General features: G+C 38.6%; 3 protein-coding genes, 2 non-coding genes and 1 pseudogene across 5 annotated transcripts; all 6 read right to left on the bottom strand.

Annotated features, from left to right (window-relative positions):
* Positions 1-2,699: 2,699 nt before the first annotated feature.
* LOC144235074 (U6 spliceosomal RNA) lies at positions 2,700-2,806 on the bottom strand. The gene has a single exon (XR_013336129.1). It is a non-coding gene; the product is annotated as a U6 spliceosomal RNA (small nuclear RNA).
* A 316-nt stretch (positions 2,807-3,122) lies between these two features.
* Positions 3,123-4,064, bottom strand: LOC144234995 (olfactory receptor 1J21-like). Its single transcript, XM_077768439.1, has one exon. It carries the CDS (start codon positions 4,062-4,064, stop codon positions 3,123-3,125), a length of 942 nt encoding a protein of 313 aa, XP_077624565.1.
* Positions 4,065-29,658: 25,594 nt separating this feature from the next.
* LOC144235040 (olfactory receptor 1J4-like) lies at positions 29,659-30,514 on the bottom strand (annotated as a pseudogene).
* Positions 30,515-34,564: 4,050 nt separating this feature from the next.
* LOC144235039 (olfactory receptor 1J4-like) lies at positions 34,565-35,505 on the bottom strand. The gene is given in 2 exon segments (XM_077768480.1): positions 34,565-35,190; positions 35,193-35,505. Coding segments are annotated over 2 exon segments (939 nt in total).
* A 9,965-nt stretch (positions 35,506-45,470) lies between these two features.
* Positions 45,471-45,555, bottom strand: TRNAR-UCG (transfer RNA arginine (anticodon UCG)). The gene has a single exon. It is a non-coding gene; the product is annotated as a tRNA-Arg (tRNA).
* A 10,087-nt stretch (positions 45,556-55,642) lies between these two features.
* Positions 55,643-56,644, bottom strand: LOC144234994 (olfactory receptor 1J4-like). The gene has a single exon (XM_077768438.1). The coding sequence runs from the start codon at positions 56,642-56,644 to the stop codon at positions 55,643-55,645; it is 1,002 nt and encodes a 333-aa protein (XP_077624564.1).
* Positions 56,645-72,089: the final 15,445 nt, after the last annotated feature.

The raw sequence follows: 72,089 nt of genomic DNA, 5'->3' as shown, positions 1-72,089 counted from the left end.
CATACATACATCACTTACATACAACACCCAGTGCTCATCATAACAAGTGGTCTCCTTAATACCTATCACTCATCTATCTCATCCTTCACCCACCTCCCTCCATCAACCGTCAGTTGGTTCTCTATCTTTAAGACTCTCTTACTGTTTGTTTCCCTCTCTCTTTTTTCCCATCCCATATGTTTATCTGCTTTGTTTCTTAAATTCCACATATAAGAGAAATCATACGGCATTTGTTTTTCTGAATGACTTACTTCACTTAACATAATACTCTCTAGCTCCATCCACATCATTGTAAATGTTAAGATTTCATTCTTTTTGTTGACTGAGTAATATTCCACTGCATATGTATACTACATCTCCTTTGTCTATTTATCAGTTTTTGGACATTTGGGCTTTCTGGTGCTTTCTGCTACAATAGCTTAACTATTGTAGGTAATGCTGCTATAAACATCAGTGTGCATGTACCCTTTTGAATCTGTATTTTTGTATCTTTTGAGTAAATCCCTAGTAGTGCATTTCCTGGCTCATAGGATAGTTCTATTTTTTTTTTTTTTAACTTTTTGAGGAACCCCATTCTGTTCTCTAGACTGGCTGCACCAGTTTGCATTCCCAACAACAGTGCAAGAGAGTTCCCCTGTCTCCACATCCTTGCCAACACCTAGTGTTTCTTGTATTGTTAATGTTAGCCATTCTGACAGGTGTGAGGTGGTACCTCATCCTAGTTTTGATTTGTATTTCTCTGATGATTAGTAATGTTGAGCATCTTTTCATGTGTCTGTGAGCCATCTGATGTCTTTATTTTTTAAATAAAGTTAGTTTATTTTTAAAATCATGTTAGCATACAGTGGATGTCTTCTTTATTTATTTATTTATTTTTAATGTTTTATTTATTTCTAGGAGAGAGAGAGAGAGACACAGCACGAGCAGGGGAGGGTCAGAGAGAGAGGGAATCACAGACTCTGAAACAGGCTCCAGGCTCTGAGCTGGCAGTCAGCACAGAGCCTGACGCGGGGCTGGAACCCACGAACCGCGAGATCATGACCTAAGCAAAAGTCGGACGCTTTACCGACTAAGCCACCCAGGCGCCCCATTGGATGTCTTCTTTAAATAAAAGTAGGAAATATTGAAATATTAAAAATATGGGATACTTTCTTTTTCTTGGAAATTAAAGAGTATCTATTTTTTTCAAAATGAGTAACATTTTTCCAGTTATTAAACTAATACATGCTATCAAAACTTAAAACAATACTGAAAATTATGAAGAAGAAAGTAATAATCACCCATAACACTAATACTCCAACAAAACACTATGAACATTGAGACATAGTTCTATGCATATACATATGTATATATACTTAATGGTTATTTATGTAAAAATTATTAGGTACTTTATTTTTTACTTTTTTATTAGGTACTTTAAACAAAAGAGGAAGATAACAGTTGCAGAGGAGACAAGGGACTTCAACAAATTGTTAGTTTTCTACTACTTAAGCCTAGAGACTGTTAAATGAATATTTCTTTTCATATTTTAGGGTGTGATTATATGTATATATAGACACATACACATTCACACATACAACATACCATGTTTATATACATATATATTCAAACTATATGTATATATGTCAAATATGCTTTTTTGTATGGTATTTCAATATTTTTTAAAGTTTAAATAAAACTTACAGTAAAATTGGTAAGAATGTTAATCAAGTTTGAAAACTATCCAAGTAATCTAAGAACTCAGGATGGACCTGACATATACAGCATTGTAAGTATTACTTCTGCTAAACATTGCTAGTTGAGTGTCACTGGACTACTTACTAAGCCTCTCTTAATATGAATTTCCTCTTTTATACCAATTACCAGGATTAAATGAGATACTAAATATGGAAATATTTGTCACAGCTATTGGCTTGTAGTTATATCTGCCTTGAGCAAAGATAGTTTCTCAGGGACTAAAAGTAACATCAACATTTCAGATGAAAACATAAGACACTATACGTACATGGGACAAGCGTGTACTTTTTTGAAAAGTTCAGATACGTTTGGATGAAGTACTGCCTAAGTTCATTACAGGTCTAGGTTTTTGATATTCCTCCTAGGAATTCTTAGGTTCAGCCTTCATACCCTAGAAGGCTGAATTCTCTTGCACTGGACTGGTTGCTCATAGTCACATGGTCACTTAGAAAACCACTTCAAAACCTCTATTCTCACTACCACACTTCACTCCCAATTGGCCATCCCAAGACACAGTTTCCATCAAGTTTGAGTTCACCATCTGATGTCTGTACCAGACCTTTCTAGACCTTTTTTTTGAGGGGAGGGAGGCATTAAAAAAACCAGTTCATTTCAATTTGTGACTAGATCCACTCAATTTAAGGAAAAAACAGTGATGTATTATGTTACCATCACCCTATAAACATAACTGAAAACCAAAGTTTGGACAAGTGATAAGAAATTAGGGACAAAAATAAAACTCAATTTCTAATGAATGTCATTCATAATAATAAATTTCAATGAATTACCAAATTAAATGCAAACTAAAATCATGAAACTACCAGAAGGAATATTTTGTTATCTTGAGAAGGGAAAAGCTTTTCTATATAAAGTTTGTAAATTATTTTTTTCCACTTTTATTTATTTATTTACAAATAGATTATTGTCAGGTTGGTTTCCATATAACACCCAGTGCTCATCCAAAAATTATGGAACGCTTCATGAATTTGCGTGTCATCCTTGCGCAGGGGCCATGCTAATCTTCTCTGTATCGTTCCAATTTTAGTATATGTGCTGCCAAAGCGAGCACTGTAAATTATTTTTAAAAATAAAAAGTAGAAAGAATGAAAGCTATGACTGCACAAACATTTAAAATGAATGTAGTTCAGGGGATATCATATGAAAAAGAAGAAAAAAACATTTAAGAAAAGATTGTTGTGCAGATACGTTTTTTTTTCCTATGACTCTAAAATGAATAAAGAAACTAAACAGAGAAGAAAACTAAGTCCAAGCTGAAAAAGAAACTAAAGAAAGAGTGCCACATCAAGATTTACTAAAAAGCAATTCAGAGAAGAAAGCATATTCACATTGCATGCCTTATTTCCAATTAGTAGGGAAAACAGCACTCAACATGATGAAAATAGTCCTCTACTGAATAGATGTCCCAGCGCTCCTTTCATATCCCGATTCCTCAGACTGTAGATAAAGGGATTTAGCATGGGAGTGACCAGAGTGTACAATATGGCCACAATGACATCCTTGTCATTGGAATTATGGGATGAGGGAAAGAAGTACAGTCCAATAATTGCTCCATAGTACAGAGATACCACAGAGAGGTGAGAACCACATGTGGACAGAGCTTTACAGATTCCTTTGGTTGAGGGGACCCTCAGGATAGTGGCCCCAATGCAGCCATAAGAGACCAGGATGCATATGAATGGCAGGGTAATGACCACCACTCCCACAGTAAGGATAACCAGCTCATTGACTGTGGTATCTGAGCTGGAGAGCTTAAGTAAGGCAGAGAGGTCGCAGAAGAAGTGGGAGAGAGTGTTGTCTCCATGGAAAGAGAGACGAGTCAGGAGGAGGGTATGCAAAAGAGCACTAGCACAGGAGAGGACCCAGGACACAATTACTAGCAGGAAACACAGGTTCAGATTCATGATAGTGGTATAGTGGAGGGGGTGACAGATGGCCACGTACCTGTCATATGCCATTGATGTGAGAAGGAAGCTGTCAAGATCCCCCAAAAATAAGAAGAAATACAGCTGAGAAATGCATCCAGCATATGAGATGGATTGACTCTGTGTTTGCATGTTTATGAGCATCTTTGGAGCTGTGACTGATGAGAAAGAGATGTCAGTGAAGGCCAAGTGGCTGAGGAAGAAGTACATGGGGGTGTGGAGACAAGAGTCCAGCCTGATAAGCAGAATGATGAGCAGGTTCCCTAGCACCGTGGTCAGGTACATGCCCAGGAAAAGAGTGTAGTATATACCTTGCTTCTCTTTCCACATGGAGAGCCCCAGGAGGAGGAACTCAGACACACTGCTCTGATTATCCCTCTTCATACTCTTTTCTCTTTTGCTGGAGATGGGGGTGGGGGAGGAAGATAGTATGTAAAAGAATGAGAAATCATTGTGACTATCACATTATGGAAACATGGTTTTGAATTAGTCAGTACATAAATTTTAACCTCAATAACTCATACTGTTTGCACCACTAATGGGCTGGTGATGGTTTGACATCAGGATATTATGTGTCCACCTAGAAACTGACACAGCCTTTTTTGGAGAATCCTTCAAACATTAGAATGATGATCAAACCAGATCAGATTCTAACTTGAGGATTCCAGGAGTTCATGATAGAAATCTGAGATTAGGAAATTGGAGTGCAAGGCTGTCAGTAAGCTTTGGGAAATCCTAGTAGAGGCTCTCCAATTGGTCTTTTGGCCTTTTTTAACCTTCCCCATGCCTCTCACATGTGCTTTGGCTAATATTTTATTTCCATGCATTGGATCAAAATAAGACAACTCAGTGGTGCCCTGGATCTCCCAGAAATCAACATCTGGAGGCTTGGTGGAAACATATGTGCAACTGGTCAAGGAAAGGACTTTAAGGACAAGAATCTTTGTCAATAACATAGATCTAATGACATACCTTGTAATATAGTCATCAGTCTTAAAGGAATTTCTTTAAGAAAATTCCTTCCTGCTCCTCAAAATTTTCTGTCTACCATCACTCTTGCTAAAGAAATTTTCATGGAATGTGGAGGAAGAGTCCATTTTTCTTCCAAATTCTCACCTTATTCCCTGAGTTCTAACCAGATCACTCTTATTCCAGTTCTCAGAATGCCAGGAAATATTTTGGCTTTTCCAGTCATATTCTGGATATGCCAAAGAATAACATTTTTGTGTTTCTCCAACATAATTTACCAAATAACCCCTCCTTTTTCACAGTTCCTAAACCTAGATTTTATGCCAGTGATTCATAGCCAAGTTTTTCTTGTCATATCCTAATACTTATATTTTGCTAATACTATCATTTATCTCTTTATTCTTTAGATTAGTTAGTCTTAGACCTGCCCATGTGAACATTCACAAAATTATAGGGAAAGAGAACATGATAGTCTGTCTACTAAAATAATAGGTTTCACACACTATATAAAGACTTATTCAGTCTAAAGGTCTTTTTCTCTGAGAGTGTGTCTCACTATAGGACCTACATTCATCTTGGAGCTTACCTAAAGTTTACATTATGTACCAATTCTCCCAATGTGACTGAAATTATCTCTTTAATTTCTATGTTCTTCAGTCCACTCCACTAAAAATCCTGTTAATTTAATATTGTTACCTGATGAATCACACATTCAGTGTTTGCTAGTCATTACTATGTTAATAATAGTCAGTTTATCACAATAAAAGTGTTCACTAGCTGTCTGGTGGACTTTTAGGTTGTTTCTAATATTTTTCTATTTCCAGCAATGTTTAATTAATAATATCATTCATATGCCATTTTGCACACTAGCATACATATCTGTAGCAGAAATTCATAGAATGGAATTGGAGGATATATATATATTCACAATTTTTATAGATACTATCAAAGTACAAGAAACTTAGGTAGTGGTGAGGAAGCCTGTTTTTATGGGCTCTTTAAAAGGATCCCTGAATTATAAGAGTCTATCATGTGAAGATTACAAAAATGAGCACCCTAGTTAAGTGTTTGGACTTGATATTTGAGGAACAGACAAAATTCAGGAGCATGGCCAGCATGGAAAACTTATGGGGTTGGAGAATTACCTAGGAGCCAGATTGTAAAAGTCCTTTTGTGTATAATGGAAAGTTTTTATTCTATCCTCAGAGAAACAGAACACCCATGGAAAGGTTTAAGTAAAGGGGAGAAGGAAAAAATTTTAAATACGATACTGGCTACTGCATACAGAACAGACTATAGCAAGGCTAGAGTAGCAGCAAGCATCTGACAGGAGGCTATTGGCATAGTACAGGTATAAAATAATGCCTGCCTACACCTCAGTCGTGGCAGAAGAGATGAAGATAATAACAGATGTGGGATAAAATTGGGAGGAAAAAACAATAAGGCTTAATGAAATATGAGCAAGAGGAGACATGTATTTCACTATCCCCTCAAAAATTAGATAGAGGATCATCAGGGATAAATTATTCTACATGGATCTGTTATACTTTGGTGTGAAGCAGGTAAAGTCATGCTGAGGATGAGTAGCACATGCCAGATGCATGCACACACACACACACACACACACACACACACACACACGTAATCGTGCTACTGAATATAATTTCTACTCCTTCTCTGAAATTGCCTCTTAGATGATGAGTACATATACCCTTAGTTAGAGGTGTGGGAAGGTTCTTCCTTTTCTCTTTAGAAGACACAGAATGCAATGAAGCAGGTAGAGTCTCTGAGGGTCTCAAAGATGAATTGCAATGGAGAAAGGAATTATCAGTTCAAAACCAAATTAAATATATATAGTGTTATACACTTGTTCACAATCCCTGAGCAATAGGCATGGGTTACAGCTTTACAAATCATGGAGAGGACCCAGGGGGTATGTGTGTGGAGGGGGACTCCCCACTCCCAGCTTCAAATTAGAGAAAAACAGGATATAATTGTTTCATTGCCTTTGGTTCCCTTAAGGGAAGAACTGTTGCTAGCAGGCAATAGGAGAGTTCATCTTCGAGGAATGATGATAATAAGCACAAAGCAGCTACTAGGAACTTGGTGATTCACAAAGCTTTTTGCCTTCTCAGTTTACACTGGGGTTCACAGTCCATAACAAACCAAACTGGTGCTCGAGTGTATTAACCTACGCCTCTTGTTTCCGAATTCCATGTTATTCCAAGAACACCAGAAATACTCTAATACTTTCACTCTCTCATCAGGAGATCAAGGGACTTTATATACTATCACCACAACTGGACCCTGTAGAATAGAATGCAATTTCTATAAACCTTGGTCTCTTGTCGATAAGCTATGGAATCAGCATTCCCTTGGTGCAAGTTTCTTTTTTTTTTCCTTAAATAGTTTATTGTCAAGTTGGTTTCCATATAACACCCATTGCTCATCCCCACAAGTGCCCTCCTCCATGCCCATCACCCCCTTTTCCCTCCCCCCCACCCCCATCAGTCCTCAGCTTGTTCTCAGCATTCAAGAGTCTCTCATGGTTTGCCTCCCTCCCTCTCCCCAACTCTTTTCCCCCTTCTTCTCCCCCATGGTCCTCCATTAAGTTCCTCCTAATCCACCTATATGTGCAAACATATGGTATCTGTCCTTCTCTGCCTGACTTATTTCACTCAGCATAGTGCAAGTTTCTTACAATACTGTAGAATAACCATTCAAGAAATGCTTTCTACTAACTCTCTTAAAAAAAAAAAAACAAAAAAACAATTTTATTTCACATATGTCCAGCTCCACTTGTTTGGAGCCAGACAGAAAATGAATGTCTTGTGCTTGTTATTCAAGGTGAAGATGTGTGAATAATCATAAGTGTTATTATTTGTTTTGTTTTGCATTAAAAATCAGTCTGCACTTGGAATAGCTATTTGAATGAAGAAGTTTTGAAAGATATTTAGATTTCATAAATGGTTTCTACTGTGGATCATGGTTGATAACATTGCCCTGATTATAATGCTGCAGTTGACCTACCTATTTTCCTAAAAGTCAAGATTTGACAAGACTTCCTCCTCAAACCAAAAGACATCATTGGCGCCTCCCTTTTCTCCTACATGCATGGAATTAAAAATAAAATCCATGACTCTGAAGGACTTTTTATTTGATTACAGGATGAGGAAAAATGTCCCTTTGAATTAATAAATGACATTACCACTGCCCCAGGTACTAGATACCATTTCCTAGAGACATTCATCTTTGTCCTCTGCTATAGTAGTCCCTATCATCTTTCCAAACCCTATTCAGAAACTGCCTCCTACAATAGCTTCTCATTTCATGACAAAAATACATATGTATATGCTGCAAAATTGAAAATAGGCAAAATGAGACTATTAGGCCTTTGAGGACAAGAAACTCAAAGGAGCTAATAATATAAAAAGATAGTCAACCTCAGTAATAAGCATAACAAATCAAATCAAAGACATTAAAACTTCACTAAGTTTCCATTTTATATTAATATGTTGGAAAAACTAAGTTAGACAATGCTCTTTGTTGACAATGTTGTGTATTTTTTTGGAAGTCTTATTTATTTCTAGTAGAGAAACAATATAACATTATGTTTTATAGTTGAAGTGTACATTGCCTTGGACCATGCAGTTCCACTTCCAGATGTTTTTTTTAACTTTAATTTTTTATTTTATTTAAATCCAAGTTAGTTAACATGCAGTGTAATAATGGTTTCAGGAGTAGGATTTAGTGATCCATCACTTACATATAACACCAAGGGCTCATCCCAACAAGTGCTCTCCTTAATGCCCACCACCCATTTAGCCTATCACCCCACCCAATGTCCCTCCAGCAACCCTCAGTTTGTTCTCTATATTTAATAGTCTCTTGTGGTTTGCCTCTCAGTTTTTATCTAATTTTTCCTTCCTTTCCCCTATGTTATTTGTTGTGTTTCTTAAATTGCACATATGAGTGAAATCATATATTTGTCTTTCTCTGACTGACTTATTTCACTTAGCATAATACACTCCAACTCCATCCACATTGTTGCAAATGGCAAGATTTCATTCTTTTTCATCACTGAGTAGTATTCCAGTGTGTGTGTGTGTGTGTGTGTGTGTGTGTGTGTACCACATCTTCTTTGTCCATTCATCAGTCAATGGACATTTGGGCTCTTTCCATATTTTGGCTATTGTTGAAAGCACTTCTATAAACATTGGGGTGAATGTGCCCCTTTGAACCAGCATTTTTTTCGTATCATTTGGATAAATACCTAGTAGTGTAATTGCTGGATCATAGGGTAGCTCTACTTTTAATATTTTGAGGAGCCTCCATACTGTTTTCCAGAGTGGCTGTACCAGTTTGCATTCCCACCAGCAGTGCAACAATGTTCTTTCTTTTTATCCTTGGCAACATCTGTTGTTTCTTGAGGTGTTAACCTTAGCCATTCTAACAAGTGCAAGGTGGTATTTCCTTGTGGTTTTGATTTGTATTTCCCTGATGATGAGGGATGTTGAGCATCCTTTCATATTTCTGAGCCATCTAGATGTCTTCTTTCAAAATGTGTCTGTTCATGTCTTTTGCCCATTTATTCACTGGATTACTTGTTTCTGGGGTGTTGCCACTCACGGTTTATATTCTAAAGAAGCTTTGTGCATGTACAACTGGAGACATAGATAAGAAGGTCCATGACAACATTGTTCATAATAGCAGAAAAAATGAAAATTTCCACAACAAATAAATTATGGTATTTTTACATAAGGAACATTCTAGAGCAATTATATGCCATATCAGTAAATTATAGAAATGAAATATTGAGAGAGCAAAGAGCAAAATTCGAAGAATATGACAAAATTCAGAAATAAAAAATTTATATGTGTATGTATTATTATGAACTGAATATCCCTCCAAAATGTATATGTTGAGGCTCTAATCCAGTGTGGTTATATGTGGAGATGAGGCCTCTAAGAATATAATTTCTGTTCAATGAGGTCATAGAGATGGGGCTCTGATTCATTAGGGTTAGTATCCTGATAAGAAGAGATACAAGAGAGCTCATTTGCCTTCTCTTTCCATGCACACACACCAAGAAAAGTCCATGTAAGAATACAGTGAGAAGACCATCTGAGAGATAGAAAGAGAGCTCTCACCAAAAACTGAATCTGCCAGAACCTTAACCCTAGACTTCTAGCCTCCAGAGCTGTGACAAAATAAGTTTCTGTTGCCTAAACCACCCAGTCTGTGACATTTTGTTATGGACGTACAAGCAGATTAATAAATATATATGTATGTGTGTATGCATATGTGTATATGTACATATATATAAACACACCTGCATATGTATGTATATATGTAATCATGTAGAATGTATATATTTATATACATTAGAGAGATGCATACACATAGAAATAAGACTACAGAAATTTAATTGAATCATAAACATAAAATTCAGGCTATTTATTTCTTCTTGAGAGGAGATGGGGGGTTGGAATTTTAAGGAGACCATGAGTAGATTCAAATGATATTAAAAAAAAAAACACAACTATTTTCAGGGCACCTGGGTGGCTCAGTTGGTTAAGCATCTGACTACAGCTCAGGTCATGATCTCACAATCAGTGAGTTCTAACCCCGTGTTGGGCTCTGTGCTGACAGCAGAGCCTGGAGCCTGCTTCAGATCCTGTGTTTCCCTCTCTCTCTGCCTCTCCCCAGCGCATGCTGGGTCTCCCTCAGTCTCTCAAAAATGAATAAATACTAAAAAATCTTTTTAAACTATTTGCTAATGGAAATATAACATACAGAGAGAAAAATTTAGCATACATTAAGTGCACAGTTTGATAAATTATCACAAAAGAAACAAATCCATGAAATTATCAGCCAGATAAAGAAATAATCCTCCAACATCCTCCTCTCAGTCATTTCTTCCAAAAATAAATCTTATTTGTATCACTATGTATTACTCTTGGCTATTTTTCACCTCATAAAACTGAGAGGAAATTAAACAGTCTGTGTTCTTTTTATATTTTTATTATAATATATGCTTTGCATGTAATGATATGCTAGACACTACTGAACTGGTTAATCCATTTTAACGAATCCATATCAATATCCATAGCATTGACATCACTCCAGAGATTTCCCTTGAGTCCCTTCCCAGCTGATTTTCAGAAGCAACCACTAATCCATTTGTTTTAAGAATAGGTTAAACAGTTCTGGAGTTGGTTGCAGCTACGGCATTGGAGCTAGACCTGGCTCTGGAGCTGGCTCTAGCTCTATGGCCAGTGCTATAGATAATGCTGGAGCCAGCTTTAGCTCTGAGGTTGGCTCTAGCTTAAAACTGTTGCTAATTCCAACGGGAGCTGATGGCAGAGCTGAGGGTACTGGAGCTGCTCCAGGTCTGGAGCTGGTCATAGATTCAGCCCTAGAACTGGCACTAGAAGTGGAAGTGGAGGACTCGCTGACATGAGTAGCTTTCCATTTGCCTTTCCAAAGACAGAAGATATCACAGCACAGACCCTACCCCCAGGAATTCTCCTCAGACAGCAGCCAACCAGGTGAGTGGCCAGAGGCTATTTTTTGGTTCCTGGCCCAACACCAGCCTCTGGAGACTTTTCCTAGTGTGACTCAACCTCATTCCACTCCTTAAGTGCACACACGCACCAAGCTCCCAATTCTCCGCTCCCTCTCTGCCCCAATAGTCTCTGGACGCTCCAGCTGGGCCAGGAAAAGGTGGGCATGGTGCTCCATATCTAATCTGGGAAGGTTGAGCTGTGCATACGTCACCAGCTGCATTAGGCCAAGAAAGTGCAGAGGCTGACAGTACTGGTGCAGCCGTGTACTTGTGCAGCCAGGTGCCCAGGATGGAGGAGATAGAGCTGGGGGTAGGTGAATGTGCAGCAGAGTCAAAGGCCTGACATCGCCTCCCATACCACTTTCCCACAACACCCCTGCAGGGACTGGGCTTCTATGCTGTCCCCTCCCAACCCAAAGGCCCGCTCCTCACCCTATCCACTCTGGTTGTCCTGGCAGCCAGAACACTGGTCACTGGGCAGGGGCTGACAAAGGGGCTCCAGCAGAGGAAGCCCCTGCTAAACCATCTGAACACCTCTGCCCTTCTTTAGTAAGGCCCACATACTTCTCTATTGGTCTCCCTGGGCCCCTCCCCACTGGAACATAAAGCATATGAGAACAGGAGGCGTAGTGTCTGTTCTCTTCACTGCACTGCACTGCACTCAGTAGGTGCTCCATGAAGATCTGAAAGGTGAGGGACCAGAGGCTGACCTCCTGCTCAGGGGTCCCAAAGCCCTCATAGATCCTCAGCCTGTAGCTTATGACACAAGTGGGTCTGTCCACAGCTCCGAAGCCCCAGCCCAGTGCTCTGACCCTCCTGCAGCTTCCTTGAGCCACACACGGAGTTTTGTAGATCCCTCTCTTTTTATAGCAAGGCTACAGATTTATCAATTTTATTGATTTTGTCAAACAGCCAGCTTTTAGTTTCATTGATTTTCCTTGTTTTTTTCCTGTTTTCAACATCACTGATTTCTACTCCATTTTTTTCTTTCTCTCATAGTTTATTGTCAAGTTGGTTTCCGTATAACACCCAGTGCTCATCCCAACAAGTGCCCTCCTCCATGCCCATCACGCCCCTTCCCTTGCCCCCATCAGCCCTCAGTTTGTTCTCAGCATCAAGAGTCTCTCACGGCNGTGTAGGAGGATGCCCATTTCTCCACATCCTCACCAGCATCTGGAGTCTCCTGATTTGTTCATTTTAGCCACTCTGACTGGCATGAGGTGGTATCTCAGTGTGGTTTTGATTTGTATTTCCCTGATGAGGAGGGATGCTAAGCATAATTTCATGTGTCTGTTGGCCATCTAGATGTCTTCTTTAAAGAAGTGTCTGTTCATGTCTTCTGCCCATTTCTTCACTGGATTGTTTGTTTTTTGGGGTGTGGAGTTTAATGAGTTCCTTATAGATTTTGAATACTAGCCCTTTATCTGATATGTCATTTGCAGCTATCATTTACCATTCGGTTAGTTGCCTATTGGTTTTATGGATTGTTTCTTTTGCCGTGCAGAAGCTATTTATCTTGATGAGGTCCCAATACTTCATTTTGCTCTTGATTCCATTGCCTTTGGAGATGTGTCAAGTAAGAAATTGCTGCGGTTGAGGTCAAGGAGGTTGTTTCCTGCTTTCTCCTCTAGGGTGTTTATGGTTTCCTGGTCCTTTATCTATTTTGAGTTTATTTCTGAGTATGGTGTGAGAAATTATCTAGCTTCATTCTTTTCACATTGCTGTCCAGTTCTCCCAGCACCATCTGTTAAAGAGGCGATCTTTCTTCCATTGGATACTCTTTCCCGCTTTGTCAAAAATTAGTTGGCCGTACATTTGTGGGTCCAATTCTGAGTTCTCAATTCTGTTCCATTGGTCTATGTGTCTGTTTTTGTGCCAATACCATACTGTCTTAATGATGACAGCTTTGTAGTAGAGGCTAAAGTCTGGGATGGTGATGCCTCCCGGTTTGGTTTTCTTCTTCAAAATTACTTATGCTATTCAGGGTCTTTTGTGCTTACATACAAATTTTAGGATTGTTTGTTCTAGCTTTGAGAACAATGCTGGTGCAATTTTGATTGGGATTACATGGAATGTGTAGATTGCTTTGGGTAGTAATGACATTTTAACTATATTTATTCTTCCAATCCTGTGAGTATGGAATATTTTTCCATTTCTTTGTGTCTTCTTCAATTTCCTTCATAAGTTTTCTATATTTTTCATCATACAGATCTCCTATACCTTTTCTTAGGTTTATTCCTAGGTATTTTATGCTTCTTTGTGCAGTTGTGAATGGGATCAGCTTCTTGATTTCTCTTTCTGTTACTTTATTATTGGTGTATAGAAATGGAACCGATTTCTGTATGTTGATTTTGTATCCTGCAACTTTGCTGAATTCATGAATCAGTTCTAGTAGGCTTCTGATGGAGTCTGTCGGGTTTTCTATGTAGAGTATCATGTCGTCTGCGAAAAGTGAGGGTTTGACTTCTTCTTTGCTAATTCTGATGCCTTTGATATCCTTTTGTTGTCTAATGGCTGATGCTAGGACTTCCAGCACTATGTTAAACAACAGTGGTGAGAGTGGACATCCCTGACGTGTGCCTGATCTCGGGGGAAAGCTCTCGGTTTTTCCCCATTGAGGATGATGTTAGCTGAGGGCTTCTCATAGATGGCTTTTATGATGTTTATGTAAGTTCTTTCTGTCCCAACTTTCTCTAGGGTCTTTATTAAGACCCTAGATTAAGGGATGCTGTATTTTGTCAAATGCTTTTTCTGCATCTATCGACAGGATCATATGGTTTTTATCTTTTCTTTTGTTGACGTGATGTGTCACATTGATTGCTTTGCGAATATTGAGCCAGCCCTGTAACCCCGGAANAGTTCTTTCTGTCCCAACTTTCTCTAGGGTCTTTATTAAGACCCTAGATTAAGGGATGCTGTATTTTGTCAAATGCTTTTTCTGCATCTATCGACAGGATCATATGGTTTTTATCTTTTCTTTTGTTGACGTGATGTGTCACATTGATTGCTTTGCGAATATTGAGCCAGCCCTGTAACCCAGGAATGAATCCCACTTGATCATGGTGGATAATACTTTCTATGTGCTGTTGAATTCGATTTGCAAGTATCTTCTTGAGGATTTTTGCATCTGTATTCATCAAGGATATTGACCTCTTTTATGCTGGGTCTCTGTCTGGCTTGGGAATCAAAGTGATGCTGGCTTCATAAAATGAGTCTGAAAGTTTTCCTTCAATTTCTATTTTTTGGAATACCTTGAGAAGAATGGGTATTAATTCTGTTTTAAATGTCTGGTAGAATTCCCCAGGGAAGCCATCTGGCCCAGGGCTCTTATTTGTTTGGAGATTTTTGATAACTGATTCTATTTCTTCACTAGTTATGGGTCTGTTCAGATTTTCTATCTCTTCCCGTGTGAATTTTGGTAGTGAGTGTGTGTTTAGAAATTAATCCATTTCTTCTAAGTTGTCCAATTTGTTGGTATATAATTTTTCATAGTATTCCCTAATAATTGCTTGTATTTCTGAGGGGTTGGTTGTAGTAAGTCCATTTTCATTCACGATTTTATCTATTTGAATGCTCTCTCTTTTCTTTTTGAGAAGCCTGGCTAGAGGTTTGTCAATTTTGTTTATTTTTTCAAAAAACCAACTCTTGGTTGCATTGTTCTTTTCAACTGTGAGGTTTTTATTTTATTTTATTTTTTTTGGATTCTATATTGTTTATTTCTGCCCCGATTTTTATTATTTTGTTTTCTCTTCTCCTACTGGGTTTGGGGTGCTCTTGTTGCTCTCCTTAGTTCCTTTAGGTGCACTGTTAGATTTTGTACTTGCCCTTTTTCTAATTTCTTGAAATAGGCCTGGAGTGCAATGTTCTTTCCTCTTATGACTGCCTTTGCCACATCCCATAGAGTTTGGATTGTTATGTTTTCATTTTCATTTGTTTCCATATGTTTTAAAATTTCTTCTCTAATTGCCTGATTTGTTTTTTAGTAGAGTGTTCTTTAACCTCCATGTTCTTGGAGGTTTTCCCAGCTTCTTCCTGTGATTGATTTCAAGTTTCATAGCATTGTAATCTGAAAGTGTGCATGATATGATCTCAATTCTTTTATACTTATTGAGGTCTGCTTTATATCCCAGTATGTGATCTATCTTGGAGAATGTGCCATGCGCACTTGAGAAGAAAGTGAATTCCATGGCCTCAGGATGTAGAGTTCTAAATATATCTGTCAAACCCATCTAGTCCAATGTGTCATTCAAGTCCATTGTTTCTTTAGTGATTTTCTGTCTAGTAGATCTATCCAATTCTGTGGTGGAGTATTAAAGTCCCCTGCTATTAGTACATTCTTATCCATAAGATTGTTTCTGTTGGTGATTGCTTTATGTATTTAGGTGCCTCTGTATTTGGTGCATAGGCATTTATAATTGTTAGCTCTTCCTAATGGATAGACCCTGTAATTATTATACAATGCCCTTCTCATCCCTTGTTGCTGCCTTTACTTTAAAGTCTGGTTTGTCTGATATAAGTGTAGCTACTCCAGGTTTCTTTTGATGTCCAGGAGCATGATAGATATTTTCCATCCCCTTACTTTCAATCTGAAGGTGTCCTCAAGTCTAAAATGAGTTTCTTGTAGACAGCATATAGATGGATTTTTTTAAATCCATTCTGCTACCCTATGTCTTTTGATTGGGGCATTTAGCCCATTTACATTCAGTGTTGTTATTGGAAAAATATGGGTTTAGAGTCATTGTGTCCTCTGTAGGATTCTTGCTTGTGGTAGTATCTCTGGTACCTTGTGTTCCTTGCAGCATTTATCTCGTAGAGTCCCCCTCAGGATTTCTTGTAGGGCTGGTTTAGTGGTGACGAATTCTTTCAATTTTTGTTTATTTGGAAAGACTTTTATCTCTCCTTCTGTTCTGAATGACAGGCTTGCTGGATAGAGGATTCTTGGCTGCATATTTTTTCTGTTCATCACATTGAAGATTTCCTGCCATTCCTTTCTGGCCTGCCAAGTTTCAGTAGATAGGTCTGTCACCACTTTGATAGGTTTCCCTTTGTATGTTAGGGCCCTTTTATCCCTAGCTGCTTTCAGAATTCTCTCATTGTCCATATACTTTACCACTTTCACTATGATATGTTGTGCAGAAGATCAATTCAAGTTACATCTGAGGAGACTTCTCTGTGCCTCTTGGATTTCAATGTCTATTTCCTTTCCCAGATTGGGTAAGTTCTCTGCTATAATTTGTTCCAGAATTCCTTCAGTGCCTTTCCCTCTCTCTTCCTCTTCTGGAATTCCTATGACACAGATATTGTTCCATTTGATTGTATTGCTGAGCTCTCGAACTCTCCTTTCGTGTTCCTGGATCAGTTTATCTCTCTTTTTCTCAGCTTCCTCTTTTTCTCTAATTGTGTCTTCTAAATCACTGATTCTCCTTTCTGCCTCTTCAATCTGTGCATTGGATGCCTCCATTTTATTATGCATCTCATTAATAGCATTTTGTAATTCATCACAACTATTTTTAAGCTCCATAGTCTTTGTGGCTGTAGTTTCTCTGATGTCTTCCATGCCTTTTTCACACCCAGCCATTAATTTTATGACTATTGTTCTAAATTTTTGTTCAGTTACGTTGCTTATATCTGTTTTGAGCAGTTCTTTAGCTGTCATTACTTCCTGGAATTTCTTTGGAGGCGAGTTCTTCGGTTTTGTCATTTTGGTTAGCTTTCTATCTCTTGTTAGTTTTAAAAGCTTGTATGCACTCTGCGCCTGTGAGTGCTGCTGTACCAAAGTCTCTTACTGTCCAGGGTCTATCCATTCAGGAAGTGTTCTTTGAATGATGTCTCTTCGTCTCTCTTGTTGAGACCTTGGTTATTTTATTTTCCTACTCGTAGTGGTATTTGGGACTCTCCACCAGGTGTACTTTGACTTGTCTCTTGAGGTAGCCCTGGAAAAGAAAACAGACAAACACACAGGGAGCAAAGGCACACAAACACACAGACAAATCCAACAAACACGCAAACCAAAAGGGAAAAAGAAAAAGAAAAAAAGGAAGGGACAAAAAAAAAGAGGAAGGAGGGAAGACAAAAGAATAAATAAATAAATAAAAATACATAAAAAATAAAAAAGAAGAAAAGAAAAAGATAAAAAACCCAGTAGACAAAGGACAGTCTAAAAGCATATAACCAGAATTCCCAGCTACAAATAAAGAGGCAGGTGTATGCAATGCTGATGGAAGAGCATATACAAAAAGAGAAATGACAGGGTGGGGAGGAAGTGAAATTGGAAATGAAATGACCAGCAGGGAGAGTCAGAGGCTGAATTCAGAGACAAAGAGGGGTATATGGTTAGAGACGAGCCTAAAGAAATGAAGGTAATGCTACTCAGAGAAAGTATATAGTCTGATTACTCCAGAGAGAGAGGGAGATAAAAAGGTAGTGGTGGAGGTGTAGAATATACATCTAGAGAATGGATTAAATGTGACTGTTTAAGTAAGCCAGTGACCAGAATTAATCAGGGCAGTGCATCCATGTTAGTCTTGTCCCGGGCTCCGGTAAAAAAGAAAAAAAAAGAAAAGAAAAGAAAAAGAAAAAAGGCAGCTCTCTAGCAGGGATAGGCATGGTTTGGTGTAGGCAGGTCTCAGCCTCCACTGCCTCCCGCCAGCCCTTAGGTCCCGCCTTGGTGGTTGTGGGGAGAAAAATGGTGTTGCTCCAGTTCCTTCTCGAACCAAGCATTGCACCTCACTCTTTTGTGTCTGATCTCCCTGTGCCACAGCTGTAGCCAAGGTGGACTGTGCTCTATATCCCAAGCCATGCCTCATTTCCTGATCTTATGTCTGCGCGCCCCACTGATATTGCCCGAAATACAAACTCGCAGGCAAGTCCCTCTGAGCTGTTTCAAGCCCCTCGCCTCCCCCCCCCCCNGTGGGCGTAGCCAAGGTGGACCCTGCTCTATAACCCAAGCTAGGCCTCATTTCCAGATTTTAGTCTCCACGCCCCAGTGACAATGCCTGAATCCCTCAGAGCAGGTTTCAAGCCTATCGCCTCCCCCCCGGGGATCGAGCTGAGCCAGAAGCACAAGGGTTCAGCTTCAGGCACCACTGAGTCACCTCCAGGTCGAGCTGGTGAGCGAGGCGCAGTTTCTCCAGGGGTCGCCTGGGACCAGTGCGTCCCACCTAGGGTCAGCTGGACAGCAGGAAACCGGATCCCTCTGTGTCCCGAGTCGAGCATTTTCTCTTCTCCAGCGACAGGGACAGTGTCTTCAGCAGTTTCTGCCTCTCTTTCTTTTATCTCCCCGAAACTCATCACGGTTCCCTGCAAAGGGGGCTCCCTCCCCTCCCTCTGTGTCTCTGGTCATGGCAGGTTGTTATCTTCCCCAGTTCACACTCACACTACAAGGTTTTTTCAGCGGACTCTGTCTCCTTTTCCTCTCAAATTTCTGGATTCTGTAAGGGTTCCTATGGCTTCAGGTCTTCTCCGTTTCAGAGATAGGGGTGAGTGAAATGTACAGAGCTCCCTACTTCTCCGCCATCTTGCCTCTCTCCAGGAACTTTTTTCTTTATCTCATGTGTTCATACATGGCCATGGCTGAGAATCAGGTCAAAACCATGTTGTAAAGGATCATAATGTTAAAATATGAGTTAAATGCTAACACCAGCAATTTTCTTATACTAATATAAAGGCCTTGGGTGGGAATAAGTAGATGGAAAAATATTAATTATTGCCTCATAAAAATCTTGAAAGAAAGCTTTTTAAGCTATTTCATGTTATCATGAAACACGTTGTTTTCTGTAGGTTTTTTAAATAGCTGTTCTTTGTCAGGTTTGGCTAAATTTTATAAGGGTTTTTATTACAAACAGGTGCTGAATATATTGAACACATTTTTGCTTTTGTTGAGATAATTACATAACTGTAATAGTTTGTGTTTTTGTGGTGAATTACATTGATTATTTCCCCTAATGTTTAATCATTCTCATGTATTTAGAATGCATCCCACTTAATCATGTTATATTACTCTTTATATGTATTGCTAGATTTCTTTTTCTAATATTTTGTTATGAGATTTGCATCCATGTTCAAGAGAGAGGTTTGTCTGTAATTTTCCTTTTTTGCCTTTACCAGGTTTGGTATCAAGGTTATGTTGTACTCATAAAACAAGTTGGAATGTATGCTCTATTTCTATTATTTTGTTATTTTCTCTTTAACTATTGTTAAATTCTCTTTAACTATTTGGAACTTTTCCCAGTGCAGCCATCTGGGCTTAGAGATTCTTTGTAAAAAGGTATTTTAATAATACACTTAATTCCCTTAAGATATCAGTGTTCCCATTTTCAATGTTTTCTGTCAGTTTTAATAAATGGTATCCTTAAGGAGTTTTCTATTTGATATAAACCTTCAAATGCCCTAGTGAAAAGTGGTCCATAAGAAACTCTTATGATCCTTTCAATATCTGAGGATCTATAATAATGCTTCCTGTTTTGCTCCTTATATTTGTATCTTTCCTTTTTATCTTTAAAAGTGTTATTGAGATATAAGTGACATAACATTATGTTAGTTTTGGATGCATAATATATTGATTGTTATTTGTTTATACTAAAAAATGATCACCGTAATAAGTCTACTTAACATTCATCACCATGCATAGTTATAATTTTTTTCTAGTTATGAGAACATTTAAGATCAACTCTCTTAGTAACTTTCAAATATGCAATACAGTATTATTAACTATGTCACCGTGCTGCACATTACATTCCCAGGACTTAATCATTTTATAACTGGAAGTTTGTACCTTTTGATCCCTTCAGCCATTTTGCCAGCATCTCACCCACCACATCTGGCAGACACCAGTCTGTTCTCTGTCTATGAGTTCAGGGTTTGGGGAATTTTTTTTTTTTGGGTGGGGGGAGTTACACATATAAGTAAGATCACGCAATATTTGCCTTTCTTTGTCTGACTTATTTCACTTAGCATAATACCCTCAAATTCCAGCCATTTTGTCACAAATGACAAAATTTTCTTCTTTTTATGACTGAATAATATTCTATTGTATGTATATATTTTCTTTATCCATTGTGTGTGTGTGTGTGTGTGTGTGTGTGTATCCATTCATCCATTGGTGGACACTTATGTTGTTTCTATGTCTTGGCAATAGTAAATAATGCTGTAATAAACATAGGAGTGCAGACATCTTTTCAAACTTGTGTTGTTGTTTCCTTTGGATATATACCAAAAGGTAGAATTGCTGGATCAGATGGTATTTCTATTTTGAGCTTTTTGAGAAACCTCTCTACTGTTTTCCATAGTGGTTGCACTAATATACATTCCCACCAACAGTGTACAAGAGTCTCCTTTTTCTCCACATTGTATCAAATACTTGTCATTTTTGTGTTTTTGATAATAGCCACATCAACAGGCCAGTTATTCTTTAATTCAATGGATGATGAGCACTGAAGAGGGCACTTGTTGGGATGAGCACAGGGTGTTATATATAAGCCAATTTGACAATAAATTATATTAAAAATACTTTATTATTTTTTTATTTTAGAAAGAAAAATTATATTCCAATTGAATTAGTAATTAGAATTATAGTCTATTAAGGATATTATCAAAGTGATTCTGAAAAACTATGTTTTTTAAAGTTAATCATCATATCCAATAATCTGATAAAATGCATCCCTGTCTGTATTTGTGTGGTTTTGATTTCCATTTCCCTGATGATTAATGATGAACTTGTTGACCATCTGAATGTCTTCTTTGGAAAAAATATCTGTTCAGATCCTCTACCCTTTTTATAATTGGATTGTTTGCTTTTTTGCTATTGAGTTGTATGAGTTCTTTGTATATTTTTGGATATTAACACCTTATCAGACATATGCTTTGCAAATAAGTTCTCCTATTCAGTAGGTTGCCTTTTTTGTTGTGTTCATGGTTTCCTTTGCTGTGCCTATGCTTTTTGGTTTGATGTAGTCCCACTTGTTTATTCTTGTGTTTGCTGCTTTACTTTTAGTGTCAAATCCAAAAAAGGTTATCACCAAGACCAATGTCCAGGAGCTTACCACCAGGAGTTTTATGGATTTACATCTTATGTTTAAGTCTTTAATCCATTTGAGTTAATTTTTGTATATGCCGTAAGATAGTGATCCAGTTTCACTCTTTTGCATGTAGCTATCCAGTTTTCCCAACAACGTTTATTGAAAAGACTGTTCTTTCCTCATTGTTTATTCTTGGCTACTTTGACATACACCAACTGGCCATATTTGCACGGGTTAGTTTCCAGACTCTCTATTCTGTTCCATTGACGTATGTGTCTGTTTTTATGCCAATAATAGCTTTGTAACATAGTTTGAAATTAGGAGGTATCATGCTTCCAGATTTGTTCTTCTTTCTCAAGATTGCATTGGCTATTCAAGGTCTTTGTGGTTCCATACAAATTATAGGATTCTTTGTTCTAGTTTTGTGAAAAATGCCATCAGGATTGCATAGAATTTATTTATTGCTTTGGCTAGTATGGACATTTTAACAATATTAATTCTTCCAATCCATGAGCATGAAATATCTTTCCACTTATTTGTGTCTTCTTAAATTTCTTTCATCAGTGTCATAGTTTTCAGTGTATAGGCCTTTCACCTTCTTGCTTAAATTTATTCCTAGTGATTTTATTCTTTTTGCTGCAATTGTAAATGGAGTTTTTTTTTTAATGTTCTCTTTTTGATAATTTGTTATTAGTGTATAGAAACACAATATATTTTTTTGTATATTTATTTTGTATCATGCAACCTTACTGAATTCGTTTATTAGTTCTAAGAGCTTTTTGGTGCTGTCTTTAGGGTATTTTATATATAATATCATGCGATTTGCAAATAGTGACAGTTTTACTTTTTCCCTTTCAGTCAGAATGCATTTACCTTGCCTAATTGCTCTGGTTAGGACTTCTAATACTATAAAAGTGGTGAGAGTGAACATCTTTGTATTGTTCCTAGTTCTAAAGGAAAAGCTTTCAGCTTTTTAACCATTGTGCATAATGTTAGCTGTAGGCTTATAAATATTGTCTTTATTATGTTGAGGTACATTTTCTCTACGCCCATTTTATTCAGAATTTTAATCAAAAATGAATGTTGAATTTTGTCAAATGCTTTTTCTACATCTATTGAGATGATCATATGATATTTAGCCTTTATTTTATTAATGTGGTGTGCCACATTGATTTGCAAATGTTATATCATTCTTGTCTCCCTGGAATACATCCCACTTCAATCATGGTTTATCATCCATTTAATGCATTGTTGAATTCATTTTGCTAATATTTTGTTTAGGGTGGATATGTTTATGGCATAGACTGTGGTGATGATTTCATGATTGTATACTTATCTCTAAACTCACCAATTTGTACACATGAAATATCTACAAATTTTTGTATAACAATTATAACTCAAAACAGTGGTTTTCTAAAAAAACATAAAAAGCTATGATGAAGCACAACATAAAAAAATTACTTCAAAACCAGTAATACAAAGAAAATCTTGAGAGCAGACTTGGAAGGAGAAGATACATTTTGAAGAAGGGCAAGAAAAACAACAAATCTCTCATTGGAAGTAATTCAAATCACAAGACATGAATCAACATCCTTAAAAGTACTAAAAGAAAAAGAATTTGTTAACTTTGAAGTTTTTACTAGAGAAAATAACTTTTAAAAAAGAAGGTGAAATAAAGACAGATGTAAAAGAGCTGAAAATATCTATCACCAGAAAACATATAAAGAAATAACTAAAGAAAGGCTTTTAGGCAAAAAAAAAAGATATAAATTGAAATGTGGCTGAAGAATATCAGAATATTAAACATGTGGGTAAATATAAAACAAATGCTCTTAATTTTGTCACATTAAAATACAATTTACCATTTTAAACTAAAAGAATAAATCTATAGTAGGCATTATAATAATGTAAAAGTAAAATGTATGGTGACAATAGCACAACGTCTGGGAGAGTGGAAATGGAAGTGTATGTTTTAAGTTGCTTGTGCTATAATTGAATTGATATGATATTATTGAATTAGACTGTTAGGTTTAAAATGTTTGCTATAAGGGAATCAAGAGCAAAAATGAACTATTCAGATCTAATCAACATAAAAAGCTTCTACACGGCAAAGGAAACAATCCATAAAACTAATAGACAACCGACGGAATGGGAAAAGATAGTTGCAAATGACATATCAGATAAAGGGGTAGTATCCAAAATCTATAAGGAACTCACCAAACTCCACACCCGAAAAACAAATAATCCAGTGAAGAAATGGGCAGAAGACATGAACAGACACTTCTCCAAAGAGGACATCCAGATGGCAAACAGATACATGAAACGATGCTCAGCATCCCTCCTCATCAGGGAAATACAAATCAAAACCACACTGAGATACTACCTCACGCCAGGCAGAGTGGCTAAAATGAACAAATCAAGAGACTCTAGATGCTTGCGAGATGTGGAGAAACAGGCACCCTCCACACTGTTGGTGGGAATGTAAACTGGTGCAACCCGTCTGGANGGGTGGGGGACAGGGGAAGGGGGGTAATGGGCATGGAGGAGGGCACTTGTTGGGATGAGCACTGGGTGTTATATGGGAAACCAACTTGACAATAAACTATTTAAGAAAAACAAACAAAGCGCGTAACATTAAAAAAAAAAAACGCAATAGCCAAAACATGGAAAGAGCCTAAGTGTCCATCAACTGACGAATGGATCAAGAAGATGTGGTTTATCTATACAATGGGATACTACATGGCAATGAGAAAGAATGAAATCTGGCCATGTGTAGCAACATGGATGGACCTTGAGGGTGTTATGCTGAGCAATATAAATCAGGCAGAGAAGGACAGATACCATATGTTTGCACATATAGGTGGATTAGGAGGAACTTAACGGAGGACCACGGGGGAGAAGAAGGGGGAAAAATAATTGGGGAGAGGGAGAGAGGCAAACCGTGAGAGACTCTTGAATGCTGAGAACAAACTGAGGGCTGATGGGGGTGGGGAAGAAGGGAAGGGGGATGATGGACATGGAGGATGGCATTTGTTGGGATGAGCCCTGGATGTTATATGTAAACCAACTTGACAATAAACTATTTAAACTATGAAAAAATTAAAAAATGAAAAAAAAATCTTTGCTATAAGCCCAAGCTAAAAGCCAAAAAGGAGATAAATTGAATCATAAAAGATGCCTCAATTAATCCAAAAGTAGGCAGAGAAAAAGAGCACAAAAAAGTGTATAAAAGTCAGAGGAGACAAATAGTAAATAAATACCAAGATGGTAGATATAAAACCAAATCATACCAGTAATTATATTAAGTATAAGCTATTTGAAAACCTAAAATGAAAGGCAGAGATGCTCAGATTCAATCAAAAAGCAAGACCAAAATATATACTGTCCATAAGAAACCCACCTTGAAACTAAAGACATAAATAAGTTAAAAGTCAAAAGATAGAAAAAGAATATATCATACAAAGGCTAATCAAAAGAATCCTGGAGTAGCTACATTCATATTAAAGAAATTATATTTAAGAGCCAAGTATTACAAGGGGAAAAGGTTGTCATTTCATGATGATAAAGGAGTAAATTCAACAAGAAGATATAAAAATTCTAAATATGTATGTGCTTAATAACAGGCTTTTATTTTTTTAAGTTTATTTATTTATTTTGAGAGAGGCAGAGAGAGGAGAGAGAGAATCCCAAGCAGGTCCCGCACTGTCAGTGTGGAGCCCGACGTGGGGCTTGAACTGAGGAACTGTGAGATCATGACCTGAGCCGAAGTCAAGAGTTGGATGCTTTACCGACTGAGCCACCTAGGTGCCCCAATATTTATATTATTAACTATAATCCACACTTCCTTGGCTTTACCTACTCTCTATTATAAGATCCCATCCAGGATACCACATTTAGTCATCATGTCTTCTTAGTCTCCTCCTGCCTGTGACAGTTTCTTAGTCTTTCTATGTTTTTGATAACCTTGACAGTGTTGAGGAGTATTGGTCAGATATTTTGCAGAACGTCCCTAATTTGGTTTTTGTCTGATGTTTGTTTCATGATTAGACTGAGGTATGGGGTTTGGAGGAGGAAGATCACAGAGTTTAGGTGTCATTCTCATCACATTATATTAAGGGTACATTCTATCAACATGATTTATCACTGTTAAGGTTAACTCGCGTTTCTTCACTATAAAGTTACTCTTTTTTCCATGTTTCCATTACTTATTCTTTGGAAGGAAGTCACTATGTGAATGCTGAGAACAAATTGAGGGCTGATGAGGGTGGGGGGAGGGGAAGAGGGGTGATGGGCATGGAGGAGGGCACTTGTGGGGATGAGCACTGGGTGTTATATGGAAACCAACTTGACAATAAACTATTTAAAAAATAAATAAAAGTATAAAATCAATCGCTCCTCACAAAAAAAAAAGTGTGGACTCATAATAACAGGCTTTTAAAAAGAGAGAAGCTCAATCTGATAGAACTGTAAAAAGGATAAAAAGAGGGGCGCCTGGGTGGCTTAGTCGGTTAAGCGTCCGACTTTCGCTTAGGTCATGATCTCGCGGTTCGTGGGTTTGGGCCCCGTGTCGGGCTGTGTGCTGACTGCCAGCTCAGAGCCTGGAGCCTGTTTCAGTCTGTGACTCCCTCTCTCTCTGGCCCTCCCATGCTCACGCTGTCTCTCTCTCTCTCCTAGAAATAAATTTTAAAAAAAACATTAAAAAATTTTTAAAAAAAAGGATAAAAAGAAATAGACAGATCTCCACAACTTTAAGTGAATATTTCAACACTCGTCTCTTAATAATACACAAGCAAAGAATAATGGATTGACTTGAACAACACTATCAACCAGGTTGTCCTAATTGGCCTTTAGAAAATATTCTACTCAGCAATAGCAAAATACACATTCTTCTCAAGTACATATGTAATATTTACCAAGATGGACCATATGCAGGACCACTAAACAAGTTTCATGAAGTTCAAAGGATTCAAATCACACAAAGTACACTATCTGACAAATATGGATTTAAGAATCAGCAAAGGACATCAGAAAAAAAACTCTAAATATTTAGAAACTAAATAACACACTTTTAAAAAAGCCCTAAGTCCATCACAATTCTGGACTTCAAGTTATATTACAAAGTTGTAGTGATCAAGATAGTATGGTACTGGCACCAGAATAGACACATAGATCAATAGAACAGAAATAGAAAACTCAAAAGCGAACACACAGCTATATGGTCAATTATTCTTCAACAAAGCAGGAAAAAATATCCAATGAAGAAAAAACAGTCTCTTCAACAAATGGTGTTGGGAAAACTAGACAGCAACATGCAAAACAGTGAAACTGGACCACTTACACCATACACAAAATAAATAAAAAATTGATGAAAGACCTAAATGTGAGACAGGAAATGATAAAATCCTAGAGGAGAGCACATGCAGTAACCTTGGTGACATCAACTGTAGCAACTTCTTACTAGATATGTCTCCTGAGGCAAGGAAACAAAAGCAAAAATAAACTATTGGGACTTCATCAAAATAAAAATCTTCTGCACAGTGAAGGAAACAATCAACAAAACTAAAAGGCAACCTATGGAATGGGAGAAGATATTTGCAAATGGTATATCTGATAAAGGGTTAGTATCTAAAATCTATAAGGAAATTATCAAAATCAACACCCAAAAATCTAACAATCTAGTTAAGAAATGGTCAGAAGACATGAACAGACATTTTTCCAAAGAAGACATCCAGATGGCCAACAGACACATGAAAAGATGCTCAACATCACTTATCATCAGATCCAAACCACAATGAGATATCACCTCACACTTGTCAGAATTGCTAAAATTAACAACATGAGAAACAAGAGGTGTTGGCAAAGATGTGGAGAAAGAGGAACCCTCTTACGCTATTGGTGGGAATGCAAACTGGCAGAACCACTCTGCAAAATGGTGTGGAGTTTCCTCAAAAAGTTAAAAATAGAACTACCCTATGACCCAGCAATTACACTACTGTTATTTATCCAAAGGAAACAAAAATACTAATTCAAAAGGATATATGCACCCTGATGTTTATAGCAGCATTATCAACAACAGCTAAATTATGGAAAGAGCCCAAATGTCCACTGACTGATGAATGTATAAAGATATGGTGTATATACAATGGAATATTACTCAGCCATCAAAAAGAATGAAATCTTGCCATTTGCAATGACAAGGGTGGAACAGAGAGTATTATGCTAAGTGAAATAAGTCAGTCAGAGAAAGACAAATACCATATGACTTCACTCTTATGTGGAATTTAAGAAACAAAACAGGGGCGCCTGGGTGGCTCAGTTGGTTAAGCGTCCGACTTCAGCTCAAGTCATGATCTCACAGTTCATGGGTTCGAGCCTCACGTCGGGCTTTGTGCTGATGGTTAGCTCAGAGCCTGGAGCCTGCTTCTCTCTCTGCCCCTCCCCTGCTAACACACACTCTCAACTGTCTCAAAAATAAATAAAACATCTTTTAAAAAGAAGAAGGAGGGCAGGTTTAGAAAAGCATATGAGGGTGCCTTTTGAGAGTGATGGATTTATTTATGGCCTTGATTGTTGTTGTGGTGATGGCTTCACGTATATACGTCATAATATATTAAGTTGAACATTTAAAACCTGTATGTCAATTACATCCCAATAAAACTGTGTCCCTTGGACAGCAGAGATATTTCCATTAAGACTTTCTTTCATTATCTTAATTGAACAATCTTCACACCAGGGAAGACTTTCCACAGAGTGTATTTCACAGCAAAATTTAACATGAAAAGATATTTTTCCTTTATTTTCATATTTCAGAGAATATTCCTTTGGAAGAATGAGGTTTTTCCTCAGTTACAATCTAAATGATGGGCGATTTGAGAGACATCTGCTCTACTCCAGTATCTCATGAAGGGATGATTCTTTATATTTGGTCCATGTTTCATTATCTACACAGCTTCCAAGGATAAGAGTTTCTCTCCTTGTGATGTAAAATGTTGGCAGGATTTTCCTCCTGGGTTATATCATGTCAATTACCTATAACATTCCCAGCATCGGTGTAGATATTTATTTTCAGAACATGCATCTTTAAAAAAAAAAAAAAAAAAACAGAAATTTATCCTCTCACAGTTGTAGATGCTAAAAATCCAAAATCCAGGTGTTATCAGAGTTGGTTCAGTGAAAATTAGTAAAAGGAAATCTCATTTAAAATGAAGTCTAGAGCCAGGAGGGGGAGCTGTCATGTCTTACCCCTTGTCATCAACTGCAGACCTCAAAAGCAAGAGAGAGTTCCTTGCGAGTCTTGCAAGTGGATACCACTTTACTAGGCTCATCAGGAGAAGAAAGTTGTTCTACCCCAGCAACAGCCCAGCCAATGACAGACTCACAATTCAGCCAAGGAAAAGCCACTATGCTTCAAACTCCCAGTTTATTCCAGTGGATTTCTTGATTCAGTTACACGTGTTGCTCTGAATCATTTAATCCAGATGTTCTCAACCTCTGCTGCACTTTAGAATCACTTGCCAGAAATTTTGTATTGTATTTAGATTTTGAGAAACCATATGAAGCATTTAGTTAAGCAACTACTCCAATTGGTAAGCCAGCATTCTGAATTTCCCTATCTTAAGGCTTGGAGTTAAATTAAAATTTTATAACTCTAGAAAAAAGAATACCTTTAGAATTGAAAGTGAAACTAAGGAGTAGATTGCTAAAATATGGATTATCATTAATTTTATACAGCCATTTTAAAGGTGTTCTAATTATCTATACCATTAAGTTTCACAAATTTTGGTACAAATTCATATGAGGTCCATCATAAATGTCCACTTGACATTTCCAAACTACATCACATTTGACATCTCCAAAATTCTTCAACATAGGCATCAGAAATGTAATGAATGAGAAGATACAGCTTATAAAATTCCTGACAGATCCAAAGAGCAAATAAATTTGCAGTCAAATGTCTTTTTCCTGAAAGAAGAAAGCAAGGATTTTTTTGTTTTGTTTTGGTCTATTCATGAATAAGAGGCAATACTGCAATTGTTAAGGAAAATTCCGTCTCCTGACTTAAAATAAGTTTGGTACTTTGAAGACAATTAAGATAAGGGTGCTTCTGTATGTGCCAAATCCCAAGGCTTAAGGAAACCTAAAAAGGTATAAAATAAAGTAAAAAGTTTGCTTCACAGAATGTAGATGGTTATAGCAAATTATCACTTGATGTGTCTATGCTGGAGACCCTTTCATGTCATTGGGTCTAGGGAGAACAAACAGGAGAAACTGTCAAAGCAAGTCACCTGGAAACGGAAGCGGAGAGGGTACCAGCAACAAGGATGGCCCTCTGCATAGTATTCCAAGGAAGAATCTCTGACAGTGCTATTTGGTGAACTAAGAACTGAGGTGAGGTGATTGTCACTTGGAGAAAAAGATCTCCCTCTTAAAAAAGTTCTCTCAGAGTCCCTTTCATGTCCCTGTTCCTCAGGCTTTAGATGGAGGGATTCAACTGTGTACATCACTGAAGCAATTATGTCTTTGTCATTGGAGTTGTTTGATCATAGGAAAAATGCACAGAGCCATAACTGTCCTATAGAATAGAAATGCCACAGAGAGCTGGGAGCCACAAGTGGACAAGGCTTTACAGATCCCCTTGGTAGAGGGAACCCTCAGGATGAACGCCCCAATGCAGACATAATAGACCAGGATGCCAGTCAGTGGTATAATGATTCCCAGTACCCCCACTGGGAAGTGAAGATGACCAACTCATTGATGGAAGTGTCATAGTGGGACAACTTGAGCAGAGCAGCAAGATCATGAAAGAAATGAGAGATAGTGAGAGTGTGGAACAATGTGCTGCTACATGAGAATAACCAGGACACAGCCACTGGTGAGACATACAGGTTTTCTCACACGATAGTGGTGTAGTATAGATGACAGATGGCCACATATGTGTCATATGCCACCACTCCAAGGAGACTATCAATACAACAAAAAAAAAAGAAAGAAAGAAAAGAATACATCTGTGTTATACACCCTGCATATGGGATGGATTGATCTTGAGTATACATATTTATCAGCATATCAGGGATGGTGACAGATGAAAAGGAGACATCTGTGAGGGCCAAGTGGCTGAGGAAGAACTATATGGGGGTGCGGAAGTGAGAGTCCAGCCTGATGAGCAGGATGAGTAGGTTCCCCAGCACTAAGGTCAGGCACATGCCCAGCAACACACCCTGTTGCTCCAGCTTTATGGGGGAGCCCAGGAGGAGGAACATGCTCTCATTTTCCCTCCACATTCTGCTTTTCTGTCTACTGGGAGTAAAGGGATAGGGAAATGTCAGAGACTTTGGAAGTCGATAATGGCCACCACTACCATTTCTTATTTTCTCCTGAAAAAAAAAAAAAGCCTGAATTTCATTCATTCACTAGTGTTGTCCAAGCATGAGACACATCCTTAATGCCCAACATGATTCCTTTCAGTGGAAACCAGAGCAGAATTTTTTTTTTATATAACCTACCATGTTCCTAGCACTGTGCTACTAATTGGAAATACAAGAATAGGACACACAGGGCATCTTCCCCCATGATGCTGACCCTCCAGAGAATGCCTGATAGAAGACAGACTTAAGGTATGGATCTACAGCCAGATTGCTGTATCAGTGGAATATTATTCAGCCATAAAAAATAATGAAATCTTGCCATGTGCAGTGTGACATGGATGGAGCTAGAGAGTATAATACTAAATGAAATAAGTCAGACAGAGAAAGACACATACCATATGATTTCACTCATATGTGGAATTTAAGAAACAAAATAAAAAAGCATAGGGAAAAATGAGAACCTGTCAAAGCAAGAAACAGACTTTTTTTTTTTAATGTTTTATTTATTTCTAGGAGAGAGAGAGCGTGAGCAGGGGAGGGTCAGAGAGAGGGAGTCACAGACTGAAACAGGCTCCAGGCTCTGAGCTGGCAGTCAGCACAGAGCCCGACGCGGGTCTCGAACCCAAGAACCACGAGATCATGACCTAAGCGAAAGTCGGACGCTTAACCGACTAAGCCACCCAGGTGCCCCAAGAAACAGACTTTTAATTACAGAGAACAGTCTGATGGTTACCAGAGGAGAGGTGGGTGAGGAGATGGGTTAAATATGGAATGGAAATTAATGAGTGCACTTATGATGAGCACCAGGTATTGTATGGAATTGTTGAATCACTATACTGTACACCTGAAACTAATATTAGAATTAAACTGGAATTTAAATAAAAACTTTAAAATGGGTAAACTATTTGACCACACCCTTCACCAAAGGAGACTTATGAATGGCAAATAAACACACAAGAATGTGCTTGACATCATTATTAATAAGGAAAATGCAAATTCAACGGCAATGAGATACCACTACACACCTATTAGAATGTCTAATATTAGAAGGACTATTGTTATCCAGTGTCACTGAAGATATGAAGGAACTGTAACTCTCATATACTGTCGGTGGCAATGTAAAATGGCACTACCTCTTTGAAAAACAGTTTGACAAGTTCTTTAAAAGTTAAATATATAGCTAACATATTACTAGGTATTTGCCCAAAGAAAAAAATGTAGGTGTCTATAAAAAGACTTCTACAAGAATGTTCATAACAGCTTTATTTAATAGTAAAAAACTGGAATCACTCCAAACATCCATCAACAGGTAAATGGACAGAAAGTTTGTTGGATATCCTTATAATGAAATACTACTCAGCAATAAAAAGAATGAACTATTGATAAAAATTGGTACATGGATGAATCTCAAAATGCTTATGCTGAGCTAAGCGAAAGAGGGCAGCAGCAAAAGCATACATATTGTATGATTCCACTTAGATAAACTTCTAGAAGATGAGAATTAATGTGGAAAAAAAGAAAAGATCAGTGGTTGCCCTGGGGACAGATCAGAGGAACAAAGAGGAGCAGGAGGGTAAGCACAGGAAACTTCATTATCTTGATAGCTTATCTTAGATAGTTTCATGGGTGTATACCAATGTCAAAAGGATCTTGCCATTTGTCTACTGAATAGCTTCCAATGGATTCTGCAATCACTCACACAAAAGTGAAACTCTGCTAATGTGGTTAATTTTGTGTGTCAACTTGGCTAGGTGACAGTACCCAGATATTTAGTCAAATACTGTTCTAGATGTTTCTATGAAGGCATTTTTAAAATGGGATTAACATTTTTTAAAATTTAAACTCAAGTTAGTTAACATATAGTGTAATACTGGTTTCAGGAGTAGAATTTAGTGATTCATTACTTATATATAACACCCAGTGCTCATCCCGACAATTGCCTTCCTTAATGCCCATCACCTATTTAACCCATCCCCCTACCCACCTCCCCTCTAGCAATCTTTGGTTTTTTCTCTGAATTTAAGAGTCTCATATAGTTTGCCTCCCTCTCGATCATTTTATTTTGATCAGCAGATTTGGAGTAGATTGCCTTCCATACTGCAGATGGGCCTCATCCAGTCTGTAGAGCTTTAAGACTGACTTCCCCCAAAGAAGCAATTCTGCCAGCAAACTGCCTTTGGGTTCAAACTGAAACATTTCTCTGGGTTTCCAGCTTGTCACCTGCCAATTTGGGACTTACCAGCCTCTATAATCACATGAGCTAATTCCTTAAAATTCTCCCCCAACACCCCTTTCTCCCACAAACACACACAAACCCTCTTGGTTCTATTTATCTGGAGAACTTTGACTAATACACTTACTACGACCTGAAGTGCATAACAAATCTGGTTCCCTGATATCTCTAAACTTACTGTCTACCACCCACCCCCCAACTCATCCCTGTATAGCTACAGAGGTCCATTTCATGTTCCTGGAATAGGCCTGGTGCCATCTTACCTCAGAATATTTCTAGTTGCTGAACTTCATGCTTCAGATGCTTTTTCCTCAGAAATCCCCATGGATTACTTACCCATCCTCACTAATGTCTTAGTTTTACCTTTCCAGTGAGTTTACCTGAACCACATAGCATTAACTTATAAAGCACCCCTCACCAGAACTCTCATTCCCCCCTCCTTTTTTTAATCTGAGTATAGTTGACATACAATATTACTTTAATTTCAATTGTACAACATAGTGATTCAACAAGTTTACACATTATGCTATGTTTACTATAAGTATAGCTACCATCTGTCCTGATACATTGCTATTACAATGCTATTGACTATATTCCTTATGCTCTGCCTTTTATTCCTATGACCTACTCATTCCATAACTGGAGGGCTGTTTCTCCTATTCCCCTTGACCCATTTTCCCACGACCCACCCTCTCCCCTCTGGCAACCATCAGTTTGTTCTCTGTTTATAGGTCTGATTCTGGTTTTTGTTAGTTTATTCATTTCTTTCTTTCTTTTTTCAGATTCTATTTATGAGTTAAATCATAGTGATCCCCCTCTTTAATGCTTCCTTTACCTACAGCAGTTTTTACCTACAAACAAAACTTAGAATTTATTCATTTATTTCAGACACAAAAACTCATCTCCCACAGAGCTTACATTCTAGTAAAGAAACAATGACAATAAAGGAAACAAGTAAAGTTCATGGTGTATTAGAAGGTTGAAAACTGCTATGGAAAAAAAGGAGCATGATGAGTGAGGTCAGGAATGCTGGAATGTAAACTCTACATGGGAATTGATTTGGAGGTCTTTCTCTTTTTTAACTTGCATGTCCAGAGCTTGGACAATTGCCTAGTAGTTATGGTAAATATTTTTGTGTGCGTGAGTTATGAATTCACACATATGTCCTTTCCTTCTTAGAAGTAAAAGCTCTCAGTTTAGGAATAAGACAACACATACTTTCCCAGATTAAAATTAATCAGGCAGATAGAGGCTGTTCTCACCACAAAAATCCAACTTAGAGGGGAAAATCATAATCTTCCTAGCATGGAGAAATTTGGTAATTGGATTGACTCCTCTGTGCACCCCTGTTAACTTCTTGTCACAGGCACAATCAAATTAAAGTTCATTTAAGTTTTAGCAAACCATCAAAAGCACTTTATTATCTAGCTACTGCATTAAGAAGGTAAGCATTCTGGAATTTCTAAAACTAAACATTAGAAATTTGAATATTTGTGGACAATAAACAGGAAATAAGGAGCTGGTTTATATCTCATTTACTTCAACAAATAGAAACTGTGGGTTATAATTAAAAGCTAAGTATGACCAAAGTGAAAAGGGTCAGGTCCTATAACATAGCTCCCTATTTAAAGAGTAGTTGGGAGAATGCAAGAGACATGGATAGTCAACAAACAATTTTGCAAGAAGTCATCTCTAGCAAGGTCAGTGGGTAAAATAATACAATTAGGTGATTCTCACTTGGTGAAAAGGATATTGTTTCTGAATATCACCTCCAGAGCCAATTTCAGGTCTCTGTTCCTTAGGCTGTAGATGAAGGGGTTCAACATGGGGCTGACCACTGTGTACATCAGTGAGGCAGTCATGTCTTTGTCATTGGAGTTGCTCAATGTGGAGGAAAAGTACAATGTCATAATTGTTCCATAGAATAAAGACACTACAGAGAGGTGGGAGCCACAGGTGGACAAGGCTTTGCCGATACCTTTGGTAGAGGAGACCTTCAGAATAGAAGCTCCAATGCGTCTATAAGAGACCAGAATGCCAGTCAATGGGAAAATGACAACTGTAGCCCCTGCAGTAAGTATGACCAGCTCATTAAAAGAGGTGTTTGAACAGGACAGCCTGGCTAGGATGGGGAGGCTACAGAAGAAGTGAGCGATGATGTTGTCAGCACAGAAGGACACCTGGGTCAGGAGGAGGGTGTGTAAGAGAGCACTGCTACAGGAGAGAATCCAGGAGCCAGCCACCAGCTGCACACATAGACCCTTCTTCATGATGGTGGTGTAGTATAGAGGGTGACAGATGGCTACATATCTGTCATATGCCATTGCTGCGAGAAGGAGATTATCAACACAACTGAAAATATATAAAAATACATCTGTGAAATACATCCAGGATAGGAGATCGATAGATCCTGAGTCTGCATGTTCATCAACATCTTTGGGACGGTGACAGATGAAAAAGAAACATCAGTGAAGGCCAAGTGGCTGAGGAAGAAGTACATGGGGGTGTGGAGGTGAGAGTCCAGCCTGATAAGAGTGATGATGAGCAGGTTCCCCAGCACCATGGTCAGGTGCATGCCCAGGAACAGGGCGAAGAACACACCCTGCTGCTCTGGCCGGATGGGGAGCCCCAGGAGGAGGAATTTGGACATGCTGTTCTGGTTCTCCCTCCTCATGCTGCTTTCTCTCCTCTGGGAATAAAGAGAAATGGGAAATGTCAAGTACTTAAAAATACTAAGCATAGCAATTACTGTGTAGTCACGTATTTTCTCCAAGTAACTATCAACATTCAGGCAAATATTGCCTTGCAATTCACATATGGATGCCTTATCCAGTCTGGTGAGAAGGATGCAATGCGATTTGTCTGAACCTTGATGCAGCCACTTGGGGAAAGTATGTGAGATCAAACTCTTTGGTCAAAATCAGGAACAACTCATTCTTTTTTTATTTTGTTTTTTACACATGTGGAGACACTGTGATAGGCACTAGGAAGAAAGTAATAAATAAGTCCCTTCCTCTGGGGAGCCCACATTCCAGTGAGCAGCCTCACAGCCCTGATGAAGAGAATGGCTCTGTAGCCAGACTGCTTCGGAGCTTGCATCTGGTTCTTGCTTATCCTGATTGTTTCTTGCCCTCTCTGTCTCTGTCTCTACCTTTGTCTCTCTATCACATACACACATACACATGCTTGCCTCTTAAAGCATTGAGAAGATTAAAGAAACATACCATGTACAATATAGGTCCTTAATACATAAACTCACTTCACACATTAGAATTACTATCATCGAAAAGAAAAGAAGAAAGCAAAGGGAAAAAAAAGAAAAGAAAAGAAAATGGAGAGAGGGAGGAAAGAAGGAAGGAAGAAGGAAGGAAACAAGGAAGGATGGAAGGAAGGAAAAAAGGAAAGAAGGAAGGAAGAAAGCTAGTGTTGGTGAGGATGTGGAGAAATTGGAACACTTGTATATTGCTGGTATACATAAAATGGTGCAGTCATTATGAAAAACACTGTGGCAGTTCCTCAAAAAATTAAACAAAGAATTACCATATAATCCAGAAGTTCCACTTCTGGGTATATATCCAAAACAATTGAAATAATGTTCTCAAACAAATATTTGTACACCCATGTTCAAAGCAGCATTATTAATTTTTTATGAATATAATTTATTATTAAATTGGCTTGCATATAACACGCAGTGCTCATCCCAACAAGTGCCTTCCTCAATACCCATCACCCATTTTCCCCTCCCCCCCATCCACCCCCAGTTTGAGTCTCTTGTGGTTTGCCTCCCTCCCTTTTGGTTTGTAACTATTTTTCCCCCTTCCCTTCCCACATGACCTTCTGTTAAGTTTCTCAAGATCCCACATATGATATTTGTCCTTCTCTGACTGACTTATTTCACTCAGCATAATACCTTCCAGTTCCACCAACGTTGCTACAAATGGCATGATTTCATTCTTTCTCAAAGCAGCATTATTCATGACAGCCAAAGATGGAAACAATGTGTGTCCATTGACAAATGAATGGATAAACACAATGTGTTATGTACATAAAATGGAATGGAAAGAAGGAAATCCTGACCTGCTACAACATGGAAGAAACTTGACATTATGCTGACTAAAATATGTCAGTCACCAAAGTATAAATACTGTATGATTCCATTTACATGAGATCCTAGAATAGTCAAATTCATAGAGACAACAAGTAGAATGGTGGTGGCCAGCAGTTAGGGAGAAGGGAAATGAGAAATTACTGTTCAGTGTACACAGTTTCAGTTTGAGAAGATAAAAAAGTTCTGGAAGTAGATGGTGGTGATGGTGTAAATGTATTTAATGCCACAGAGCTGCACTCTTAAAAATCACTTAGGGGCACCTGGGTGACTCAGTCGGTTAAGCGTCTGACTTCAGCTCAGGTCATGATCTCACAGTTCGTAGGTTCGAGCCCCGCGTCAGGCTCTGTGCTGACAGCTCAGAGCCTGGAGCCTGTTTCAGATTCTGTGTCTCCCTCTCTCTCAGATCCCCCCCTGCTCTCTCTCTCTCTCTCTCTCTCTCTCAGAAATAAATAAAAAACATTTTAAAAATTACTTAAATAATAGATTTTATGTTATGCATATTTCATCAAAATAAAAAAATTTAAGTTGGAAAATATATCAACATGAGTTAATAAATAAAGATAGCAGTCAAGGGGTGTTTTGCTGGCTGAGTTGGTAGAGAGCATGAGACTCTTGATCTTGAGGTTGTGAGTTCAAGGCCCACATTAGGTGTAGAGATTACTTAAAAATAAAATCTTTTTAAAATAAATCTATCAAAAGGAGGGTGACCAAACAAATTAAATAAATAAACTCACTGTTTTGGAAGGATGAGTGACCTAGATCACAGGTCAGGAATTAAAGACAACGGAGGTATGAATAGGCCATCAAGCAAGATCAAATAGCTTACTGACAATGTGTGTTTACTTCTGTGGTCTCTCTCACACATTCAGGGAAACAGTGAAGGCCCAAACCAGGGCCCCTAAAGAATACTTCATCCACAGCAGTTGACTTACCACATTTTAAATAAATTTGCCAATAAATAACTTCTTCATGTCTGCCATCATCCCCTTCTATCTCCAGTGCTTCAAAATGGCTGAGTTCTTTTTTTTTTTTTTAAGTTTATTTATTTATTTTGAGAGAGAGACAACCAGCAAGGAGGGGTAGAGAGAGAGGGGGACAGAGGATATGAAGTGGCCTTGTGCTTACAGTAGAGAGCCCAATGCAAGGCTCAAACTCATGAAATGTGAGATCATGACCTGGGCCAAAGTTGGACGCTTAACCGACTGAGCCACTCAAGCACCTCCAAAATGGCTGAGTTCTAAGCATACATGCAATGTGAGTGACATGAGAATTTGCCCAATGATGTGGCTAGGGAATCAAAATATTACAGATGCTATTGGACTGAGGAGTTATGTCAGAATTCATTGTCATCTGAGTAACTAGACAAAGTTCCAGAATTAACTACACCATGTTACCCAATGTGGAAATGTAGAAATCACTGAAGATCAATGAAGAAAACTTGGGGCCCTGGAGAAATTCAGTAGCCTTCAAACCACATGGACAAATTGCCACCAACTTAGCATAAAGAGGACTTTGCTTAGAGCTTCCTGTTTATGTCTAAGACTGAGAAAAGAGAAGAGTCAGACTCTGATGCTGTTTCCCTAGTTTGAATGTATATACATATTGCTATGTCCCACATATATGTGTGTTAGGCACAAAAACAGACACACAAAGTAACACAGAAACAAACCCAAGGTGCTGTGCTTTGGCTCTCTCTGACCTATACTCATCTCTAGTTGAAAGTGTAGAAGTTTGCGGGGCGCCTGGGTGGCTTAGTCAGTTAAGTGTCCGACTTTCGCTTAGGTCATGATCTCGCTGTTCGTGGGTTCGAGCCCCGCGTCTGAGCTGGCAGTCAGCACAGAGCCTGGAGCCTGTTTCGGAGTCTGTGACTCCCTCTCTCTCTGACCCTCCCCTGCTCACGCTGTCTATCTATCTCTCTCTCTCATGGAAATAAATAAAACATTAAAAAAAAGTTAAAAAAAAAAAGTGTAGAAGTTTGCATGGGTTCATACCAACTTGCATTCATCTTTAAGATGAAACATTTTGTCACACATAACTTTAAAAAGCATGCAGAGGGAACCCTTCTGTGCTGTTTGTGGGGCTCTAAAATGCTCAGCTGCTATGGAAAACAGAATGGAGTTTCCCTGAAACATTAAATAGAATTGCCACATGATTTTGCCATCCCACTTCTGGGTATATAACAGAAAGGACTGAAATCAGGAACTCAAAGATATATCTGCACTTCCATGTTTACTGCAGTCCTGTGCACAATAATTAAGTTGTGGAAACAACCCAAATGTCCATCAACAGAAGAATGGATAGATAAAACGTGGTATAAACATACAATGGAATATTATTCTGCCTAAAAAATGAAGGAAATCCTTCTCTTTGTGACAGCATGGATGAACCTGGAGGGACATTATGCTAAATGAAAGGAGCCAGTTACAGAAGGACAAATATTGCCTAATTTCACTTTTAAGAGGAATCTAAAAGAGTCAAACTCATAGAAACAGAGAATAAATGGTAGTTACCAATGGAGTGTGGGGGAAAAGGTAGAGCTGTTATTGATATAAAGTTTCAGCTATTCAAGGTGAATTAGTTCTAGAGGCCTGCCATTCAGCATAGTGCCTGTAGTCCACAGTACTTTATTGTGCACTTCAAAATTCATGAAAAGAGGAGATCTCATTTTAAGTTATTTTAACCACAAAAAAGAGGGGGCACAAGGGAATTTTGAGACCTGATGGATATGTCTATTGCCTTGGTTGTGGTGATACCTTCAAATGTGTATGCATATGTCCAAACTCATTAAATTGTATACATTAACTTTGTACAGATTTTTGTACTAATTACACCTCAATAAAGCTGTTTAAAAAATCATACACTCGGGGCACCTGGGTGGCTCAGTCGGTTAAGCGTCCGACTTCAGCTCAGGTCATGATCTCATGATTCGGTGGGTTCAAGCCCCGCATTGGGCTCTGTGCTGAGGAATAGCTCGGAGCCTGGAGCCTGCTTCACATTCTGTGTCTCCCTCTCTCTCTGACCATCCCCTGCTCACGCTGTCTCTATCTCAAAAATAAATAAAACATTTAAAAAAAAAAAAAAGGCCTTCCTGGAGTCTGTCCTTTATTTAAAAATAAATAAATAAATAAAAATCATACACTCAGCATAATATCTTCCAGTTCTATCCAAGTTTCTGCAAATGGCATGATTTCATTCTTTCTCATTTGCAAGTAGTATTCCATTGTATATATAAACCACATTTTCATTATCCATTCATCAGTTGATGGACATTTAGGCTCTTTCTATAACTTGGCTATGTTGAAAGTGCTGCTATGAACATTGGGGTACATGTGCCCCTAAGCATCAGCACTCTTGTATCCCTTGGGTAAATTCCTAGCAGTGCTATTGCTGGGTCATAGGGCAGTTCTATTTTTAATTTTTTGAGGAACCCCCATACTGTTTTCCAGAGCGGCTGCACCAGTTTGCATTCCCACCAATAGTGCAAGAGGGTTAGTATTATGCTGAATGAAGTAAGTCAGTCAGAGAAGGACAGATATCATATGTTTTCACTCATATGTGGATCCTGAGAAACTTAACAGAAGACCATGGGGGAAGGGAAGGGGAAAAAATAGTTAAAAACAGAGACTCTTAAATACAGAGAACAAACTGAGGATAGAGGAGGAGGTGGAGGAGAGGGGGAAATGGGTGATGGGCATTGAAGAGGGCACTTGTTGGGATGAGAACTGGGTGTTGTATGTAAGCCAATTTGACAATAAATTATATTTTAAAATATCATGCAAACACCACATCCAGTCATCCAGGCAACTCACAAACCACACACATACAAAATCCCCACTACGCAGAATAAGAATCACATACAGTCACACACAACATACAAGTAACATAAAAAGAAGCAACATGCAGACACCCACACAAACACACCCAAGCATACATGCACACATTGGCAAGCAATTCCAGCCCTCCATGGTGTACTATACAATAGGGCTTTCTACCATGATGGAAATGCTCTATATCTACATTGTCCACTATAGCAGCAGTAGCCTATGTGACTGATGACCTGAAACAGAGCTATTGCAACTGAGGAACTAAAATTGTAATTTCAGTTAATTTTAATTAATTTTAACTTTATGACCACATGTGGCTAGCAACATCATAGAAGTCAGTGTGCAAGTCTGTTAGCCTCTAAAAACACAAGCAACATAAATACCCTTTTCTATTTCTCTCTCTAGTCCTCACATACATGCACATATCTAGGCCAAGTAATGGTTCCTCACCTTCCTCCAATCTATGCCAATTCTTGCTGGTCCTGGCTGCTACCTGAATACTCCTCTCTTATGTCTCCATGGCCTAATGGTCTTTAGGATCCTGCATGCCTGTTCACAAGTGCTAGAATAATGAGCGGGAAGATGCACATTTACCAACAAGAAAAAGACCCAGGGGAACACAACCCCAAGCTTCTGTTAGAGAAGAAGCCAACAGAACTAATTGTGCAACTTTTGCCTGTCTCTTGAGATGGATCCTATGCAGGGACAAAAGGGTCCCAGAAGAAAGTGTCCCTAAAGTCAGTGACATGTCAGCATCCCCTCTGCCTGGTCATGAGAAGGTGGAGAGGCCATGAATACCCTTGACCTCTGAAGAATCCATCAATGGAATCTGTCTCTCCATACATTACAGAAAGGCCCAGATGGAGTAGTACTAGCCTTTATAGACTCCCAAACCACTGACCCCAAACTGCATTAAAGCACATATTCCACTGCCACCATTCATTCCATTCTTAGAGAACAACAAGAGATCTACAAAAGTCAAAGCAACCTTGAGAAAAATGAACAAAGTGGGAGGCATCACACTTCCTGACTTTAAACTATAACACAGACTTACAGTAATCAACACTATATGTTATTGACATGAAAACGTGTAGACCATGTAACAGAATACAGAGCCCAGAGATGAACCCATGCATACGCCATCAACTAATCCTTGACAAGGGAGTCAAGTGTATACACAATGAGTAAAGGATAGTCTCTCCAATAAATTGTGCCAAGAAACTGGATATCCACATACAAAAGAATGAAAATGGATCCCAGTGATGTAAAAATATCTGTCTGTGACACTCGGCCCCAGGGGCCAAAAATGTCCACCACCTCCAGTAGCAGCACCATGACCATCCAGGAGCTGTTCAGGTACCCATCTCATAGCAGTTCATGACTGTATTCGAGTGCAAGGCCTTCTTGCACTGATACATAAGTGAGGGTATGGATGAGATGAAGCTCACCAAGGCCAAGAACAGCATGAACAGCCTGGTGTCTGAGTACCAGCAATACCAGGATGCCAGGGTCAAGGAGGAGGGTGAGTTTGAGGAGGAGACAGAGGAGGAGGTGGCCTAGAGCTGTTTGGTACCCAGTTCAGCATTGAAGTCGAGTGAACTCTTTATTCACTCACAACCTGTTCTCTGAATGCCCACATCTCACTGTGTGTGCACTACTCTTCTTCCTATCTTGACAGCACATGCACTACAGCATGGGATATTTGTGTATGAAGTTTTCTATCCTAAGTGGAGACTGGANCTTCAGATCTTTTCTGTGTGATGTATGGGCGCGAGTGCAAGTACGGAGCTCCTTACTTCTCCGCCATCTTGCCCCTCTCTATTCATTATCATATATATAATTTTCAAATATTTTCTCCTAATCAGTTGTTCCCTCCCCCCTCCCTTCCCCCCTCCCTTCCTTCCTTCCTTCCCTTGAATACGCAAGGGCAGGGCAAGCACACAGAGAGAGGGAGAGAGGGAATCTCAAGCAGGGTCCACACTGCCAGCACAGAGCCTGATGTGGGGCTCCAGCTCACTAACCATGAGATCATGACTTGAGCAGAAATAGAGTCAGATGCTTAACTGACTGAGCCACCCAGGCACCCCTTTCTTTTCATTTTCTTAATGGTTTTTCTCTTGGAGAAGAAGTTTTGAACTTTGATGAAGTCCAGTTTCTCATTTTTTTCTTTTGTGAATCATCGAAGCAATCTTTGCGTATCCCAAGGAAACACATATTTTCTCTTTTTTTCCCTAAAAGCCTTATAGTTCTTATATTTCAAAAATGACCCATTTTGAGTTAACTTTTTTGGTGTATGGTATTAAGTAAGGATCTAAGTTGAAGGTTTTGCATGGGGAATATCCATTTTCCCTAGCACTATTTTTGAAAAGATTGTCCCTTCCCCCCTGAATTGCCTTGACACCTATGTCAAAAACCAGCTGACCACAAAAATAAGGTTTATTCCTTAGAGGTTTATTTCTGGACCCTCAATTCTGTTACATTGTTCTACAAGTCTACATGTTCTACATGTCTATCATTATTTCAGTGCTACACTTTCTTGATTATTGAAGCTTTACAGTAAGTTTTTAAATCAGGGAGGAAAATCCCTCCCACTTTATTCTCCTTTAAGTTAACTAACAACCTTTATATTTATAAATATCACCTCTAATTGCTCTGACTAGGTCTTCCAGTAGTATGTTAAATAGAAGTGGCAAGAATGGGCATCCCAGTCTTGTTACTGATCTTAGAAGAAAAGCTTTTAGCTTTTCACTATTAAATATGGTATTAGTTGTGGGCTTATTCTATATACACTTTATTATGTTGAAGTAAATCCTTCTATTCCTAGTTTTATGAGAGTTTTTATCATAAAAGTACATTGAGTTTTATCAAATCCTTTTTCTGCAACTATTGAGATGATATGTGTTTTTTCTTCTTAACTTTGTTAATGTGGTATATTGCATTAATTGATTTGCATATGTTGAACCATCTTTGCATCCCACGGCTAAGTCCCACTTCGTCATGGTGTATGATCCCTTTAATATGGTGTTGAACTTGGTTTGCTAGTATTTTGTTCAGGACTTTTGCATCTATGTTCATTAAAATATTGGCTTTGTTTTACGTTTTAATACCAGTATAGTTAATATACAGTATTATAATAGTTTCAGGTATACAATATAGTGATTCAACAATTCCATATATCACCCAGTGCTCATCATGACAAGTGTCCTCCTTAATCCCCATCACCTATTTCACCAATTCCTTACCCATCTCCCCTCCGGTAACCACCAGTTTGGGGAGAACCATCAGTTCTCTATAGTTAAGACTCTGTCTTGGCTTCTTTTTTCCTTTGCTCATTTGTTTTGTTTCTTAATTCCACATCTGAGTGAAATCATGTCGTATTTGTCTTTCTCTGACTGATTTATTTCCTTAGCATTATACTCTCTAGCTCCATCCATGTCACTGCAGATGACAAGATTTCATTCTTTTTTATGGCTGAATAATATTCCCCCTCCCCCTCTGTGTGTGTGTGTGTGTGTGTGTGTGTGTGTGTGTGTGTGTGTGTGTCCTCTTCTTTATCCACTTATCTATCAACGGACACTTGGGCTCTTTCCATAATTTTTCTATTGTAAATAATGCTGCTCTAAACATAGGAGTGTCTGTATCCCTTTGAATAACTGTTTTTGTATTTTTTGAGTTGATACCCAGTTGTGCTATTACTGGGTTGTAGGGGAGTTCTATTTTTAAATTTTTAAGGAAACTCCATACTCTTTTTCACAGTGGCTGCACCAGGTTGCATTTCCACCAACAGTGCAAGAGGATTGCTTTTTCTCCACATCCTCATCAACACTTGTTGTTTTTGTGTTTTTGATTTTAGCCATTCTGACTGATGTGAGGCAATATCTCATTGTAGTTTTGATTTGCATTTCCCTAATGACAAATTATGTTGAATATTTTTTCATGTGTCAGTTGGCCATCTAGATGTCTTCTTTGGAGAAATGTCTATTCATGTCGTCTATCCATTTTTTTTCTTATTTGTAAATGCTGTTTTTCCTTTTTTTCTTTTTTAAATATAGTTTATTGTCAAATTGGCTAACATAGAGTGTGTAAAGTGTGCTTTTGGTTTTAGAGGTAGATTCCCATGGCTCATCGCTTATATACAACACTCAGTGCTCATCCCAAGTGCCCTCCTCAATGCCCATCACCCATTTTCCCCTCCCCCAACCTCCTCCATTTCTTAATTGAACTTTTTTGGGGGGTGTTGAGTTTGGTAAGTTCTATATATTTTGGATACTAACCCTTTATCAGATGTGTCACTTGTAAATATCTTCTCCCATTCCATAGTTTGCCTGTTAGCTTTGTTGATTGTTTCTTTCACTGTGCAAAAGATGTTGGCTTTTAGTTTTCTTTTCATACAGTGCTTTTGTCTGGTTTGGTACCAGGGTAATGTTGTTCTTCTAAAATGAATTTGTAAGTGTTCCCTCTTAATTTTTTGAAAGATTTTAAGAAGAGTGGTGCTAATTCTTCTTTAAATATTTGATTAAATTCACCAGTGAAACCATCTAGTCCTGGGCTCTTCTATATTGAGAGGTTTTTTAAAAATTTTTTTCAAATGTTTTATTAATTTCTGAGAGAGAGAGAGAGAGACAGCATGAGCAGGGAAGGGCCAGAGAGAAAAGGAGATACAGAATCCGAAACAGGCTCCAGGCTCTGAGACAGCCGTCAGCACAGAGCCCGACGTGGGGCTCGAACCCACAAACCATGAGATCATGACCTGAGCCGAAGTCAGGCGCTTAACCGACTGAGCCACCCAGGCGCCCCTATATTGGGAGTTTTATCACTGATTCAATCTCCTTATTTGTTATTGGTCTCTTCAAGGTTTCTATTTCTTTTTTTCATTCAATGTTGGTAGGTTGTATGTTTCTGGAAATTTATCAGTTTCATCTAGGTTATGACTCAGTAAGCTTATTAGAAAACATTGAGCTGGATTTTATTATATAAAGTTACAAAATAAAAGATTGTACCAGAAACTTTAACCAGTACATTTGTAGATATAAAGAAATAAAGAGTCTAAATATTGAGAGGGTAGAATTCAATTATTATCCACTGATAATATTATGGCTTACCTACAATACCCAAAACAATACACAAATTATAAGAATAATGAATTTAGTATAGTTATATATTGACTTTGATATAGAAAAGTCAACTATATTTCTATATTGTAGAAAAATCGAATATGAAATCTTAATGATTATAAAAATTTTAAATTGCACACAAATATGAAATATCTAGGGAAAGGTCGAATGAAAGATGTGGACTAAAATGTCTTCAAAGAAAATAAGAAGTTAAAAATAACCAAGATGTATATACATGTTCCCAGATTAGAGATTCAATATCTTTAAAATGTCAGTTCTCTGTAAGCTATTTTATATTTTGAATACCATCCTAAATAAAAAATAGTTTTGTTTTTTAATTGTCAAGCAGAATCTGAAATTCAAATGGAAATTCAAGAAGAAAAAAAAGAGCCAATATATCATATTCAATCATTTGATTCCTTGAATGGAGAAAGGATGGATTTTTTTTCACCTCCTATATTTGACTAATAACATTATTCTGAATTTCAAGCACTATTTTTTTTATAGTTTATTGTCAAGTTGGTTTCCATGTAACACCCAATGCTTATCTCAAAAAGTGCCCTCCTCCATGCCCAACACCCATTTTCCTCTCTCCCCCACCCCCATGAACACTCAGTTTGTTCTCAGTATTTAAGAGTCTCTTATGGTTTGTCAGGAACTATTTAAAGATGCTCTTAATAAAAGGTTCAGTTCATCACAGTGCGTTCAATTTTTAAAAATTAAAAATGTTTTAATACAAATTATATTTTTTAATTTTTAATTTATGTTCTTAACTATTTATTACTTTCTGACTTTAGCAACATCATTTAACCAAGCCTAATTAGGGCTTGGTTTCCAAATCTGTAAAGTGACAAAATGCATTACTCAAGAGACAGAGTATTTTGTATTCAGTAGAGATTCAAGACTTAAAAGAATCTGTGCCCCTCAATAGCATGCAATTTTCATGGAAATGATTTATTGTTTGGAAAATTAGTACTCTCAATTGTAATTTTTACTGTTAAGCAAGACAATAAAATTTGAGCAATGATAAAGATCAAGGCAATGTATTATTTTATAATAGTATCTTTTATTTAAATATCCTAAAAATATTTTATGAATTTTATACATAGGAATTACTCCATCTACCTCTGAGATGCAACGTTTGTGTAAACCATTTATCCTGACCTGATCTTTTTACCTCATTTTTGTGTCTAACTGTAGCTATAACTGCTGTACAATAAGTCTTGATTATCTGGGCTGTGGTAAGTGAGCTCTAGGACAAAAATTAAAAACTGATATACTTAGACTACATAGAAGTTTGTTGTGTTGCAAACTTGATCAACTAGGGAAAGATGGCATTTTTAATAAATTGTAATATATATCTATTGGATACTCATACAGAATAAAATTAATTTGTGTCTGTACCATAAAACATACACCAAAAGTGAACCCAGATGGACTTTAGATAAACATATTAAAAGCAAAATAAGAATCTTTTAAGATAAAAACTTAGGAAGGGGTGCCTGGGTGGCTCAGTCGGTTAAGCATCCGACTTCGACTCAGGTCATGATCCCACGGTTCATGGGTTCGAGCCCTGCTTCGGGCTCTGACTGAATGCCAGCTCAGAGCCTGGATCCTGTTTCAGATTTTGTATCTCCCTCTCTCTTTGACCCTCCCCTGCTCACGTTGTCTCTCTCTCTCTCTCTCTCTTAGAAATAAATAAAACATTAAAAAAAAATTTTTAAGATAAAAACTTAGGGAATATCATCAAGTTCTTTTGGTAGACAAAAAATTCTTATTTTATTTTAATTTTTTACAAATAGTTTATTGTGAAGTTGGTTTCCATATAACGCCCAGTGCTCATCCCCACAAGTGCCCTCCTCCATGTCCATCACCCCCCTACCCCCCCACACCCATCAGTCCTCAGTTTGTTCTCAGCATTCAAGAGTCTCTCATGGTTTGCCCCTCTCCCTTTCCCCCCACCATTTCCCCCCTTCTTCTCCCCCGTGGTCCTCTGTTAAGTTCCTCCTAATCCTCCTATACATGTAAACATATGGTATCTGTCCTTCTCTGCCTGATTTATTTCACTCAGCATAACACCCTCAAGGTCCATCCATGTTGCTACACATGGCCAGATTTCATTCTTCCTCATTGCCATGTAGTATTCCATTTTATAGATAAACCACATCTTCTTGATCCATTAGTCCATTGATGGACACTTAGGCTCTTTCCATGTTTTGGCTATTATTGAGAGTGCTGCTATGAACATTGGGGTACATGTGCTCCTATGCATCAGCATTTCTATATCCCTTGTGTAAATTCCTAGCAGTGTTATTGCTGGGTCATAGGTGGGTGGTAGACAAAAATTTCTTAAATAGGATATAGATAAAGTTAGCCACATAGGGAAAAGTGTAATACATAGGACTAAGTTAAGACATATAAATTCTGTTCATCAAAAGACCCATAAAGATTATTAAAAATCAAGCCACATAACAAAAGAATATATTCTCAATACATATTCCCCGCAAATGGCTTATTTTCAGGAATATACATATACATGAAGAAATCATAGAAACCAGTAAGAAAAAACCAGGCTACCCAATAAAACAGCACCAAATGGCTAAGAACAGACTATTTATGAAAAGGATACCCAAATTCCTAGTAAGTGTAGGCAAAGAAGATAAACTACATGAAGTATCAGACAAATGCAAATTCAAACCACAACTCATGACTTCTACCAGCCCATAAGAATGTGTACAGTAGAGAAGATGGACAGTATAAAAGTTGGTGAGTAAGTATATTACAGGGAGGAGTGAAAACTGAAGCAAGCACTGTGTCTAACTTTTAAAAATATTCATCTGTTAATTAAATGAAGTATACATGAATTTTCTTCCAAAAATTCTATTATGAGGTACATACACAAGTCCTGAACTGGGAGTTACCCAAATGTCAATCAGAACTGGAATGGATAAATAAATTGAGGAATATAGACACAACTGAAAACGATAAAGTCATGAGAATGAGTTAACTATAACTATACAGAACAAAACATAATGGGATCACAAAAGAGTATATACACTATGCTTTATGTATAAAACAGCCAAAGTGATCAATCATGTATGAAATCAGAATAATGGCAATAAAGTAATATGGTTAAACACATGATTTTTTGAAGTCACATATGTCTGAGGTTAAGTCTTGGGGGCAGCTGCTTAGTTGATATCCTTGATTTTTAGTTTGAGTCTCTGTAAATCTGAAAAATATTGACACCTTTATTAGAGAAATGTGCTGAGGAGTAAATAAATATACATTTAAATACTTGATTAATGCCAAATGCAATAGCTCATGTCTTTCAATACAGCAGTTTGTTAACTTCTGGATGTCTCACACATGAAATAAGTAAAATTTAGTGACATTATGAAAACTCAGATTAATATGTGTTGATATAGGGACACCTGGGTGGCTCAGTTGGTTAAGCATCTGACTTTGGCACAGGTCATGATCTAGCAATTCATGAATTTGAGCCCCATGTCAGGCTCTGTGCTGATAGCTCAGAGCCTGGAGCCTGCTTCAGATTCTTTGTCTCCTTTTCTCTGTGCCCCACCCTAAAAAATAAACAGGTATTTTAAAAAATTTAAATATGTGTTGATATCAACACCAGGTAGGGTTATAAAGAAAACAGATTTTAAAACTTCCTAAAGCCCAGAGAAATAGGCACCAAAGTTTCATGAGCTTGCAGAGAGTTTCATCAGGGTATAGGAGGGCTTGCATTTTCACTGCAGACCATTAATGCACACAAATCAGATAGCAGGTAAGGAAAAAGAACAATCAAGTGAACATAAATATAAGAGTAAACATGAGACCAAGAAAGGAAGGTTAAGAGTTAAAAAGATTCTTTTTGTTTTAAATATTTTTATTNCTGAAACAGGCTCCAGGCTCTGAGCTGGCTGTCCGCACAGAGCCGGATGCAGGGCTCGAACCCACGAACCGTGAGATCATGACCTGAGCCGAAGTCGGACACTTAACCAACTAAGCCACCCAGGCGCCCCATGAGTTAAAAAGATTCTTAATAAGAACTGGCCAAACTGCAACTTTTAAAAGAGACATGTTTACAGCCCCCATGAGTACCTGTGACCGTAAGGTTGAACAGATGACACTGAGGGGTGTCCTTGGCTCTAAAGATCTTCTGAAGAGCATGTTTCATGTCTTTATTCTTCAGGCTATAGATGAAGGGGTTCAGCATGGGGGTAACCACCATGTACCTCAATGGGAGCAATTATGTTGTCTGATGAAGGGAAAAAGTAAATACCAGCAATTGTCCCATAGTATAAAAACACCACAAAGAGGTTAAGAGTCACATGTAGACAAGGCTCTGGAGATTCTCTTAAATTATTCTTCAGAATGATGCCTGCAATGTAGATATATAAGCCCAAGATACCACTCAATGGCAGGATAAAGATCAGTCCTCTCTCAATGAGAATAAGCAGCTTATTGCAGGAAATGTCTTAGCAGGAGGATTTCAGCACAAGAGCAAGATCACAAAAGAAGTAGGGGATGATAGCTCCTGTACAGTAGTACAGCTGGTCCATGATGGAGGTGTGCAACAGAGCATGAGTATAAGAGAAAAAATGAGGACCTAGCCACTAGGGTGACCCAAAGCTCATCCCTCATGATTGAGGGTATAATGAAGAGGGTGACAGATGGCCACATACCTGTAATATGCCATCACTATAAGAAGAAAGCTACAATACAACTAAAACTGATGAGGAAATACATTTGTGAAATGCACCAAGCATAGGGGATGGATTCATCCATAATATACATGTTTATCAGCACCTTAGGAATAGTGGCAGATGAAAAGGAGATATCCATGAAGGCTAGTGGCTGAGGAAGAAATACATGGGAATGTACTCAGGAAGTGAGAGTCCAGACTGATGAACTATGGCCAGGTACATTCCCAGGAACAGGATGAAAAACACACTCTGTTGCTCCAGTCCAATAGGGTAGCCCAAGAGGAAGAACTTGGACATGTGTCTCTGGTTCTCTGCCTTCATACTGCTTTTCTATTTGCTGGGGATGAAGAAGTTTTGGGAATCTCAGAAACCTAGAAAGGACTGTCACATCTTAAAATGTAATTTTCTGGAAAAACAAATGTTTAACCATACTCATTAATCTCTCACACCTGTGGATTCACATATCTTCACTCTGTCCCAGTCTGGCTCCAAGAAAACATCTCACCCAAGAGCAGCTAACAAGACTTCATTGCACAGAAGCAAGAGAGTGTTTGCTGTTTTATTCATCCCTTTGTTCCATTGAACATTGACTCTGTATCAGGACTTCTACTAAGAGCTGAGAATGTAGCCATAAACAAAAAGGCAAAGATCTTGCCCTCCATGAATGTAGATCTTGATGCGTGTAGAGAGATAGTTCATTACACCAAGGCAGAGACAAATCATAATAGTTCACTGTGACAGAAATAGTAGATGACCCTTGGAAAGCTGGTATCAGTTGTTTCTGCTTTAAAGTGATATGAGACTCCAATGCAGAGGTGGCCATTTGAGGGCATTGTCACTCTCCTTCTGTGAACCTGGCTTCATGATATCAGAGTAGTGATTTCATTCTGATCAGTTGGTTAGGTGGTGTCTTCTAGGTTCTCTACTGTAAAGTTACTATTTTAACCTTTGTAATTAATCTGTATCATTTGGACCTTAAATATATAGTATTTTAAAGCTATATAACCATAACTTTTTTCCCATTAAAATTTCACCCACTATGTTTAACATCCATTGGTGAATCTTATATGAAAAATTATTGCAAGTGTGGTGGCCAAATGGTGATTTTCTAATTCTATCATCTATTCTACCTTTATTTGTTGTACATAAGAAGGAACTTTCCCTTATCATTTGTTTTTTCATTGATTTATATATGTTGTGGACTTACGAATTCTTTTTTATTCTTCGAGTTATGGTCACTGCCTTTTCTATTCATTTTGAAACTCAAAACTATTCCAGATTTGGCCATTGGGAGATCCTTCACACTGGCTCCTGAGTCTCTGTGATTCATTGAGCACTTCCTTTCAGGCTCAGCAAAATTTTCTTGGATAGTCTTGTCATGTCCTGGCCCCAGTCCTGGAATCAGCCATTTTTCTGATAACTTTGGTCCCTTTTATTTCTTATGTTTATTTTTTAGTTTTTATTTAAATTCCAGCTAGTTAACATACAATGTAATATTAGTTTCAGGTGTACAACATTCAACACTTCCGTACAACATCCCGTGCTCATCACAACAAATGCACTGCTTCATACCCATCACCTGTTTAACCCAATGCCCCATCCACCTCCCCTCTGGTAACCATCAGTTCATTCTCTATAGTTAAGAGTCTGTTTCCTGGTTTGCCCCCTCTTTCTTCCCTCACCTTTGCTCATTTGTTTTGTTTCTTAAATTCTACATATGAGTGAAATCATGTCATATTCATCTTTCTCTGACTGATTTATTTCACTTAGGACAATATTCTCTAGCTCTACCCACATCATTGCCAATGGTAAGATTTCATTCTTTTTATGGCTGAGTAATATTCCATTGTGTGTGTATAAGTGTACGCATATAAATATATACCACATCTTATTTTTTTCCTCAGATCTAGCGTTAGGGTTAGTGTTAGGGCCAGCGTGAGGGTATATGCCTAGTATCCTCAAGTTCAGAGACTTCTACACAGGGTTAACTTTGATTCTTTTTAAAGGAGAAGTGTAGAAAGCACATTTGGCCTTAGGTGTGTTCGTAGCTTACAAAGCTTTTAAATGATCTGAGGATGCAACTAGGAAGTATGTGTAACAGAAACACAGGAAAGAGAAACTACAAACTAATAAACTAAAGGAATGGTTACCCATAGAAAATGGGTCAGGGGAGAGACAGAAAGAATGGAGGACCGGGAATAGTATAGATATTACTATATAACATGTAAATTCAATCTGTTTGTACATATTAAAACCCATGAGTTCAAACTGATATCTCCAATTCCAGTTTGATGCCATAGAATTCATTCGAGACTCTCCTTTTCCATGTACATAACTCCTTTCCCTGATAGTGAGGAGTCATTCCCTTTTCTACGTATGTTTATTTATTTACTGTATCTTGGAGTGCATGTTAAGTAATTTAGAATCTTCAGTTCATACCACTGTAATGACAAAGTAACTGAAGCTTAAAAACTTTGCCTACAGTTTCTTCTTTACTATGGGTATATGGATAAAATTTCGTGTTAAAGAATTACTTAGATTAGGTATCTTATTTCCCCCTTTATTTCTAATTATGGTATTAATTTGAAATATAGCTGGGTTTAAGGGGCGCCTGGGTGGCTTAGTCGGTTAAGCGTCCGACTTTCGCTTAGGTAATGATCTCGTGGTTCGTGGGTTCGAGCCCCGCATCGGGCTCTGTGCTGACTGCCAGCTCAGAGCCTGGAGCCTGTTTCAGTCTGTGACTCCCTCTCTCTCTGACCCTCCCCTGCTCACGCTGTCTCTCTCTCTCTCCTAGAAATAAATAAAACATTTAAAAAAAATTAAAAAAAAAAAGAAATATAGCTAGGTTTATTTGTTTTGTCTTATTCTATTTTTGTATTCCCCCATCCTCTTCTATTTATTTTTCACTAGGTAAAAGATAACATAGTCAAAACCATACAAATAAATAGACTCATCTCCCCATCTTTTCTTCCCCATTCTTCCCTAACTTCTGTAGATAAGCAATCTCACTAATTTCTGATTTATTCTTCCTCTGTTTCTTTTTCCTCGAATGGGAAGATACATATATATTTTATTTCCCCTTCATTATTATACAAAAAGTAGTGAACTACAAAAAGGTGTTGAGTTATAGATGTTCAGAGTATGCTTTTATACATTGCTTTTTTTCCACTTAACAATATACCCTGGCAATCCCTCCACACTGGTTCACAGATATCTTTGTCCTTATTTTTTCATAGCTACAAAGTAGTCAATTGTGTTGATGTTCCACAGAGTTCCTTTTGGAGTACTAGAATGAGATGATGGTGATGAATGTGCTAAATGCCATTGAATTGTATACCTCAAGTGGTTAAAATTATAGTTTTATGTTATCTATATTACACTACATTAAAAAATCTTAAAGAGAAAGCAAGAAGTCATCTCTATATAAAGTACAGGAAAAAATTATATGATAATAATAAGTATAGTTAATAAGTTAATAGAGGGGGAATAGAATAACAAAATATGTATTTATTTGTTTTTTAATTTTAGTTCCAGTAGAATTAACATACATTGTTATATTACTTCCAAGTGTACAATATAGTGATTCAACAATTTTATGCATTACTCAGTGCTCATCATGATAAGTGTACTCTTAATCTCTTCACCTGTTTCACCCATCTCCCCAACCCCCTCCCATCTGGTAGCCATCAATTTGTTTTCTATAGCTAAGAGTCTGTTTTTTTGTTTGTCTCCTCTTTTTTGTTTACAAAATACATATTTAATTAATCAAAAGGGAGAAAGAGAAGAGAGAATAAATATGACACAGACGTCTCAAATAGAAAACATATACTACATCAACTGACGAATGGATCAAGAAGACGTGGTTTATGTATACCATGGAATACTACATGGCAATGAGAAAGAATGAAATCTGGCCATGTGTAGCAACATGGATGAAACTTGAGGGTGTTATGCTGAGCTAAATAAGTCAGGCAGAGAAGGACAGATACCATATGTTTGCACGTATAGGAGGATTAGGAGGAACTTAATGGAGGACCATGGGGGAGAAGGGGAAAAATAGTGGGGGAGAGGGAGGGAGGCAAACCATGAGAAACTCTTGAATGCTGAGAACAAACTGAGGGTAGATGGGGTGGGGGGAGTGGAAGGGGGTGATGGGCACGGAGGAGGGCACTTGTGGGGATGAGCACTGGGTGTTATATGGAAACCAACTTGAAAATAAACTATAAAAAAAGAAAAGAAAACATATTAATATGAAAACTATAAATCCAAATATATAATAATTATATTAGATATTACTAGATCAAATTCTCCAATACAATGATTATTATCTATATAAAAAAAAAAACAAAACCTAACTTCACAGTATTAACCAGTACACCTCACAGACATAAGGGCATAGAACAGTTTAAAGTAAAGTTATGGAAAAGAAATACAATGTAAACAGTAACCAAAAGAAAACTGGTATATCTATACTAATATCAGAAGAAGTAGATGAGATATTAAGGCAAGAGCTACTGCCAAAGATAAAGATAAATATCTCCTACTTATAAATGCAGTGGTATGCTGTTAAAGGAATAAAAATGGCTCTCTGAGAAATCTTGCTTTGTTGCATTTGCCAATTTCTATTGTGTAACTATTTATACTATTGCTGATTTCAGACTACCAACATGATGTCATTGAATGTGGAGTCAGAAAGAGATGTTCACATTCAGCTTAAAGCCAATGCAAGCCAGCTTCAGCACACCACAAATAAAAGAGTCAGTACACAAGAGCATATCATGATGCTATATCTGCATGTCCTCAATAACATAGTATATAAAATATACAAGCAATGACTGGGCATATCTAAAATGGGAAACAAATCCACAATTATAATTGTGCAATATGTTTTGCATAAGATTTTTCACAATAAGAGATGATGAACAAGCAGGAAAAAAATTAAGCATAAAGAATATTTAACAATTCAAGTAACTAACTTGACCTAGTTGACAATTGATGACACCATACATGACAGCATAATGTCTATCCTTTTTAAGTTACACAGAGTTGCCAATCATATAATAGTTTTAGTAGACATATTGCACTGTGAATGACTGCAATAATAGGATTTAGTGATGGTCACATAAAAGTTAGCCCTATAGACAAATATTTGCAGGGCCTGTTTTACATCTTTGTTCCTCAGGCTATAGATTAAGGGGTTCAGCATAGGGGTAACTACTGCATACATGACTGAAGCAATTATGTCTTTGTCACTAAAGTTCCACGATGAGGAGAAAAAGTAAATACCTGCAAGTGTCCCATAGTATAAAGACACCACAAAAAGATGGGAGCCACAGGTAGAAAAGGCTTTAAAGAGTCCTTTAGTGGAGGGTACCTTTAGGAGAGTTGTCCCTATACGAATATACGAGCCCAAGATACTACTCAAAGGCAGGGTGAAAAGAATTCCTCCTTCAGTAAAGATGACCAGCTTATTGAGAGAGACATCTGAGCAACTCATCTTTAGGAGCACAGTGAGGTCACAAAAGAAGTGAGGGATGGTATTATCATCACAGAAGGGCAGTTGGACCAAGAGGAGGGTGTGCAACAGGGCATGAATACAACAGAAGAACCAGGATCCAGCCACTAATGAGATACACAGCTCCTGCCTCATGACAGTGGAGTAGTGGAGTGGTTGACAGATGGCCACATACCTGTCATAGGCCATCACTGCAAGAAGGAAATTGTCAAGACAACCAAAAATTATGAAAAAATACACCTGTGAAATGCACCCCACATAGGGAATGGATTGTTGCTGAGTCTGCATATTCATGAGCATCTTTGGAACTGTGACAGATGAAAGGGAAATGTCAGAGAAGGCCAAGTGGCTGAGGAAGAAGTACATGGGGGTGTGGAGGCGAGAGTCCAGCCTGATGAGCAGGATGATGAGCAGGTTCCCCAGCACCGTGGTCAGGTACATGCCCAGGAACAGGGCGAAGAACACGCCCTGCTGCTCTGGCCGGATGGGGAGCCCCAGGAGGAGGAACTCGGACACGCTGCTCTGGTTCTCCCTCCTCATGTTGTTTTATCTCTGTTGGCAGTTGGGACAAGTGGAGAAAGTCAGTGAACATGTCATAACATTATAGTAAGGTTCTTTCTTTGCAAATTCTTTATTTTAGCTACCTTTCTGTTTATTTCTCACAACTGTTGGTACATGGATGTGCCCCATTCTGGCTCCAATGGTACATGAAACCCTCACATTAACCAGGTTTCTTTCCCCCCCAAAAAACAAACAGCATTTATTCTTTATTCAACAAAAATTGATTGAACAGCTTAGTCCCATATTGATAATAGTAGTGAAGAAATGGGAAGTCTTTATGTTCAAGGAGTTGACATCTTAACATCAAGGCAAGTTCAAATCTCACTAACTCACTAGGATCAAAATGTGAAATGAGTACCAGGAAAGAAATATCAGTCATTTCCTCTTAAAAATGGTGTGAATCTTCCTAAATTGGAGCAGAATTATTAAAGCTGTGTCACAGGCTTTCAGTGTAATTGGCTGAGTCCTGTTTTAGGTCATTTAAAATTCTCTGTTACCAAAAGTTTCCAATCCAAGTTTCCAAACCAACATTAAGAATAGCACCAGGTTGGGGCGCCTGGGTGGCTTAGTCAGTTAAGCGTCCGACTTTCGCTTAGGTCATGATGTCGCGGTTCGTGGGTTCGAGCCCCGCATCGGGCTCTGTGCTGACTGCCAGCTCAGAGCCTGGAGCCTGTTTCAGTCTGTGACTCCCTCTCTCTCTGGCCCTCCACTGCTCACGCTGTCTCTCTCTCTCTCCTAGAAATAAATTTTTAAAAAAACATTAAAAAAAAAAAAAAAAAAGAATAGCACCAGGCACTATTTCATATGTTTTACATGTCCTTTCAAACCAGATCCTCACCATAGTCCTAACAAATGGGTACTATTATAGTCATGTTAACTATGAGACAACAAAAATGTTGTCACTTTAGTTCAGTGAATAGTCCAGAGAAGCTATTTTGTCAGCTACCTTTTTCCAAAATGTCCTTAACTCCGTCTAAGAAAAATTTACCACTCACATTTATACAACATATAATTTACAAAGGATTTTCACATGCTTTAACTTCTTTGAAAACAGTAAGTGCATATTTAGGGACTGTTCAGTGCACAAGGCAAACTTCATGTCCTCATTTTATAGATGGGAAAACTGAAGCTAAAATGATAATTGACTTACCCACCATGATTTGGCTCTTTGATAATGGATTCCAGATTTAATATCTATTTAGAAGTTAGACTAGAGGTTAGGATAACCACATACCCCTGAAGAGGGCATCAAGACTGACATTCTCACTCAAGAGTAGGAGGAGGACAATGAGTCATCCTCAAGGACCACAAGCTTGCTCAGGGGAATCGGTTATCTCTGTTCATGGCTACCAAGGAGGACAGTGACTTGACCCTTATGCAGAGTCCCGGCTGCTCACTGATGGAGGCTGTGTCAGTCCTTACTTAGAAACCAGAAGAAAACAAGAGGTCTGGAACGACCAGGAACTATGAGAGTCAGGACCTTGAGAAGGAGGCAGCTGAGCCATTAGCTGTGGGAGGGAGGTCAGACCTCATACCTGGAGTATGAGAGGGAGCCTTAAGATGAGCCTGTCCTCTCAGAATTCTACCCGTCCTGTTCCAGAAAATGGTGAAACAGAAACCTCCATGACACAAACATTGGGTTTGGGGAAAAATAATAAAAATACCTCCTTTTTACTGAGCACCAATTATGCCAGGTATGGGACTGAATAATTTGTGTGCATTGCCTCATTTAATCCTCAAAAATAACATTGTGAAGTAGAAATAGTTACCTCTCCTTTGCCAGTGAAAAATCGGAGCCTCAGAGAGATGAGGTCACTTCCTAAGATCACAGAATATATGAAGGCCAGACTGAGGATTGGGGCCCAGTCTGCCATACTGCAGACACTGAGCTTGTACCCATTAGTATATGACACCTGCCCAGGAATGGAAATGCATGTGAACTTGCCCGCTTATTGCAGTAATATATATATGGCTACTGTTGAAATATGGTTAAGGAAATATTTGAGTTCATAGGAAGGAACCAGAGCCCATAAAACATGTACATGAAAAACAACAACAACACACTCTAGCATTTGGAATCACATACATATATAACTTATAAACAAAATGCAATGTCACACATACACACACCACTGAGCTGAAATTTCAAGACATCTTACCTATTGCTGGTCATGAGTAAATTCAGGAAACTTCTCCTCCAGATTGGGGAGCACATCTGCCTCTTTCCAGACTATGCAATGTCATTTAATTAGCTATTATATCCAAAGATGTAAGAGGGAGTTATAGAAAGACAGTGGGGCAAATACTTGAGTTCAAAGGGACTGATTAGGAGACAACAGATCACATATACAAATGCCCTACACTTTTTTAATTGGGCAGCTCTTATTAGACTTCTGTGTTCTTGGTCTAAGAGAGGAAAAAAATAAGACTGAGAGTCAATTATGCATGCACACCCACAAACACAAACACGTACACAGAAAACTCAAGAAGAAAACATACATATGTCTGTATTATACAAGCAAGGAAACACACCAGACAGACCCACGTGGAATGCATATGCAAACCTCTAGACACAAGGATACATCTTGCCTGCTTAGGATTCCCAGCTCACTCTGACCTGTGCCTCTCCTTGGCAAGCTCAGGTACCTTCTAATACAATTTCCTGAGTCCTCAGCTTCTCTTGAAGATACCAGGAACAAAAAGTAAGAAGAAAGCCTCTGTGAGTCCATGACTTCATTAGCTCTCTGTCTGTCCTTGAGCTCCAGAGCAACAGGCAGGAGATACCATTTTGCAAACCTTGGAGAACACTCACGAAAATTCTCTAAGCTCCTGGTTAAGTAAGGAATCAAAGCAGACTATTGGCCTCCAATTCCTAAAAGACCTTGGGGAGGAGCCTGTGCAGGTGCTACAGGGATTGAGCTGCTAGAGCCACCTGAGAAACTGACCCAGATCTCAAGGATACTCTGGGCTCCTCTCGGCCTGTTCATAGTTCCAGGGGGAAAGTAGGAATGGCTTAGTTAGCTTCCATCACCAGTATTGCCAGTGCACTGGGTCAGCCTCTCCCGACACCACATTATGGTCCAGGAAGAGTAAGTCCGGTTTCTGCAAACTCCCACACCGTTTACACTTGCTACCATGAGCACAAAAATCTAGCTTTAACTTCACATCCTGCAGGTCCCCTCCTCCCTTGGGAGAGACTTCAGGGCATAGACGTGTACCTTTTCTAAGGGAGTGTAGAGTCCTTGAGCTCAGTACTCAGAAGAACTGGGTCTGGGCTATGCCACTCATTAAATGTTGGCCCTGATCACATAAAACATCTCCTCAGTCCTGTTACATCAGTTGTAAAGAGTGGATAAAAATTACATTTTCCTCAGAAGTTATTATTGAAATTAAATGAGATGAATTCATGCTAAAGCACATAATAAATACACAACAGATATCATCTCTTGTTATCATTATCTTTGTATCTTCCAAAAAAGATAATGATATCTAGAATCACTGACATTGCCATAGGATTGATATTGAATAAATGAGTGAATTAATGGATTAATTAATTAATTCAATCTTATAGTAACAACATATTCCCACCTTAAGAGATTAAATGAATTAAAACACAGAATGAACTTAGAACATTGGCATTTTGTAAATCCTCAATAAACTTTGGTTATCTTATTGTTATAGTTTACAGATTCATTGTGTTCAGCTACTCACACATTGGTTTCATTACCATTTTAGTTACTGATAACTCCATGTTCAAACCAAAATATAGGAATCCTTGACTCCTACCTTTCTCTCAGGCTCTTCTCAATTTATCAGCAACTCTTGTTGCTTCCAACTTATAACTAAATATAGTATTCACCAAAATTGTACTACTTCCTCTATTACCACCCCAGCCTATCATTTCTTAACCACATTGTTGAAGTAGTTCCTAGGTGATCCCCTGCTTTCACATAGTCCCCTTCTCCTTCAGTCTATTCTCAATACAGCAGTCACAATGATGTTTTTTAAAGCTGAATCTTGTTACCCTTCTGCTGAAAAGCTTCCAAGGACTACGCAAATAATTCATAATAAAAATCAAAAATCAAATCACAATGCCTAAAGAACATAGCCCCTGTTAGCTTTAAATTTTTCCTGCAAATATCCGTGTGACTGTGTTCCTGATGCCTTCAATTCTTTGTTCAAATACACCTTCTTGGTTAGACCAGTCCTCATCACACCACTTAAAATTGCAGTCTGTCCCCTGCATTCATGATTTCTTAACAATGCTATATTTTATAGCACTTGAAAATCATGAAGCTTACTTACATATTGTGTTTATTTTCATTGTCTCCCCCACTAGAATGTAAGCTCTACAAAAGAAAAATATTTGTTTGATTTCTTCACGTCTAGACATTTACATAAGTATAATAGACCCCTAAAAATACCTCTCAAGAAAAATAAATTATCCAGCCACTGCAACCCACTGACCTTAGAATGAGCAGTGACATCAGCCAAATAGAGTCCCCAGTAGCAAGACTCACCTGCTCAAGGATGCTACCAACTGACCCATCCATAAATCCAAGCAAAACTGACTGGTGAAGCTCTGTCCCTGCTGAAGCAAATCTTTGAAGTGTAGAAAAAGAGACTGCTTACTAAAATATACAGATACAAATGCAAGGAAAAGAATCATGAAGAATCAGGTAAACATGACACCACAAAAGGAAACTAACAAAGCTCCAATAATTGACCCAAAATAAATTATGTCTACAAACTGCCTGACAAAGAATTTGGAATAATAGTCTTAAAGTTCAATGAACTGCAAGAACACAGGCAGACAACTAAATAAACTGGGAAAACAATATATGAGGGAAGCTAATTCATCAATACATTAAAAGAACCATACGCTATGATCAAGTGTTTATCCTTGGAATGCAAGAGTAGTCCCACATATGCAAATCCACAAATGTAATACACCACATTCACAGAATAAAAGATAAAAATCATGATTCTCTCAATAGATGCAGGAAAATCATTTGACAAAATACAACACTGTTTCATGATAAAAACCTCAATAAATTGTGATTGGAAGAAACATACCTCCAGAAAAAGGGGAGGAGTTAAGAGGGAGGAGGAGTAGGGACACCCTAAGCTTATCTCCTCCCTTGAACACAAGGGAGTTATCAAGTCATTCTGAACACTGACGAAATCAAGCTGTGGTCTGAGAGGACAAAAACTGCAAGACTATAAGAGAAAAGCATTTGGAAGGTAGGAGGAGTGGAGAGCTTACTGGGGGAGATATTGCACTGAGTCCAGCCGCGGAGATGGAGCGTATTGACAGAGGCTACCACAAAGCAGTATAAGCAGCGGAGGGCAAAATCTGAATTTTTAGCAGTCCTCTACCTTGGGGAAAGCACCAGCCTTAAAGGGGCTGAAGAGGTAAAGCGAGGTAGAGTCCCACAAGTGACAGCATGATCTGAGGATCCTTGGGTCACAAGAAAGACGATTTCCACCAACATGCTATGCTGTTTCTAGGCCTAAGAGAGGGGACTCATTCTGGCTGAGGGCAGCAAGCAAGGGTACTGGCTTTCGGCTCTATTTTGACATAAGCTCTGAACAGCAGTGCAGTTGTGCCACTGCCATTTTTCACAGGGGCTAGCAAAAGCTCGGTGACACCCTCCACAGGAATCCCTAAAATTGGAATTTTGTGACTCAGTCATGTGCCTGAGATTAAAAGCTTGGACACAGGCAGGGTGAATGTGGGGTTCTGACAGAAACCGGGGATACAAGAGGGATGATTAATTGCTCTTCTGTGAGGTTTGCCTGGACAGTGGAGGGCTCGAACTTTCAACTTCAGGGCTATAGGGCACCTTGGGGCTATATTCATTCTTCCCCTCAGGGGCGCCTGGGTGGCTTAGTCTGTTGAGCGTCCGACTTTCGCTTAGGTCATGATCTCGTGGTTGTGGGTTGGAGCCCCGCGTCGGGCTCTGTGCTGACTGCCAGCTCAGAGCCTGGAGCCTGTTTCAGTCTGTGACTCCCTCTCTCTCCGACCTTCCCCTCCTCACGCTGTCTCTCTCTCTCTCTCCTGGAAATAAATAAAACCAAAAAATATATATATTCATTCTGCCCCTCAGAGCTCAAAACCTTCAGGGAGCAAAACAGAGACACCTAGTGGAGGCCAGACCCACTTGCACCAAGCCCCGCCCCCCTGCATTCTGGAGGCTATTTCCACTGAAANGAGGGCAAAATCTGAATTTTTAGCAGTCCTCTACCTTGGGGAAAGCACCAGCCTTAAAGGGGCTGAAGAGGTAAAGCGAGGTAGAGTCCCACAAGTGACAGCATGATCTGAGGATCCTTGGGTCACAAGAAAGACGATTTCCACCAACATGCTATGCTGTTTCTAGGCCTAAGAGAGGGGACTCATTCTGGCTGAGGGCAGCAAGCAAGGGTACTGGCTTTCGGCTCTATTTTGACATAAGCTCTGAACAGCAGTGCAGTTGTGCCACTGCCATTTTTCACAGGGGCTAGCAAAAGCTCGGTGACACCCTCCACAGGAATCCCTAAAATTGGAATTTTGTGACTCAGTCATGTGCCTGAGATTAAAAGCTTGGACACAGGCAGGGTGAATGTGGGGTTCTGACAGAAACCGGGGATACAAGAGGGATGATTAATTGCTCTTCTGTGAGGTTTGCCTGGACAGTGGAGGGCTCGAACTTTCAACTTCAGGGCTATAGGGCACCTTGGGGCTATATTCATTCTTCCCCTCAGGGGCGCCTGGGTGGCTTAGTCTGTTGAGCGTCCGACTTTCGCTTAGGTCATGATCTCGTGGTTGTGGGTTGGAGCCCCGCGTCGGGCTCTGTGCTGACTGCCAGCTCAGAGCCTGGAGCCTGTTTCAGTCTGTGACTCCCTCTCTCTCCGACCTTCCCCTCCTCACGCTGTCTCTCTCTCTCTCTCCTGGAAATAAATAAAACCAAAAAATATATATATTCATTCTGCCCCTCAGAGCTCAAAACCTTCAGGGAGCAAAACAGAGACACCTAGTGGAGGCCAGACCCACTTGCACCAAGCCCCGCCCCCCTGCATTCTGGAGGCTATTTCCACTGAAACTAGTCCACCTGAGAATCAGCACAGCAGGCCCCTCCCTCAGAAGACCAGCACGAACAACTGGCTTGCACCGAATCTAATGGTTGTAGACTTCAGCTCTATGGGAAATAGGATCTAACTTTCGTTTTACCTTTTGTGTGTGTGTGTGTGCAGAAAGGTGATTTTATTAAAGCACAGGGACAAGACCCATGCTCAGAAAGAACAGCACTGGGGTTGTGAGGAGTGACTGATTATATACTATGGAGTTGGGGGAGTTAAAGGAAAAAGAGAAGCCTCCAAAAGCACTTTCATGTACTTTTGTTCTTTATTTTTTAAATTATTTGTTTATTTTCTTACTTTCTTCATTTCTTTTTTTACTTTTTACTATTACTGTATTCTATTTAAAAATGTTTTATGTATACATTTTATATACACATTCTTTTATTCTTTTATTTTTTATTTTATTTTAAATTAAAATTAAATTTATTGTATAAATTATTCCATTTATATTTTTACAAATTATATTTTATATTATATAAAACAATAAAATAAAATATTTTATTTTATACATTATAATATATTTATATTTTTACAAATTACATTTATATATTATAAAATATATTGTAATGTATTATAAAATATATTTATTTTATTTATTTTATTTTATTATTTTATGATCTAGATTCTTTCAGCAAGCCAACCAAAACACAGCCAATATCTACTTTTTTGTTATTTGGGTTTTGTTTGCTTCTTTGTTTTGGGTTTTTTTTTCCTTTTCTTTTCCTTTTCTTTTCTTTCTTTATTCTTGCTTTTCTGGACAAAATGATGAGACAGAGAAAATCACCTCCAAAGGAAGAACAGGCAGTAGGACTCATGGCCATGAATTTAATCAACAGAGATATATATATAAGATGTCTGAACTAGAATTTAAAGCTGTGATTATAAGAATATGAGCTGAGGTTGACAACAGCATACAAGACTCCAGAGAATTCCTTTCTGCAGAGATAAAAGAACTAAAATCTAGTCAGGCTGAAATTAAAAGTGCTATAACTGAGATGCAGTCTTGAATGGATGCCATGATGACAAGGATGGATAAAACAAAACAGTGAAACAATGATAAAGAAGATACAATATGGAAAATAATGAAGCTGAAAAGAAGGAGGAAACAAAGGCAAAAGATCACAATATAGGACTTGGAGATCTCAGCAACTTATTAAAGGGGGCTAACTTATATCATAGGAGTCCCAGAAGATGAACAGAGAGGAAAAAAAAGGGCAGAAGGTTTGTGTGAGCAAATTTTAGCTGAAAACTTCCCTAATCTGGGGAGGACACAGACATCGAAATCCAATAAGCACAGAAAACTCCCATTAAATTCAACAAAAGCTGACCATAACCAAGGCATATTATAATCAAATTCACAAACTATACAGACAAGGAAAGAATCATGAAAGCATCAAAGGAAAAAAAAATCCTTAACCTACAAAGGAATATCGGGTTCAGAACAGATCTGTTCCCAAGAAGAAATTTGGCAAGCCAGAAAGGAATGAAAGGATATATTCAACATGCCAATTCAGAAAAATAGCAGCCAAGAATTCTGTATCCAGCGAGACTATCATTCATACTAGAAGGATGGATAAAGAGTTTCCCAGACAAACAAAAACTAAAGGAATTCATGACCACTATATTCAGTCATGCAAGAAACTTTAAGGGTGACTCTTTGGAGAAAAACAAAACAAAACAAAACAAAACAAGACCAAAAGCAGCAAAGAGTAGAAAGGACCAGAGAACATCACCAGAAACAGCAACTCCACTGGCCACATGATGGCACAAAATTCATTTCTTTCAATAATCACTCCGAATGTAAATGGATTAATGCTCCAATCCAAAGACACAGGGTAGCAGAATGAATTTTTAAAAAATGAAAAACAAGATCTATCTATATGCAGCCTGCAAGAGACTCATTTCAGACGTACAGATGTAGGCTGCAGGACTGATTCAATATTCATAAATCCATGCATGTGATACACTACATTAATAAAAGAAAGAATAAGAACCATATGATCCTAACAATAATGCAGAAAAAGAGGGGCGCCTGGATGGCTTAGTCGGTTAAGCATCCGACTTTCGCTCAGGTCATGATCTCGCGGTTCATGGGTTCGAGCCCCGCGTCAGGCTCTGTGCTAACTGCCAGCTCAGAGCCTGGAGCCTGTTTCAGTCTGTGACTCCCTCTCTCTCTGACCCTCCCCTGCTCACGCTGTCTCTCTCTCTCTCTCCTAGAAATAAATAAAAAACATTAAAAAAAAAATAATGCAGAAAAAGTATTTGACAAAATACAGCATCTTTCTTGATAAAAACCCTTAAGAAAGTAGGGATAGAAGGAACATGCCTTAACATCATAAAAGTCACTTAAGAGAGGTCCGCCACTAATACCATCCTCAATGGGAGAAAATTGAGAGCTTTCCCTCTAAGGTCAGGAACATGACAGGGATCTCCACTCTCACCACTGTTGTTCAACATAGTGTTGGAAGTCCAAGCCTCAATGATCTGACAACAAAAAGAAATAAAAGGCATTCAAATTGGCAAGGAAGAAGTCAAACTTTCACACTTTGTAGATGACATGAAATTCTATGTGAAAAATCCAGAAGACCAGTTTGTGGTGGACCAAAAAACTGCTAGAACTGATATATGAATTCAGCAAAGTCACAGGCTATAAAATCAATGTACAGAAATTGTTTGCATTTCTATACACCAAAATAGAGCAACAGAAAGTGAAACCAAGGAATTGATTCAATTTGCACCAAGAACCATAAAATACCTAGGAATAAATCTACCAAATAGGTAAAAGAACTGTATGCTGAAAACTATAGAAAGCTTATGAAAGAAATTGAAGAGGACACAAAGAAATGGAAAAACATTCCATGCTTATGGATTGGAAGAACAAAAATTGTCAAAATGTTAATACTACCCAATCTACACATTCAGTGCAATCCCAATCAAAATTGCACTGGCATTCTTCTCAAAGCTAGAACAAACAATCCTAAAATTTTATGGAAACACAAAAGACTCTTAGTAGCCAAAGTAATGTTGAAAAAGAAAACCAAAGCTGGAGGCATCACAATTTCAGACTTTAGCCTCTACTACAAAGCTGTAACCATCAAGACAGTATGGTATTGGCACAAAAACAGACACATAGACCAATAGAACAGAATACAGAACCCAGAATTGGATCCACAAATGTATGGCCAACTAACCTTTGACAAAGCAAGAAAGAGAATCCAGTGGAAAAAAGACAGTCTCTTCAGCAAATGGTGCAGAGAGAACTGGACAGCAACATGCAGAAGAATGAAACTGGACCATTTTCTTACACCAGATGCAAAAATAAACTCAAAATGGATGAAAGACCTAAGTGTGAGACAGGAAACCATCAAAATCCTAGAGGAAAACACAGGCAACAACCTATTTGAACTCAGCTGCAGGAACTTCTTATTTGGCATGTCTCTTGGAATGTAAACTGGTAGAGCCACTCTAGAAAACAGTGTGGAGGTTCCTCAAAAAATTAACAATAGAACTCCCCTATGATCCAGCAATAGCACTGCTAGGAATTTACCCAAGGGATACAGGAATGCGGATGCATATAGGGGCACATGTACCCCAATGTTCATAGCTGCACTCTCAATAATAGCCAAATCATGGAAAGAGCCTAAATATCCTTCAACTGATGAATGGATCAAGAAGATGTGGTTTATCTATAGCAAAATGGAATACTACATGGCAATGAGAAAGAATTAAATCTGGCCATTTGTAGCAATGTGGATGGAACACATTATGCTAAGTGAAATAAGTCAGGCAGAGGACAGATACCATATGTTTTCACTCATATGTGGAACAGGAGAAGGTTAACAGAGGACCATGGGGGAGGGAAGGGGAAAAAATAGTTAAGGAGAGGGAGGGAGTCAAACCGTAAGAGACTATTAAATACTAAGAACAAACTGCGGGTGATGAGGGGGAGAACAGAAAAGGGGTGATGGACATGGAGGAGGGTACATATTGGGATGAGCACTGGGTGTTATGTGGAAACAAACTTGACAATAAACTATAAAAGAAAAAAAAAAAAGAAAAGAAAGACAACCACATGAATAGGCAGGACTCTAACCCAAGGCTTTCTGTCTCTGCATTATTTACTCTTAATATGTAGATTAAAATTTTCATATTAAACTAAAGGCTAAAAAAAAAACATATGTATTGTGTGAGACAGTAGTTTATTCTGAGGGCTACAGCAAAATGCGTTTCATTCCCTACACTTTGTTATGGATTATGTTCACCATGATACACAATATTCTCTATATAAAACCCAAAAGGAAATTTTCTTTCTGATTTCAGTGCCAATAATAGTTGTTATTCTTATTTTTCAGATGAAGAAACTCAGGCTTATGAGCAACTAGCTTAGTGAGAAGGCCAACATTCTATTAAATATCTTCTTTCCTCAACACTAATCCTCTAACAACTGCTCTGATTCTAAACTCTGAAAACACATACATTATTTTTTCAAAGCCCCTTTGCTAAATATGACAACAACCATTGCATACCCTGTACTTTAAACATACATAAACCAACATTAACCTAATCCCACATAAGAAAAAAAAATCTGATCCACATGCTTCCAAGATACTGTGTCGGAGGCCGCGCCGGCTCCGACAGGTCCAGGGGTCCCTGAAGGATGGACGGTGTCGGCGAAAGAGAGTGAGAGAGCCCCGAGATCCTTTCTGATCACCAGGCAGGCATCTCTGTCCTGTCAGTTTTGGTGTCTTTATTTATAGGTCAAAAGTTAACATGGCATCAGGAAATGGAATTTTTACAATGGATAGCTCTTTGTGATAAGGAGTTTTTGGAAAATGTACAGAAACAGGTTTTACAGAAGTCTTCTTGCAGAACTGCCCCAATTATAGTGAGGTTGAGTAACTAAGAAAATAACAAGGTGTTCACATTTTAATAACACTAAGATAAGTCATAGGTTTGTAGATACTCTTATCCATCCTCATCACAGCTGCCAGGGTAAGGGAAGGTGTTTGTGGAAAGTAGGCCTTAGGGAAGGGGCTGCTATATACCATCAGTTAGTAAAGGTGTATGTACTAACTTATCTTCTGCTCTATCTGTTCCTTCTCTCTAAGTTAGGCTCTTTGTCTCCGGGCAAGACTTGGTTTTCCAGTTATATGCTTTATGGCACCAGAGAGCCAACCATACCTTTAAAGAGTTTAGCTTATTTCCCATACATAGAATAGCCTCTTTGAGTGCATTTACCTTTGTGTCTACTTTTATGATTTCTAGAATAGCGAGGGCATGAGAGACATTTTTGGTTAGTTGATTTACATGTTGAGCTGTATGAACATCTTGGACTAATGCAACGGTAGAAACAGAATTGTACATGTAAAGGTCAATCTTTTATGACTACGGGTCATTAGCCTGTTCATAGCTCAAGGGAAAAGATGGAGGGAAACAGGAGCTGCTGGAGACACGATGTCTGTTCCCATAATCAAAAGAAGTTCCCACAATAAGTTCCTTCACAAGGTGCAATCATCATACCAGGGCTGGAATAAGGGGACAAGTCACTCCCGATATTGATCAACAAGGTACCCTAGGGGTCAGTGCTCAAGCAGAAATAATTGAGTGGGGGTAGATATAGGTCATCATCTGATTGGCAAGAGACCGTGCAAACTTGCTTTAACCTCACCAGGAGTTTTCTCGACTAGTGGGCTCAGAATGGCTCCCAACAATACTGGAACACACATACACACCACTGATCTACCTCCACTGAATCCCCTGGAAACTGCAAACTCCTTGTTCTAGAATACACCTCGGTCCACACCTACATCCCCAAACAAAATATTCACCCACAAAAATATTTTCCCACCTCTGATAACCCAGAGTTGGGGAGACTAAAGCACATGCTTTAGATGTTGCAGTGAGGTTAATAAGCTCTGGGATGAGCCCCACATTGAAACAGGAAGACTAAGGGCTCCCATATCCCCTGGAGTCAGCCATGCTAGGTGTGATTTCCAGTAGGAATACTCTGCTTAGAACAATCACAGGACCAGCTCCCTTGAGAGGTCATCACACCACAACTCCTTCAGCCTAACAAGGGCCCCTGAGGCCAGCAGAGCAGAGCTCAGACTCAGGAGACCCTGCCTGGGCTTACGCCACAAGAGGGTCCTTGCCCCTTGAGTCAGGACATCTCTGCCTTCTGAGATAGGGAGTTGGGAAAGCAGCAACATGCTTGGGGCCAGACTTGAGGGGTTGGAGGCCAGTGAGGGGAAACGTACTATCCCTTCCAAGTAGCACACCAGCTCCCCTGCCTTTCCTGTTCCTCTCCTTGTTAATCAGCCCAGAGTGTCATGGGAGAAACATGAGGGGGCTGTGCTTGGCTGCGAAGCAGACTTGCAGCTGAGTAGCAGATGTGGTGCAGGCCAGCTTCTGGAGAAAGTGGGAAGGAAAGAACAGCATCTGGACCTGGAGGTGAGCTTCAGTAATCTGGCCACTCTCTTGGCTCCTCCAAATTCTGGCACTCTTTCCTCCCTGAGAATTTCAAATATTTTGTGGATTAAGCAGTCATAGGGTCCTACTAAAGCTTCCACCCAACTTTTAGTTTTCAGTCCATCCAGTTTGACCTCTAGACCACCTACACTGTGTGCTTTGCTAGAAGGAAAACACTGTCAGGAGGAGGGAGGGGGAGGAAGGGAGGGAGAGAGGGAAAAGAAAAGAAAACTATAATATTCCCAGCCTCAGCCTGTAATTTGAAGAAAGGAAGGAAGGAATGGAGGGAGGGAGGGAGGAGGAAGGGAAGGAAGGAGGGGAGGGTGGAAGGAGGAAAGAGAAAGAAAACTATTATATTCCCAGCCTCAGCCAGTACTTTGTGTTTTGAGCGCTTCTTGATTCTCAGATTCAAAACCTTCCGTCTTTCTAGTTATCAGTGTAGGTGATCCTCACATCTATGATCACCTAGCCTCATTAATTAAACCAAACCTCCACAATTTCTTATTTCCACAGGGAAGCCTTTCACAAATGGCTCATTTTTTAATGTTGACCCATGTTTGACAAACTGTTTTGCAGACATGGTATCTCATTTGCTACTGATAAAACATCTGGAATCAGCTTGTGAGCAGGTGACAGAAGACAAAGCAAACCCCCATCTTTTGTCTTAAGTCCAGGACACTGTCCAGCACCAACAACTCCCCATGTCAGACATCCCCCAGCCATGTGTGGCCATTTTTTTCCACCAGTTAATCATGGATGTTAAAAATTTCAAATCCACCATCTGTGTAACACTGAAAGACAGTTCATCTCTTTAGCCACTACAAGAATAGGTTCTGAACATAGGAGAAGGAAGCTTATCAGTTAAGAGAGAAGGAAAGGGAAATCATTTAGGAAATGACACAGTGAGGAAAACAGTGCTTATGCCTGATTGTGACAGACCATTTACACCAAAACGTGAGGAGGTGTAGTCTGAGGGTTAAGAGCATGAGCTTCTGAGTGATTCAGCTGGGGTTTCAAATCCTGATTGCTATTCACTTCCTTAGTGACCTTGAGCAAATCACTTCACACTAATCTGAAAACAACACATGCCTTGTGATCCCTCATCATGATTTGTGAGGTGCTTAGCACAAGCTTGACATGTAGTAAATTTTCACTGATATTTGTTATTTTGTTAACTTTAACTACTGGTTCCCTCAAATCATTCAATGCCTAAACAAATAATCCTTCCATAAGATCTGAGAAAATCATGAGATTAGTCTGACAACTTGGCAGTGAAGGATATGATACTTTAAGCTTGTGAGTTAATTGATTTTGAGTCATAGCAGATAAGAGAAGGTGATACTGGGATTGATGATGATCAAGAGTTTCCACTGAGTGTTCACAATATGCTTGTCTCTCTTCTGAATGTCTTTTTCTATTTTTTGTTTTGTTTTTATTTATTTCTGAGAGAGAGAGAGAGAGAGAGAGCAAGCAGCGGAGTCAGAGAGAGAGGGAGACACAGAATCTGAAGCAGGCTCCAGGCTCTGAGCTAGCTGTCATCACAGAACCCGATGCGGGGCTTGAACCCACAAACTGTGAGATCATGACTGAGTGGAAGTCAGGCACTTAACTGACTGAGCCACCCAGGCACCCCCTGAATGTCTTAAATGCATTTCTCACTAAATCTTCATAAGCATGTGCATATTTGTGTCTAATATCATACATGGTGAATCTGAGGTATAAAGATGTTTAGCAATTTGTGATAAAATTGTAAGCATTTTTTAAGACTTACTATCTTAGCAAGTTTTGAATATGAAATGCAGCACTATTGCCTATAAATGATGTACATGACATCATT

This window comes from Crocuta crocuta, unplaced genomic scaffold, assembly GCF_008692635.1.
Source record: "Crocuta crocuta isolate KB4526 unplaced genomic scaffold, BGI_CrCroc_1.0 scaffold35, whole genome shotgun sequence".
NCBI lineage: Eukaryota > Metazoa > Chordata > Mammalia > Carnivora > Hyaenidae > Crocuta > Crocuta crocuta.
This window is presented reverse-complemented; position numbering and strand designations above follow the sequence as displayed.

What these genes read in the sequence shown, in the direction of transcription:
- LOC144234994 (XM_077768438.1), bottom strand. Translation starts at nt 56,644, where the DNA reads ATGAGGAGGGAGAACCAGAGCAGCGTGTCCGAGTTCCTCCTCCTGGGG.
- LOC144234995 (XM_077768439.1), bottom strand. Translation starts at nt 4,064, where the DNA reads ATGAAGAGGGATAATCAGAGCAGTGTGTCTGAGTTCCTCCTCCTGGGG.